Source organism: Falco biarmicus, chromosome 8, assembly GCF_023638135.1.
Source record: "Falco biarmicus isolate bFalBia1 chromosome 8, bFalBia1.pri, whole genome shotgun sequence".
In the NCBI taxonomy this organism is placed as follows: Eukaryota; Metazoa; Chordata; class Aves; order Falconiformes; family Falconidae; genus Falco; species Falco biarmicus.
The window spans coordinates 14,483,149-14,554,175 of record NC_079295.1 but is presented as its reverse complement, the minus strand read 5'-3'; the positions used below and the strand labels follow the sequence as shown (position 1 = coordinate 14,554,175).

The window sequence follows — 71,027 nt, the reverse complement described above, 5'->3', positions numbered from 1 at the left end:
ATGATGCAATGATGGAGCTGTGTCAAACCCAACACCCGAGTACAGTCTTCGGAGCAAGGACACTCAGTTTTACTCTGCAGAACCAGTCCAGCCAAACCCAGACATGAAGTTGGCCCAGACCCTTCCCCAGCTCAGAGCACGGGTGGCTGATGCAGGCTTCCATGGGGGCCAGGGTGGGCCCCTGCCTGCTCTGTGCCTGCAGAAAAACCCCCGGCCTGCTGGTGGGTGACAGGAGAGAGGAAAGGACATGCACAGGACCATGCTTCCTCCCTCCTTCCCTCACCCTTCTCCCAAGCTGTCCCCTCAGCACACTGGGACCTCAGCCCTAAATGCCGTTCTCGGGGGGGAAACCGCACTGGTTCTGGTGGCTCAGGGTGCTCTGCAGTTCAAAGCAAACTGGCAGGGCCTCATCCACCCTCTGTAAAGAGGCAGAGGCACCACTCTTCCCCTGACTTCATTCGTCTAGGGGAAGGTGGTGGCAGGGAATTGCTGTTTCAGGGGACTTGCCCCAGCAGGGCAGCATTTCCTACATTTTCTGCCATTGAGCCAGCAGCTCAGAGACCAGAAATGAGGAATGTGCCTAAAAAAACCCAAATAAACAAACAAACAATGAAGCAAGACCTGAATCTTTCGCAGGCGTGAAACCTACCTATGGGTAAACGAAACAGCTTGTTGCAGTGACTTCACAGGGTCAAGGTTTCACGAGGGGATGGCGATCAGCAGCTGGCAGCCCAAGGAAACCCAGATGTTTAGGTTGCCTATTGAACAAATTTGATTGAGAAATCAGAGAAATGTAACAAATACAGATTCTACTATTAATTTCAGATGCATTCGGATTATTTTTTGTAGGTTAAAAACGCAATCAGAATCCTTTTTTGTAGTTTTGACCTCAGCAAATGGTAGTTGTTCAACTGTCAGCATCAGTCATGAGCTCCAATGATTCACAGCGAACCATGCCAGCTGGTGCTTCTGACCGCCCATTTACTCACACAGTACTGTGTGGGACATAACACTCGATTTTTCTTCCTTAACGCCTGGAGTTACTTTTAGATTGTACCCTAGATTGCACTTTATTGCACAGGTACATTCGGACTGGGCTGTTACATTGTCACAGGCTTTGTGCCTGCACTTGCGACACCATGAGCTGTTGGAGGATCCACCGCCGCCGGCATCCAATAAAGCCTTGTGCAATCCCCGCGCCAGGGAAAGGTGTGCGCTTTGCAGGAGAGGTGCCTGCTGTCGCTGCCTGTTGTTGGCAGTCAGCAGGAGGCTCCGAGAAATGCCAGTTAGAAAGAGCTGGAGGCAGCAAAAATAAACCCAAATCTTGCATATTGGAAGAGCTTTAGTATAAAGAAGTATGTATGGTCCCGCTCTGTGCTTTAGGCACAGTATTTGACAAAAGTGGTCTTCCCAGCCCTTTTCATTGGTAAAATGATGCGCATCAGCTGGACTTCAGAAACAAAAGGTAAACAATCTGATAAAACAGGTGGCTGATTACTGAACAAAGCTCTACCACCCCTCACTACAAAACAAGTCTTCTTGAGCATTTGCCTGTCAACACAGTCTTGAGGAGGCCATTTACAAGTGCCTTTAAAAGTACACAGAAAGGTCACCACTGACGGTAGCTAGCCAGAGTTGCAGTGTGGAATGCTGCATCCAATAACTCCATTTCCCGCAGACTTTTCAAGGGATGTGAAGCTTTTTGCAAGCCTTTGGAGAATGAAGACTTTCACTTGCAGCTCCACTAAATTCACCATCCTGCCCCAGCAACATAAACAAAGTGAATATTGTGAGACTTGGAGCCTGCTCTGGCCAGGACAGTACAGCGTTTTCCACTTCTTGCATAAGAGGAGATATTTCCTAGTTTGCAGGGTGCGGCGGGATGTAAGGAATGGTTCGTTTTCTTTAATTCATTTTGGTGCTATTTGTATCTATGCTTTCTTCAGTAGTTTCAGGTCCATTAGTTATCAGGAGTATCTGCTTCAAGGCATAAGCAATGGAAGTTCTCCATCTGTCTTCCCCTGCAGGGTTTTAAAACCTCTTCTCCAGAAGTAGGTGTGAGGCCCATTCCCAGAGATGCTCCAGAGCAGAACTACTTCATCGCCAAAATACTAAAACCCACAAACTCAGGGGCAAAAAGATAAAAGGCCTTTTGAATCAAGTGAATAAGCCAAGGGGAGGGGGGGGAAATAGATTCAGTCATCTCTCCTACCTATTTAATGAATAGCATTCCTCTCCAGAAATAGCAAGCACATTGCAAACCTCCCCGAGTGCCTTTTTATGGCCAGGCTCCTGCAGCTGCCCCTCTCCTGCCCTCCCTGCTGGGGCACGGGATGTGGCTCTGGCTGTGGCCCTGCCAGAGGGCAAAGCTGCTGGTGGCACGGGCAGGGGTGCACGCAGAGCAGCCCTGCTCCCAGCGGGGTCCCTGCTCGCCAGCGGGGTCCCTGTCCCTGCTCCAGCCAAGCGCTCAAGCGGATGAGACATCGTAGTGAAAGGAGCGGGACTGGTGTGCTTCAAGATAAGATTGTCTGCCAGGGCTTTGTTGGAGGCAGCCTTGCAGATGCAGGAAGGAAAACAAGCTGTAAAGATGGTAAAAGGAGAAGGAAAAAAACGCCCCAAGGGAAGCGGCGCTGGCGCAGGAGACAAAGAACTTGTCTGCGAAGGGCACAGTAACACAGAGACAAACATGAACAGCACAAGTCAAACAGCATCATGTCCTGCCTTAGGAAGCCCCCGAGCTCCGCTTGCTTGCACTGTCCCGTACCTCCTCAGGCAGCTGGTGCTGGGACAGGGCATCAGGGACCTTGGCATGGGGTGGGACAGCCCACCCGCGTCCAGCTGCTCCGGCCCACCTCACCTCCAAACTGTCCCGAGGGAGCAGCCAGGACGCTGGCAGCAAGGCCACCTACACTGGGAGCTGCTTGGCTAGTGGTGACAAAACTTACCTGGAAGCAAGTTGTGCGGGCTGGCGCTTCCCAGGCAGGTACAAGCTGCTGACCTGATGGGTATTTCATCGTGGAGCAGGAGGAAAAGCATCTGGTGGCACAATGTGGAGGAAGACGATGAAATGCAGCTCCTGCAAGAGAGGCAGCAGGCGAAGGATGGCACAGGCAGCCCAGCAGCCACGTGAGCCCTGCTCCTGGCAAACCAAACACAACACGGATGCATCTGCACTCTCATCCCCTTAGCTTCTTTTGGTTGCTTGGTTTTTTTTCCAGGTTTGGCCTCCTATTGCAGCTGGTCAGGCCCTGAATTCAATATATCCCATAGATGTAGAGGGAGAACAAGGACCTTCACAGGGGGTCCGTGGAGGCCCACCACTTCCTTCTTGGAGGAGGTTTTGCTGCTTGGACACCTTGCTTCAAGCAAGGCAAGGATTCAGGGGGGAAATACTGGTTTCAGTTTAGCTTAAACTAGTCCTGTTCAGCCCAGCCTTGCGCATCTGCCCATCCCGCAGGAATTTTATGCAGCGCAGTTCCCTGGTACACATATGTCCATCTGTTTCTGGTCCTTTCCCCATTGCCCCAAGCCACCACAAAAGGAGGATGGAGTGCCCTGCTGGACAGCGAGGATGGTGTGAGGTTGGGAGCTCAGGGGCAGCTGGATTTTCCACATGGAGGTGGGAAACAGCAATGCACGACATGGTGTTCTGGCTCTCCATGATCTGGAGGCTAAAACCAGCACCGGCAGCCCCACGGGAGCCCTGCTATGAGCACAGGGAGGAGCTGCGGGGCTGGGACCCCTGCAGTCCTGTTTGTATTCAGCTAGCTGGTGATAAACTGGGATGAGACAGATGAGACCTGAGATGGGGTCATCCACACAACTTCCTGCTGCGCTTGGTTCGCTTGGTGCATCTCGCAAGTACAGAGCGCGCCTCACCCTCACGTGGTTGAGCCGTGGTCCCTGACACGAACCCGACCTCGATGGCAGCAGCAAGGCCTGGCCAGAAGGTCCCCTCCTGCACCAGAGCCACGCACCAGCGGCTGCACAGCCCCAGGGACACAAGGAAGGCAGGGTACTTACAGCCAAAGCCATGGGTGCTGCTTTGCACCCTCAGGCTCGAGGTCTTTTTTTCCAGGACAAGGAAGAGAGACTTGTGCTAAACACCTCGATTTGTTTAATCCACCATACAGAAACAAAATCTGGAGAGGTTCAAAGCTCCAGTGTTTACTATCAGGCTCATTTCTGGGCTAAATAAACCATCAGAATCTAAGTCTCTGCTGAAAACATCTAAACATGCTAGTTGGAGCTGATGAATAGTTAGCATTTGGCAAAGTCAAAGCATGAATCCGTAGTTATTATACGATGAGTCACCTGGAGAAACCAGAGCAGTAGCCAACAAAAAGCCCCTCTGAATAGCTCAATGAGAATGAGGATGCCTAGAAACACGCACATCAGCGACAAGACATCAGCCCTAGCAAAGGCTGGAGAGGGGCAGGCAGCACTCCCTCAGCTCTGTGGAGGATGTTGCAGACCCCCCCCATGGTCACCTCTGACTGAGGACCCCATGCCCATCTCACCAGAAGTCCATCCCTAGATACCAGGGTAGTTTGACATGCACATTCCCTCCATGACTCATAGGACTGGAACAAGCCAGACTTTTGCAGTCAACAAAAAAGATAAAAATCATATTGTTTGGGGGAGTGCCAAGCTATTATTTCACCCAATTAGTCTTGAACTGCTGAAAGTTAAAGGGATTTCCTCTGGAAAAAGAACATTCCCCAGCCAGAAAGTCACAGGAGCATAACTGCTGGCATCCAGCGTTAGGAAACAAGCGTCTGGACAAAGGCTTCTTTTTTTGATTTGTTGTTGACGACTTTTTTAAAAAGACACTACAGTACAGATCCTGGAACTTGGATTTCTATTTTTACACTTTCTACCTGTGACAGATTCACATATCCAGGACACACTGGGGATGGTTTCCACATCCTTGGTTGTTTTCTTTAACTACCACAGCCTAAAGGTACCGTATGGATGGGTATCGCTGTTTGCATGGATGCACTGTCATGCAGCAACAGGCTCCGAGAGCTGGCTGCACCAGTCCCCACAGCTGCAGCTGCATCCTGGGGAGACCACACGTGGCTGAGGCCCCATCATGCTGGTTCCAGGTACAGGAGCACAGACCTGCTGGTGTTCCTCATCCTGCTTGGCACCTCCTTTCCCACACCTGCCTGCTATCAACTGAGCAAACCCGTGGAGAGCAGCACTAAAGGGCAGGGGCAGTTTTTACCTCGTCCTGCTGTTCCCAGGCGGGTGCAGAGAGGAAGAAGCTGCCTTGCCACAGCACTGCCCATTATTGCTTCAGCATGTCACAATACACTAATTGAGTAATTGGCAATTATGTTGCCTTTATCTTTATCTCCAGTGTTATGGTGTTATGTTCACAGCTGTATAAGTAACAGCTCGTCTCCCATCTGCAGCGCCTTCCATCCCGCATGGCCTTGCTGATCCTGCAGCAGAGAGCAGCCATAAAGCCTGAGCCCAGGTTGACAGTGCTGTCCCCCACCTGCCCAGCGCCACACCAGTTTTAAAAAGATCATTTTAAAATGTGCTTCCACACTGCTACAAAAGCGAACCTTTTTTTGCCCCTGTGCAAAAGGAAATGTTCTGTGTTTTGGCACAGCTGGTTTTAATTCCTTCTTTAAGAAAGAATTTAACATGGCTGCCCTGAGACTGGCTGCAGCTTTATCAAGTGAGATCTCATCGTGGACTTCAGACAACCTTGCCTGCAGCCATTATACTGTCAAACAGATTTCCTCCTTCTTCACAACAATTGTACATCACATCCTACTCAGATCTCTCACAACGCTTCATAAATAATGCAATAATGAGGGTCCTGTACACTTATGGGATTTGGGAGGCATTATCTCCTTTTTTAAGATGTGGAATATGAAGATTAGTGATTAAAGATAGCAAACCCGGTGGGCTGTGATCCAAATGACAGGAGTTTTTCTATATCCTTTCTCCTGGATCTGGTGCCTTTCTTGGCTTTCCCACCATTGGCCCAGCTTTCCCACTTCTCTGTCACAGCACTTCAGTCCTACCCCATCCTTTTTCTCCAGGGCAGCTGACAAATTTGGCACCAGCACATCACCGTTGGTCCCTCATGGTGTTTTGCACAAGGTCTGTAGAGACAAAACTGCTGTTTCCATTAGCCAGTTAACTGGGATGAGAAATTGAACTTGAGAAAAATCTTTATTGTAGATTAATTAATACTACTGAAAACAGAGTCATTGAACAGAGAGATGCTCACTGCTATGAGAGGAATAACCTTTTGCTTAAGAAATAAGACAGAATGCAAAGAACGTGGAAAGTGGAAGCTCTGAGCTAAGGCTCACCTGTGGAGGATGGATGCTCACTGCAGAAGCTCCTGGATTTCTAGATCTTATGCTCTAATTAAGCATAAACGAGTGCAAGCATGGACGGAGCCTTTGGCAGCACTCTGTGCTAGCCCAAGGAGGCAGCCTCCAGCTCGGGGCCTCACCGGCTCCGTGGGAGCAAGGCTGCCTGATGCCAAGGGCTGCACATCACACCCCACAGCTGGAGAGGCACAGGGTCTGAGCCTGGTGATTAAGAAAGCAAGATTTCTATTCAAAATCCTAAGCTACCTTAAAAGACAGCATGCTGCTGTGCTTCTCCCTAGGGAAGACAGGAAGCTACTGCTGAGCTGTCTATCATTTATTAAAAAAATTATTTTTTCCAGATAAAGTGGAAAGCTCCACTGCAGGGGCACACAGGCACCAGGATGCGGCGCAGACGGCAGGAAGCCGACTTGCAGGATTTTCCATGTGAAGAAATGGCCTGAGAGGGATGGGCGAGCTTGAGATTTTACCTGAAAAACAGCAGGAATTCTGTCCTTCCCCAGCAGGCAGGCTTTGTAACCCCAGAGCAGCTACCTCCCACTTCTCCTCCTCAGTCTCAGCAGGCACCTCTCACTGCAGAGGCACACAAAATCCCAGGATAGCTCCGGGGAACTCCTTGTCTCCAGAGCAGAAGGGCCAGTGGCCAGATCAGCACAGGGTGCCTGCCCAACCTATTCCTTGTGGCTGGAAAAAACAGAGTCCCAACAAACCCCAAGTGGCTTCTGGTGCCCAAGAAGAGGCATGGACACAGAAAGTCATGCACAGGGTGTGTGTCTGTGGGTAGGAGGAACAATTTGTGGATGGCTGGAGTAAGCAGGATGCCCACAGGCAGCAGGAGATGTCTGGAAGGAAGCGCTCATCTATGGCCAGTAGGCACTGGGGTGAGGGACTGCTGCAGGGCAGGGCAGGGTGGCAGCCACATCCCAACAGTCCCATGCAAACAAATCCTCACGCGCAGGGAGGCATGCACCAGGCAAATTCCCAAGTAGCAAAGAAAAAAAACCCCAACACCCAAACATCTGTCTTCCAAAAGACTAGTCTTAGCCTGAAAAAAAACACTCATTTTTCTGCCAATAGCTTTCACAGTGTAGCAACTAAAAAACCAGCTGATGCCTCTGGTGAGAAGGTGCCCCAGCAGGAGCAGAAGGCGAGCAGCTCCTGTGCTTGCCAATGCCCTCCCTGCAGGGCAGGGAAGGGGCATGGTGCACGGCTCCACAGTTTCAAAGTGGAAAAACACCAGCAGAAAACACCATCAAAAAACACCCTAAAACACCAAAACAAAACCCAAAAGAAAAGTCAGCCCCCAAAAGACTCCTAAACACTTTAACCAGGCACTCTTGCCACTTTGATTCTGCGGCTGAAAGCCAAAAAGCCAGCACAGCTTTCCTTTGGGGTCAGTGTGAACAACAAAGAGAGAAGCCGGTAGGAGACCCCCAGAACCTCAGCCCAGAGCCACTCACACCCACATACTTCACAAAACCGGTCCCTTCAGAGGGAACACAAAAGGTTCTCACCGGCCAACACAGAAGAGCTCCGCTGCCACTAGACGAGGACCCGGCAGCTCCCAGAAGGCTGGTCTGGTGGCTGTGTCCCCTGTGGTGGGAACTGGAGCCTGCATGTAACCCCTTCCCCAGGAGGATCCCGGCAGGGTCTGTAATCACACTGTCAAGGGGACCGCTGGCTACTGAATAACTTGGGCTGTGAAGGAAGACTGCCCCTTCAGCTCTCGGTCAACACGGGGCTGGATTTTCAACAGCACGAGCGCAGCCCACACCATATCCCAGGATGGCAGGACCTGGGGACAGAGCATTTAAGCACCCAAGAAACCTGCATGGAATGATTTCAAACCATCAGCCATCCCTCTTTGTTGTAAGAGTAAACCCATACTGCTAAAATGCTCCAAGGCTCATATTAAAACATTTTAGATTCTTCTGTTCCACAGATCTCAGTGTTTTGCCTGAAGTGCCCTTGTCACTGGCTAGCTGTTGTTTCTGCAATCGAGCAACTGAAAGCATTTAACCTTAATCTAGCATTAGTTTTGGGGCTTCATTTGTTTGGTTTTTCTTTATCAATAGATAGAAGTTCCAGTTTTGGATTGATCAACCCCCTCACAAAGACAAGTGACCAACAGCACAGGCTCTATATAAATGCCCAGTTGCACAGCTACTTTTTACAAGGCTCAGGATCTAAACTTCTACTGTAAAAAGATCAAAGTCCCAATTAAAGGCCTGTCCTACTTTTTGGGCAAGAACAACTCTGTGCAAAGTGGTTACAGTGTTTCCCAGTTATACCTGTAGGCTTTATTATTACTAAGGTGTGAGACTGTACACAAATGCCCAGACCTCCTTTGTGGAAAACCATGCACAAGCAAACCAGCCGTATCTGCCTGAATGGACAAGCAACTTGGAAGCAGTGACGCCGGCTTACACTGAGTGCAGTCTAGCACTGCCGTTTATTTTCATTGGTCATATTTAGCACTCGAGATGAATACACTTATCAATGTTTTAGCAGCAGCCCTTTGGGATATGCAGCTTAATGTTTTGAAGACAAGGAGTCTAACAGTTCAAACCAGAACCCGGAGTACTTACTTCCTTACCTGCTTAAAAGAGGTGCTGGCAGGTTAAGTGCATGGTCTATCCAGTACTGAAAAGCTTAAAACTTGCTTCCTTTTCTCCACCCAGTATTTCTGGGTCACACTGAGCTCTCAGTGCTCTTTTTTTTTTTTTCCTTCAGAGGAGTTTCATTCAGCAAAAACAATTGAAAGAGAATAAAGTAGAAGCTGTAGTTAATTTGATACTGAAATCAACATTCCCAATGCTGGAGCAGGAAGAGAGGCAAAGACATGCTGCTTCATCATTACAGCCCCAATGGGCTGCCTTGTGAGATGGAAGCTGGCCTGCAGTGGACACTGGCTCCCAATTATAAACCACTAAAATGCACTATGTGAGAAGAGGTGAATCTCATTCCCTTGTTATCAAAATAGTAAGCAAAAGGGAGGAGAAAAGTGGCCATGCAAAAACAACTTATCTTCATTTTGATCCCATAGACTTACTGAGCAACTGATGTTCATATAAATTTTCTGATTAGGGTAAATTATATAGGACAGTTTCTGAGCAGCACATACATAATTTATCTGATACTTCTGAGGAAGCGACTACATTAACAGTTCAGAGGAAGCTGAACTCTTGTCTGTAAGGATTTCTGTTTGAAAATGCATTTACAATGAAAAACTAAAGGCACTAAATAGCCAAGTCTTCCATCACATTATGAATAGTTTTTAATACCTTTGCTGCCTGCTTAAACATTTCAGCTTAAATTAATCTTACTTGTCTAGCACAAAGCAGATGATCTGGACAGGTCTCAGTATTCCCAGGCAATCCAGAGCTCTGCATAGTAAATCATCACTGACTGCAGACAGTGCAACAGAAGGATCCATACATAGCACCTGGGACAAGAGATGGTTGCAATATGGTAGCACAGCCCCAGTATGCGGTTTCAGGGTACTCCTTGACCAGCCTCTCAATTTTAGCAGTTAAACTCACTGCAACCGTAGTAAGGCGGGGAAAAAAAAAGAAAAAAAGCAGTTCATGTTCTTGATACCTGTCAACCTGAATTAATAACCACATTACCAATGTTATTAGGGATTCAGTATATCCACTTACACTAACAGGTAAGCCAGCCACAGGCCATTAAATACCAAGAGCTGCTTAATAACCTGTATTCCACAAAAAAAGCCAGCTACACTGGCTGCAGAGTTACCAAATGTTATCCAACTATAGACACTGCTATTTTGTTTAAGTATTCTACACCTAGGGAAAATAAAAGCTTCATCACATTTATTAAACAGTGATAAGCATAGTCAAATAAAAATTGTTTTCCACCATAAAGCTTCAAGAGCTGTAATGTCTCAATCATTTCATGCTACTTCAGTGCATCCGTATCTCCTACAGAGAATAGCAGCATTGACAAATTTCTACTACTGATAAAAAACATTTGTCTCTTCAGCTTCATTATGAGATAGAAGTATTACCTTTGCCTTGAGCTTTTTTTTATTCAGAAAAAAAAAGTTGCCACAATCACCACAGAAATAATTTAGAAGCTAACTCACATTAGTTCAAAACATGCATTTGAATCTTGTCAGTCAGTGCAGCAAAACCAAAATGTTTGAAAAATCATTAAAAAAAAAAAAGGCTCTCAGGAGAACTACAGCACAAACTCAATAACACACTTCAGCTGTTCAATGCATCTTTGATATTATGCAGATATATTTGTATCAATTTTACAGAGAACTTGAGATTACAAGCTTTGAATTTTTTAGAGAATAAACTGCAACAGAACATGTACACAATTAGAATTTTTTTTTGCTGATCATTCATTGAAAACAATAAATCTCAGAAATGTTCTCAATAACGTTTAGAAAACAAGTTAAGAGACAGAGGCATAAAATCTCCATAAAAACATGTTTATTCCTTATCGGTAGAGACCGCATATGAAAAGAGGATCTATTGTGAGCTTTTCAATAAAAGCAACCGAAAAAAGCCAGCAATCCTCCTAAGTAGCGGAGACACATATCCAGTTCCAGGGCAGAAGACAGCTATCAAAATCATCTCCTTGCCCTCTCGCAACACAGGAAAGTCAGTTTTCAGCAAGAGGCTAAAGAAATTACGTCAAGAAACACTACTCTGAAGCAGCTGTCCAAGGGCCAGTGTTCCCCCGGCTCATCATCAGTCTTCAAACTCATTTGTCACTTTCTTCTTTTTCTTCTTCTTTTTCTCTGTATTCTGCAAACAAATAAACGTTGCTATGATAAAAGCATAATAGAAAAGTAAAGCAACACATGTAGCTAGGCAACAGAGCTTACACCTGAAAGCATCACAGCAGCTGCCATACTCAGCAAAGCACAACCCAAGAGATGTCCCTCCTCTACTGCTAAATGCACTCGATGTTTACAGCACGGTGGGGCCAGTGGGCAAAGGAAGCCGGCAGCTCAGCACTGCAGCCAGGCAGTAAACCAAGCCAACTTGCACTAAACCAAGGGGAGAAAATTAAACCCCACGTTACGAACAAGATTTCAAAACTGAGCAAATAGTTTAGTTTGGCCCCATCCACTCTACTGTTGCTAGAAAACATCAAATGATACTTCATCAATTCAACCGGAACAGCCTCCACTCCCTACAAATCCTAAACACCAGACAGATGCCTGTGGATCAGCACCAAGGGACACCCTGCCCAGTAGAAAAGACATACTAACAGAGAAGACCAAAGCTGGGGGTGGACAGAGGAAAGGAAGGGAAGGGAAAGATGGAGGCATTACAGTCACAAATTTCCCAGACCTTGTTGTTGTAATGCAAATCTCTTGGACGTTATGGCAATGGACATAATGAAATAGTTATCAGGGTAAAGCTGTCCTTGCATATCATGGGTTACACAGATGAGAATACATTTTCCCCCCTCACTCCAAAAGTTTTGGAGAGTGTCCATTCCCATAAAGGATCAGAGAGCCATGCAATTCTGCCTCACCTCAACTACGGGGGTGATGAGGGGTTCCTCACTCAGTGCCTCTTCTTCAGCTTGCTTTTCCTTATTTTTTTTCTTTTTCTTCTTTTTGACAGGTTCATCATCTTCTACAGTTGTCTGTTCTGTACCACAGAAGAAAAATGAAAGGCATGTTGTCAGTTAAGCATGTAAAAGGCAAAAAAACCCTTTCTACACTATGTAGGAGGATGCAATAATGGTATTAATAATGAAAAATACCGAACACCACACTGCCCCTCCTTTATATCTCTCTACAGCCGTTTTCCCTCTGCTTTGCCCTGACCTGCATGACTACTCATTGCTATAATCAAAATATACAACTACCTAGGACACAAATTACAATGTTCAGACAGCACTATTCGCATCTCCTAGTACAAACGCCACTCCTATATGCTGCTCCCAAAGTTTGAAACAAGCTTGGATGTTTTCATTGGTCTGCCAAATTACCTTCAAGTACTCTTTCTGAAAACAGACTGTCCACAGTTTGACAAATATTTTCACCAGCATCACAAGAGCTGGGGAAGGACTAAAACCCATGTTAGAAATCAGTTCAGCCAGCAGCAGCTTGTTTGCAGATGATTTCCCTATCTTGAGGTTGGACATCTGCTGAGAAGCCGATCAGTTTTTTTACCATTTAGACTGGCAAACACTAAGATCTCTTAATGCTGAGCTAATGTAAAGCATTTAATGCAAAAGCAGAAACTCCTTCCTCTCCTGGAAGACAGGAATTGAATTATTTATATTAGCTGAGAGGAATGTTAACCCAAGAAAGGTTCACCTATGCCCCCTTACATTTATTTTTCAGAACTATTCATCAATAGCTGGTCTATCTTATCACAGTGGCAAAGGCACTATGATACACCACTAATTTTCTAGAATACACACCACAGTCTTAGGAATCTCTGCGTAAAGAAACCAAGCAGAAATCATTACCAAGCTGACCACCTATGCAGTAGTCAGGCTGTTACCGGAGCATACCCAAGTCAAATTTATTTGAACAGCTGAGTCCAGTGCTGGATAACAAGTTTCTTGGTATGCAGTACTCATGAGTAAGTTCATGATATAGCAGTCCTTCAGTAGCTACAAAACCAAGAAGCTGAAACCCATGGTGTTTGTGGTGCATACAGCTGCTACTGGAGGTGTGACTCAAAAAGTAATTTTCTCACTGTACTCCCCCAAACAATCAAATCAAGTTAATTTTGAAACACACTCACCACTTACAAAAGGAACAAAACCAAAACCAGGGCAATTATAAAAAAACCTAAACACACAACCTCCTAACATCTTGATTGTACTTTGTCACAAAGTTTAGTTCCTCGAGGCAGCAGAAGGATGATGAGTCAAAAATACACTTAAATCTTTGCTTCTAACATAAGCTTCAGACAAAAAAATTGGCTTCAGGGTAAAAGATTTCTAGACAAGTCTACAGGAAAATACAGGCAGCTAACACATGCAGTTTTCTGACATTAAAAAAATGCCAGAAGCAAAACAGCAAAGGATTCCAGATAAAGAAATGGGTAAATATAATTGTACGTGGATTCTGCCGCACACATCATTCACAGTGAACTGTGTGCAAGCAGAAGGCATTCAAAAACGTGTAAAAGTAAGTATCTTCACCTCCCTGTAACACAGGGAAATAGAAAGTAGCTGAAAAATAAGCATAAACTACATTAAAGTCATACGGTACATACAAACAGAGGCATACGCACCATGTTTTGCTATGTAACAGTTTTGGTCAGCTGGATTGGTAAGCTATGCATTCTCAAGCAAAACGCTGCGTGGTAACCTTGGAAAAGTAACTCCTTGTTATGACCCTACATGCCATTAAGTCTGACACACCAGGCAGCAGAACCTGTCACAATTTACAACCGCAGATGATGATGCACTGTGCACTCATAGGCACTGTCACTTCTCACAGCTAGCAGTGGATGCCTTCCTGAAGATTTCAGTTGCTGCTTTCTAGCAAAACTCATGATGCCGGGTCATGATGTTGCTGTCGTTTAAGGCTTTGTGCCTCACAGGGTTCACTCCATTAATTTAAGATTGTATTTTTCTTTTTAAGAGAGACTTTTCCAAGTGACTAGCTGCTACTATATCCTGATGCTTAAATACAAGCCGAATGCTTCACTAGGGGCACTGGTTTGCCCTGTCAGTGGTATGCATTTTATCCAACTGCCAAGACTGTAGTCACAAAAATACCTGTCCTATTTCCCTTCCCCCAACATTCAAACAGGTTTTAACAGACAACTCTTTAAATGAATTATATCTTGTTTCAGGCTCTATCCTTCCACTTGAGTTTCTTTTTCAGTGTAAAAAGGTAAAAGTAGTTTGAAGTCATGCCTCACCCGCACCCCCCTGCCAGTCCCTATCCAAAGTACTGCCGTACACACACCACAAACGCGGAGAGAAAACATCACGCATCTAATCTCGCAGTAACATTTACATTTCAGGCTAGCACAATTCAAAATATTGTCTCTCTTTACAACAAGTATTAAAGCAAATCACTTTTCAGTGGCAGCTTCCCAGCTTATTCCCGTCCCTTACCTTCCTCCTGTAATACAAACTAGATGGAATTCTTCAGCCAGATTAATTTCCCTTTTTGCCTGCACTCCTCTCCCCATTTATCACATGCACAAACAGCATGGGGAAGGAGGGGGCAGAGCTTTCTTTTACAACACTGTGTCTAGATGTGTAATCTCTGACTAGGGAAAAGCTTAATAAAGCACTGCATTAAAAAGAATAGAGCCAAGAACAGCAGAAATAAAATATATAAATGTTAAAAGCTCGTGCATATTTAAGTGGACATGCAACATAAATCTTAACACTGGGATGTCCTCTGCACTCTTCTGTGTATTACAGAACTAACTTATCGGACCACCCCCACCCCCCCTTCTAGCACGCTGTGCAGCCATACACACAGTACTAGAAAAGAGCAAGGTCAAGGTCTGTCTAGTGGGTGTCAGGGAAATGCATGTACTTTGCTGGGTGGTATTTAATAACCAGAATTTGCAAACATAGGGGCAGTATTATTTTAAAGGCTGAAGGGAGTAGTTCTGCATACAGAAGATATGAGATAACTAAGTTATCTGAAAACACTTCTTCCATAGTCTGAAGAGCTGGCACAGTTAGTTCTAATGCCCAAGTATCCAAATTAAATGATCCAGCTGATATGAAGAACTGGGAGAAAGCAGGCGCTATGAACCACACATCTGAAGGATGCCCTAGCATTTCAACAAGAAAACCTGTGACAAGAAGCAACACATCTAAATCCTGTACTTCAGGTTTTAGGAAGTTAAAGAACCCCAAGCAAACAGTATAAATTTCAGTAGGCCACAAGCATTCCGAACACTATCTACTGCTCAAATAATTCTTGGTAGCTCAAGGAGAACTGCTAAGCTCCACCCAACCCCTAAACCAGGAAGTATCGATACTCAATAAAGCAAGTGAAGCAAACACAAGCAGGTTTGTGTATAAAAGCATGAACCATTGAATAATAAATATATCTATGAACAGAAAAATCCTACTCATACTGTAAGAGACCAGGCTAGAAATCAATGTAATACTTCACCTGTGAGTAGCTCATGTCTGTGAGCTGTCAACACTTGCTTTCATAATGCAAGGGAAGCCCAAGGCAGCAATTCCAAGACTATAGTAAGGGAAGTTAGTTCAAAAGATTATCAAAACCAGTAGCTGTTAAACATACCCACATTCTCCAAAAAAGCAGGCAAAGTTCAAGCCTCCAAAGTACTCCTGTGTCCTTGTCTCATGATAAGCACAAGTGAACAAGCTGAGGCACAGATCTCATCTTTACAGCACAAACGATTCTCCCTCCAGTGTAACTTCAAGTTTAGATTCCTACAAGCTGCTCCATCCATGTACACAGACATCATGAACCAAGTGGCATCTAGAAAGGTCGCACCTTGAGCATGAAGTGGTACAGAACAAGAATTCTGACTACACCCTGATAGTCCAGAACACAACAGCATAGAGAACACCAGAAAAGGATGGCTCTGACAGCCTTCCCTTGCTGCAGGCACAAGTAGTTGACAAAACCTGGGAGTAGCTCACACCCAGATGTGGCTTAGGGTCTCACAGAAGTGACTTAAAATTCATCTTCCTTTTCCTTTCCCGCTGCCCCCCCCCCCAAGTTACACACCGAGTACTCCACTATCACAGCAAGTATTAGGCCAGCCATTTAGAGGTGCTGCAGTGCACACTGTAAAGAAGAGAGAGAATGTTTCTTAAAATGAACCAGACTGAAGATGCAGTCCAAAATCCTTCTCCACACAGTAACTTATCAGAGAAGGGAAGAACAGCTATGGCCATAGTTCAGTTTCAGCTCTCCAGAGAATAACAACTGTTCCCATATTATGTAAATTCAGACTGAAATTTCCAGGTGTTATTTCACCTCAAATTCTGACTTTCAATGTTTATATATTGAAATATGACAGAAAACAATTCCATACATAATAAAATGGTATTCTTTAAAGAAAATTAGGCGAGCTGTGTTTTTACAGAGAAGAGCTTTTTTTGTCTTCAAGATACCGAGGCCCACTAAATACAAACGTGTTGAGCAGGAAATTCTGCAAGAAGAATATGAGTAGAGTTTTGGTTTTAAGTGTTCTTATATGCTTACAACTGTTCAAAAGCATGTATTTAAAGTAAATTGACTGCACTCTGGTGTCAGTCCATAAAGGATTATTATTTTTTTTTTAAAATACACTGTCATACGCAAGGAGAATAACCAGGTATTGTAGCTAGCTGTAGATGTTAAGCCCCACTGCACAATGCACACAGCAACAAGCCAGCAGCACAGATGCAGCAACTAACCTTTCACCTCTGCTTTGATCTTCTTTGCTTTCACAGCAACCTCTGCATCTTGTTCTTCTACCTCCTGAATTTTGCGTTTCTTTGAAACAGCAGGAAGTGTAGAGTCACCAGAAGCGTCAAATATTTTTACTTCACTGTAATGAAGAGAACAAGTCAGTTTAAGTAACAAAAAGAAGAGCTAGCCCCCCGGTGAGATCCTGCAGTTGAACATAAACTTTCCAACACAACCTCCTGAGAATATTGACAAATCAATCTTGCTCAGTTAACAAAGCATATCTACAGGTAGTGAGGCCCTTTCTCCAATGCATGAATGGCTCATCAGTAATCACGACTACAGGAGATACCACACAAAGTACAACTGTCCAATCTAAACAGAAGATATCAGTTAAGTAAGAATTTGTTTCTGGTTTATATCTGTTCAAGGCTCTACAGAGCACTTAAATTACCTATTAGATTGATATCTCTGCTGCTGAAAGCTTTTCCAGCATACCTGTATGGTCACAAGCACATAGCTCCCCACAATTTGTTAAGGCCATATAAGCATACGCTAAGGGTAATACACATACACAGGAGTAGAAGTAGCTTTACTTTTGCTGCCTCTGCATTACATTCACAGGGCACAATTCACAAGGCAGGATAATGCTATGGCTCATTCCTGTATCACCAACTTTCTGGGACTCTCAATTATCTAATCCGCACCTGAAGCTGCCTTTTCTCAAATATGACATGCTCCTTTGTTTGGTCCCAACCTCCTCTACAAGCTGCAGAGAACCAGCCACGCTGAAACCCAATGCCCTTTAGCTGGACCTCTTCAGGGGCAATTGAATCACCTAATAGTAATGAAGATTTTTTTTTTTTTTTTTTTTACTTATTCAGAACACAATTCCTACTGAAGGAGAAAAGGGTTTTAAAACAGTAAGCCTAAACTATCCCCACCCTGGCCCCAGCCACATACTCAGCATCTGAACTTCTCTAAAGTAGGAATCTGAAGTAGCCACTTTGCACAGGTTACAAAACCAACTGAGGCTAGTGACTAGACTGGAAAGCATGTGGTAATTCTAGCAGACAGTACAATCAATCAATTCGTCCTCCAAGCATCAGAAATTATTCTTATTGGTATTAACACTGTATATTGCTTTACAGAAATTGATTACACCGGCTTTTGCAAATAGTGGGCTTTGCTTCCATTAAACCCAGGCAAGAGCTCACTGGCTTCCTTGTCATTGTCAAAATACTGCTAATGAAGAAAAAATGAAAAAAAAACCCCAGCAAATAAATATGCCAAAGATAGGTAATGCAAACTCATGTCTTTTTTGGAAAGTGTACTGAAATGCTTCACTTAAACATCATCTCTAAAAACTATCTCATAATTCATTTCTGAAATACTACTTTGATGTAGCTAATTCATACATGATCCACAGTTCCATGCAAGACTAAGAGATTCTTGCCAGTCTCCTTAAAGCACTAGTTCAAACAATCTCCATAAAGCAGCACTACAAGGACAATTTGACAGGGACTGAATCGGTTTCCCTTTTAGGCAGCCAGACTAAGCCAAACAGCCAGGAACTGTCTTCAGTCTCTCCCCCAAGCCTAGACATGTTTGCAAAGCATGTCTAACAGTAGACACATGTCCTGGCAGGAATTCATGACTCCTCATTTCAAGAGGTCAAAAACCAGCATGTATGTTGTCTCCTCAACACCCTCCTCCCCTAATCTACTAACTCCTTACACACCCTGATGCTGTCTTTTCAAAAGCTGCTCCAGAAATCACAGCCATCTCACTATGCTTTGAAATGTCTAGCATATGGAAACAAAAGTTACAGCTAGGCTTGAGAAAGATGTTTGGGGACTGCAGATGGGTGCAACAGTGCTATTTTTTCCTCACAGAACTAGCACCCAGCCCTGCTTTTGCTAAGCACTTGCCCTCTCTACACCAAAGGTTCAGCAAAATAAGCATGCCAAGCTAAGCAAGAAGCCTGCAACCAAATGAAGGAAAATATCCAGATGTCACAGCTCAGACTAATAATACCCTGTTCAAATCCACAGATGTTCAGCTGTCCCAGTTGCAATCTACAGTGTCACTTCAGGCACAAGAAACTGCTCTAACAGTGTCCAGAGTACAGAACCTATATATTGCTTAAGATACATATTACTTATTACATACAAAACCTAAACAAGGAGGTGAAGCTTTGCTCAAAACAAGTGAGGATTTTTTCTTTTCTAAGAATAAGATGACTAAGTAGGTCTCTAGGACAGCTTTTTCAAGGCCAGGCTGGATGGGGCTTTGAACAGTCTGGTCTAATGGAAGGTGTCCTTGCCTATGGCAAGGGGATTGGAACTGGGTTATCTTTAAGGTCTCTTGCAATCCAAACCATTCTGTGATGCCATGATTCCCTGACAAAGAAATTCATTCAAGCTCTGATTTTGCCAACTTTAATTTATTCAGATTTGCATTAAATAAAGCTGCTACGTATTAACTCCCCAAACTGTTCAGTTTTTTGGTCTGACACTGATAGTATCTAAATATACTTGTTACCTGATTACATCAGTAAATTACTCTTAGAAAATCAGGACTTTCTCCTATTCACTGGTTTTACCACAACTGTAAAGTGTGGAAAAATGAAAATTCCCATTAGCAATGGGACTTGTAATCCGTGTTTAAAGACACAAAAAAAAAAAGTCTTCTGGATCTTAAGTCAACTCAGCCCACAACCAAAAAGCTTCTCAGAAATAAAAACATGGAGAGCTATTTATACTCAGCCAAGCACAAAGGAAAAACTATTCACCTCTTGTTTTGATACTTGTCTGTCCTGGCCAAGGCTTTTCCAGTACCACTTATTCTTCTTATCTACAAGAAAAATTTGGATGTGAAAAATAAATTGCTTATCATGAAAACAATTCACAACATTAGTTCTACAGCCCTTGAAAGGAATTAAAAAAGTAAAGACAAACATTTATTATTGGTCAGGCTCTTGTGTACCTGTATGAGTCTCACAAATGGAAGAACAGTGACAGGGAGGTAAGTGGGGTGAGAAAGTCATGTGCCTTCATAATATTGCTCTTCAAGAGCCAAACTCAATTAAGGGACATCTAGTACTGGATCAAACATACCACAGCCACATGACATACAACATCATACCTCTAAATTCCCAAGATCAGCTCAAATTTCTGCACTTTTTTCTGCAAGAGTAACTGCATGTCAGGGCAGGTATCACCTGGCATAAAGCCAACCTTAAAACCACAATACAGGCCCCAAACTGGATTTGATTTAAATTTGTACTTGTCAGGTGACCAGTTTGCATTTTGGTATTAACATGTCTCCTTGCCTTTGTTTTGATGGGAAGTATCGCTTCCCATGAAATGCTTAAGGAGGAGCAGGCAGGTTTTTCTGGATTTTTCTTTTTTGTTCTAGTGATGCCAGTACCAAAGCATTAGTATCAGATCTCCTAGCTCGGAAGGCTGAACCTAGTCATCATTTACAAGATCACACGCAGCAGGCATGCCACCTAAATGAGAAAAACAAACCCTATGCTCTCCCAGCATGCTGTGCCGATGGCAACAGATGGAACAGCAGGTACAGAGGCAGGATATACATTAGGTGATGAGAGGGCAATGCAGCAATTTGCAGAACAACATCTTGCATTAGCTACAGAGAAAGCTCCTTAAGACAAAGCATCACCAGTGTTCAGATTTTGGGCAACCACAGTGGAAAATGTGAGGTGGGCAGAAAAGCCAAATGCGCTTTCTTCTAAAGGTGAAGAGAAAGAAGCTGTGAAATAATAAGCACATTTTTGCAATTAATACAGAGATTTAGTAAAACGTAAAGACACAATCTTACTTATTTTGTTCAGAATCAAGATATTTCAGTATAATGTAAGTGAAGACAGGCATGTAAAGAAGAAAAACTGACATATAAACAAATGGACGCAGCCAGCTTAAAAACCCTACTGCTTCAGCCAAGCTTGAGAGAAAGTAGAGTAATAGTGACACTAGATCACACAACTGAGTGAAGGGAAAAGACTCAGAAAGCAGTGCATCAGAAAATCATATCATAAACAAGAATGTCAGCTTCATGCAACCCTCTGACAGACTTACCCCTCTCTCTTCCAAAAGCCTCAGTCTCGTCTCTACTTTTAGTCTGTTCTCAGCTCCCATTTCAGCACTAGTATCCTCTCCAAGGGCATCATAACGAATAGTCAAGGCAGTCTTAGCTGCCAGCATTCGAGAAATCTGGAAAAGCCGAAAAAGAGTATTAAATGCCAAGACTTCACGTAAGGCAACGACAGGAAACCACACTCACAAACAAAAGAACAAAGTAACCATTTACTAGCAGTGTTTAGTCCAAAAGAGTTAGTACATCATTCTTTCAACATTGAAATACTGTTAATGTTACACCTTATTTTCTTGATAAATAGAGGGGAAGCATCTGAGACAGCAAGTTCGTTATACATATCCCACACTAGCCCAACCTTTAGATCAGATTAGTTTGAGGTGTCATTTCTGTCTGGATAGCTTTCTAGTTTGGTTTTTTTTTTTTTTCAAACACCTGCACGGTAAAAGCCTAAGTTCCTTAAAAGCCAGCCACGAAAGTTACTAGCTTAAGCACAACACAACTGATTTTCAAGCAAAAATAAAGCTTGTAACAGCTTAGTTTACTATCACGTAGAAGAAAGTAGTAACATACCCCTTGAGAAATTCACCATTACATCATAACTCAGCAGCTACTCATCTGTTATTACTCAGATGCATCAAAGGGACAATCCTGTTTGCTTTTTTGAACAGGAATGAATGACATCCAAAGATTTGTGGGACAGTGTTATTTTCCACGTAACCATGAAGCAATACAGTAAAGCAAGCCATGGAAAGAGGTGCACTGTGAAGCTCAAGCCACGTCATCAGCAGACATTCACGCTCTGGAAAAAGCCAAGCTGGTAAACAATTCTGCAACTCACCTTTCCTTTGTTTTTAGTATTGGTTTGTCCCACTAGGGAAGCATGATAGATAAGGCCAAATTTAGGTGTGTCCCGTTTAGTCTTCAGTGCTCTGAAGAGTGCCTTCTCAGCACCCAGTAACTGAACTGTTGAAGCTGGATGTTTTGCCAGATTCAAGAGGGAACCTAGAAAGAGGCAACACAGCAACAGTAATTTGTCAGAGGATCAGCTAGAGAATCAGGAGGCTAGATTCCCACACTATTCAAAAGGAGGAATCTCAGAGACATCTGATTCCTATTTCTATGACAGCTGCTTCACATTCATTTCCTGAAGGACAGGTGACCCGTTTCAGTCTTTCATGCTTCAACTAACTGTCTCGGTTTGATTTCAGCAACAGGAAAGGCGGCTGACTCAATAAAACATATTGCACTGGAGTAATGCCTACTCCCAACAAAGTCTGGCAGCAAGAACGCGTCATCACAGAACTGCAGCTTAGATAACTGAAATAAGGCTGCTACCTTGAGTCAGTCTGACTATAAAAGTCTAATGCCAGTTTGCCACCATTTTACCTCAGAAGTGACTGGACTATCAGCAGGAGGCTCAGTAAGCATCTCAGAAGAGGTAGTGACTTAAGTTGCCCTCATATTCCAAAAAGAATTCAGGCCAACTAAGAACTCTGTCATCACAGGCTACTTCCAAGCTCATGCTGGTATTCTCAGATTCTTCAAGAGCCACCTTCCCCCACTTTACCATGAGATGTTCATCAGGGCCTTGCATAATCCTTTTAACTGACCAGTCAGAGAAAATCTCTGATGAGGTCACCTAAGCTTTATTTATGCTGATCAGCGTAACCCACCTGCATGAGCAATGAGCCTTGCTCCAACCAGTTCGCCCACCATGACAGTAAGATTAGGAGCAATAGCCATCATTCTGTTCTTCAGGTAGTCATACAGCTGTGTTCGATACTCAGAGATTTCAATTACCTGGCAGACAGAGTTTGGTTACAGGAATCAGTATCAGCTGACCAATAAAGATTTAAGAGCTAAACATATTGAAAAGAGGAAGTGCTGAGAATTCCAATGAAGGAGATTAACAAAATGCAAACAGCCAAGAGCCAGAGTTACAGAAAGCTTTCTATAAGGCATATTCCCAGAACAGACCTCCATCCACAAAGTATATTGGATCTGTACTGCTTATTCCCTTATGCAACTTATTTTCTCAGCAACGTTCCCGATAAAGCAGCTGACAACATGCCAAAGACAGCGAGGCAGAACAAAAGTACTTAGTAAAGACATTTTCTTTAGGACAAAACCCTGGAACATTCAGTTTTCACATAAATCTTTGCCACCATTCTCTTGAAGTGGGATAAATGCTCTTTACTTGTTCCATACAAATACACACAATTAGAACAGACATAAAAAAGCAGCAGGGTCTAGACCAGGAACAGGAACTCCTAACCCTGCCACTCCCTGGTAGTCACAAAGGGATCCAACTGGCACCACTAAAGTCTGAGGGAGTTCACATACAATCCAGATGAAAGCAGGATAGGTCTCCCAATTCCTTTTGAGGCCTCAGCACTCCACTTTTAACCCAGGGTTTATCACCTAGCTTTGAAAGTGACAGACTAAAAAGATGCTATACAGTACCATTATCTCAAAGACTTAAAAAAGCACGACGATGCCAAAAGTCACACAAAAGTAAGACTGCCGCTTTTGGAAGACCGTGCAGATATCAACAGGCTGAGATGGCTCAGATGAGGTAGTGACTATGCACCCTCATGTCTGTATATCAGGAAAGCACCAATATAGGAATCATCACTGCCATCGCGTGTTAGCAATACCTTAGGAAAAGCCTCTCCTTGGCAGAAGGGGCTCCGATATGGCTAAAATGGAGTTCCTGTTACTATTCATCCACGTGTACATACCTGATCACAGAGATGGATTATATTGTTTATGTCTTCCTCTGATACTTCTGTCCCCATGGAAATCTCAGCAGCAGCCTTCACATCCTGTTCAATCTCCTCTGGTAGGATGTCAGAAACATCAGAGGCGGCAAAATTGCTTCTGTCTCCTATGGGGGACAGATGAAAGCATGTTTCATGCTGGGGGCAAGATGAACTAGTAAAAAAAGCACAGAAACAGATAAAGATAAAAGGCCAAAATAACAACAGTGAGTCAAGACTGCTGTCATGCTATTCCAAACTCCCAAAATACATGTCAGTGTTCTGACTTACGCTTATACTAGCTGAGAATGGTTGGAAATATCAAATTTGAAACTAGGAAAAAAGCGCCCTTATTCTGTAACTGCAGAAACTTCATCTTTCAGTAGCTACTTGCTGCAAAATTCTCAGTCACAGGATTACAAAGAATTCCAGGAAGCAAGCAGTCATTTACCACTAACCAAACCTATGTAATTCTTCCTATAATTGGGAAAAGAGTTCCCTTAAAATCACAAGTCTCTCTCTGGACTGCAAATGTCATTATTTAAAAAAAAAAAAAAAAAAATCTTCAATACAAAGCACATGCTTGAAGAGCTGAGGCAAGTGTCCGAAATGTTACAGTGGTCATTCTTTTCTGCTCTTACGAACAACTACAGTAGTAGTTCTCTCCGAGATCACTCACAAACATGCAGCAATTCTCTTCGTATCAGTTTTTGGCAGCTAATTTCCAAAGTGGTCTGCTGATTAATTGTAATTCTAAGAAGATATGCTGGTGGTCCAGGAAGAACTCGCTGACGATATGGCATTAGCTTTCTTTTAAGCTTAAAAATGATAAATTGCATCAAGATACAGACGCGACCATACACTACTTTTCTACTGGCCGTATTTACACTGCTGCTGAAGGCAGGATTGTATACAGGGTCATGACTAGCTGGATGAGCGAGTTGCTGGTCTACAAATCAGTGCCATTAATGCACTGCATACTAACATGCAACATTCTCCAGGCTCATGTCTCCTTATTACTCACCAACTTTCCGCACACATTTACAATACGTTAGGTTATCTGTGATGATTTTGCCCAGTTCAGGGAAGTGCCAACCATACCATTCCCTACAGCGCATGATGTAGTTATTCAGTTCTTTGTCCAAGTCATCAAGAAGTGCTAAGAGAAAGAAGAATGGACTTTTTTTTAAAAAAAAGAATCTAAAAATGGAAAACTCTCAAATCAACAGATTTAAATAGCATAAAGTGTTTTATCCCATAAAAGCTAGAATAAAATATAAGCTGCGGTACATTAGAAGTCTTTACTTTTCAGGGAACTGCATAATCCCAGGCACAATATTATGGAATTCTAGTATTACTGTGAGTGTGGCCCGAAAGTTTCATCACTGGGACAGTCTTGGTACAGACTAACAGCTGCAAAGCACGTTCCCCTGAAAGGCGAGCAGCAGCCGGTCAGCCTTCCTCTCAGTCAGCCAAAATGCTATACACAAGACTGATGTTAAACTTAGCCATCTAATAAACTTTAAGGAAAAATGTTTTAATGGTGAGAAACTGATCTGGTATTTAATTACTTCATTTAAAAGATTGTACTAAGCCCTTTAGTTGCCTTTATAATATAAATATACCCAACAGAAATACAACAGTCTTACCGTTTACCAGATATGACCAGTAACTGGATTTAAAACAGAAGAGTGTAGCACCCACAGCATATATTGCTACAGAGCCCTGAGGGTAAAATATTTCCCACTAACACAATACCAACATTCCCATCTGTTGTCTCAGTGGTAGTGACGAAGGAACAGAAATCAAATCATTAATTTCAGCTTAACTATGTTTCATCATTGACAACAATCTGGGAATTAATATTTCAAACAGGATTCCTCACCACTGCTTCACAGCAAGCATGCTGATTATGATGCAGATGTCTTCAAGGAAAAAATAAGGAATGAACTTCCCTAGGTGCATTTACAATTTCAGTCTGTTTTCCATTAAGAACGCAAGGAGATGGAATGCAGCATTACACACTGCAGTGAGTTTTACATGCCCAATTACAGAATGTATTTCTACAATGCCCACTATGTAAGATACCACCAAAATGATGGGCTAGAAAATCCACAGAAAATCCTGCGGGGCCCATTCTCCCAACACTACTCAGAAGGCATGTTGGGAAGTGAAGTCCTCAGAGGACTGAGCTAACACTGCCTGTACCTTCAGCTGCTCTCTATGCTAAGAAAGAGTGGATGACAATTTACTGTATCATCCAAAAAATGTTCCTGCTTGTGGAAAACCCTATTAAGAAAACACATCCTGAACACCAATGCCCAGTCTACTGAAAGATGCTAGGAGGAAACCAACAGCAATACTTCTCTGTAACCAATGTAGTCAGCTATCCTAAGCTGAATGTATTAATAATTTAAGCTCTAAATATACTTACAAATTGCCTGGATAATCATAGTATCTACTTTGTCTGGGCTGAATTTCAACTTGTACCGGGAAAGGCTGAGGAGACAGAAATACAGTTTCATCAGCATCCTGACATCCTGCTGAAAGTACGTCCCACCTCTTCCTCTCTTGTATTAATGCAGCTGTCCATACATTCATTCATACCAGCTCAGTTTTATGCCACTGACTGCTCTCAGCTGTGGCCAGAAACTACACTGACACAAGTTTCACAACAGCTCCAATGTGTACATGTGCACACCCTGTGACCAGGGTGAAAGTTAAGGCTATCTGTACCACGTGCAGCAGACTGAGCATGAAGGCTGTGGTAGGAAACTGGCTGTTGGTTTCTTTCCGCATGGTTCCCCACAAAAAATATTTGTCAACAGCATTTCCAGTTCTGCAGCAGCTGGAGGTCATCCACAAAACTCTACCTACCCAGCAGCAAGCATCAGCAACGCTAATGTGAAACAACAGAATAAACTTCCTGGAGCAGATTCTTACTGTCTGAGAAAGCCCATTACCATCTGGTTTTAATGTATGTTTAACATTTCTTAGTGTGCTACAGTACAAGACACTTGATATCAATGAGGACTTGCATCTTCAAAGTTCTTTTTCAATATTAATGCCCATTTTCTAAGCAAACATGCATTTATTTTTAAGGAATTGGCTACAGCAAAGCAGTTCTCTTAACTTGCCAATGGCTCGTGGACAGGACAAGCTGACATCAGGATACTGATTAAAAGTTACTCATGAATGAATGTTTGACCCCATGCTGATCCAACAACTTTGCATTTAACTACTGTTCCACTAAACCTAGGAGGCAGTGATAGCAAGGTGGGAAGACAACTCTGCCTTTAACATTTACATTATGTATTATATGGGTATTTATTCTGGCATAACTCAGCAAATCATGGTCTTCACCTTGTCTCTCAGTGGCAATGGAGGTTTAAATGACCCATCTGGCTGTTACAGACATTGCAAATCAAATTCTGAAGTACATAACATGCAAAGGAAAGCTATCAAATACAACTTCAGGTTAAGATGAAGCCTCTCCGTAAAAGGATGTGTGCAAATTGGACAGCTCTTTATAAAACAAGATTTCAGATACAAATATGGCTTAGTTTACGGAGTATAAGACCACGTAACATAGTCAGAGACACTCCAAGCAGCACAGCACAGCCAAGAACACAGGAGTGGAGCAGACACAGGATGAAATAGACCTGTTGTAGGAACTTACCTGTGCGCCAGACCAAGACACATAGCTGCCATCTCTCGAGAAGGGAGGCCTGTAATAAGCCCTTCAATCTGGGAGCGAATTCCTCTCATCAGCTCTGTAACCATTGGGCTGTGTATACAACTCAAATTCAGCTTATCCTGCAGAATGGAAGTCTGAAGTCAGGCGTGACAATAACATTCCTCTAAAGCCCTTCTTCCACCAGCCTTATCACATTATACCTGGTTTTCCCACTACAATCCCATGATCACACAACAGTTTCAGTCATCTTTGGTGCTCGAGGTAGTGACACCCCCAGTTCCCCACAGAGTAACAATTCCAGTTTGAAGAAGAGATTTATAATTAACGTTCTATCTGTTATACAGACACTGGAACTGAATATTCAAGATTTTGCGGTTTACTAGAAACAGTTTAGCCACAGAGAGAATTTCAGAGGTAAAGCGCTGGGGACTTTGGGTTTTTTCCGAGAACAAAACTGAATAATTAGTTCAGAGTCTTTGGTATTATTCGCTTTAACACTAAATCCTCAGTCTGCAGCCTACACCAGTTTCCTAAGACAGCAAGAGGAGGTTGTCAGAATAAAATTCACTGGAACAGGGAGTAATTGGACATAAGATGGGAACCTCATATTTGACACCTACAAGACATTGGAAAAAGTAGTCCACCTCTACCGTACTACTTCCTTCCCCCAGTACGTGAGGACTGAAGGACGTGCACAATTGCTGGTAGACCGAGGAAGGCAGAACGATGCATATTCCTGACAGGATAGTAAGTCACACCCTGCTACTGCTGCATCCGTTATTGAGAAATAAACATTTCTGCCTGGCTAGTTCTTTGGTTCTTCCCCCCCCCACACTTCTTCTGGATGGGATCACTAGGGAAATGAATTTTTTAATCTGCTGGGTTTCTAACCATTTAAATATTCAAAAGAAATCAAGCAAACCTTAACACCTCAGCGCACTTTTACCATATCATTCAATTGTGTACTCAAGACGACATCTTCCCCGTATATATGCAATACACATTTGACTGTAAGGATTAGTTATCTTTCAAACTGCAAACACAGCACTGGCAGCATAATCCATTGCTAATAATTGCAAGATCTCTGAAACCCAATTATAAGATTTCAGTTGCATGAAACAAAAGGAAGAATGGAAAAATCAGTTATCACCTTTATGACACCTCCAAGTTTGGCATCTGCTACAGCCAACTGTTCATGGGCATCTTTTGCCACTATCTTCTTAAGAATTTTCTTTAAGTTCTTGCTGAGTTTGCCTTCTACAAGAGCTGTGGATGCTATATAAAACAAAAAGACCAAAGATGTAGTTTCTTTCTGCTCCTAAAACATGTAAAAATGCTACTCCTAACTCAGTATTTTTTATTTTAACTGCCCACAGTACTTCTAGTCTAAGCTGCAATACTACTTCGCCATGCAGTAGCTAAAATTGAAATAGAAGAAAATTATATACTTGCTCCTTTGGAGGCCTAAATCAGAAACCCTTCTCCCAGTCGCCTCTCCTTTCTCCATGTGGTTTCAGTTCTATTTCTGTTCATTTTGTTTAAGGATCTCTACAAACAGTATGCCATATGCTTTAGATATATGTTTAACATTCCTGAAGGCATGGCTATATGAGAACATTTTGTGTATCATTTAATTAACAAGCCATTTTCCAGGTCCTTTAGTCTGCAACTATGATATCCTAAAAATTGAGTAACGGCCTATCTGCATCCTGTAATGATGATAATGTACTACCTAAAGCTCAACAAAGGATGATGCGAAACACACTGACTGGGCAGTCAGACACAAACTTTTAATATAGCATGTAGACTGAAAAATTTTAAAAGGACGTTCTTCATTCTCAAGTATTAATAGATCTGAAAAAGCTTTACAATTCCACACAATATATTTTAAGCAGGTATTTATACAACTGTCTTTGTGGGTCAGCTCTGTGCTCCACTTAACTTCTGTGATTGATGCACCATCTTCATCACAGTAAATAAGAGCAGAGGCCAGTGATTTTTGATTTCCAGAACCTTAATGAAATGCAAGGGTAAAATCTAAATGCTGTGCTGAGTTTCCTCTCAACCTTTCTACAATGGAGATAAGTTTCCACCTTTCAAGCCAGCGAATAGCTCCCAACCCACTTACAACAGCCATGTATGTAGTCTTCCTTTCAAAATAAATGTGACAGTCTGAATAATCTCCCATTCAGATAAGTAAACCTGAAGCAAAGTAGTACAAGACTTTTTGGTTGGGTGGGGGTTTTTTTGGGGTGTGTGTCTGTGTTTTGTTCTGCGAGGGGTTTGTTTGTTTGTTTTTTAAATCAGCCTAACTACACATGATCTGAATCCAAACCTATGCAAAAGCAACATAATTCAAAAAAATATGCCAGGGAGAGTAATATACAGAAGCTTCAATCTCAGTTGTTTCACTTGCATCTCATGCATGATGGGAGTGTCTCCATTCTCCTTTCCTTAGCTTCCTTTATAAGCTAACCCTACTATATCAGAATATGAAGAACTGCTCTTTAGCTGTAAATGTGACCTGGAACATCCACCTACTGAGGTCATAAAGCAAATTCAGCTGTAATAGTCACACAATTTCTGAATTGTTAGATAGAACTTTTTATGATTTCTGTTCAAACTAGTCCACAGCACCAAGGATTTAAATGCTGAATTAGTAAAAATATTGAATATAAGGCTTTTAATTCTCTTTAAACACCTGAATTTCTTCTAAGTGGAACACAGACATTTTTTAGGCTTAAACACAGGCAAAACATGTCCACAAGACAAGGGCAGTGGTAATAATATAGGTACTCTGACATCCGTCTGTCTCTGTCATAGTGACTAAACAGTGATCAAATCAGTTATATTCAGCTTCAACAAAAATCCGTCATTGACAACAAGCTACATATATCAGTCAAAACCTTCTACATGGTGCTCATTAGTGAGCTGCTTGGGAAATAAGCACGGTGGAAAAAAATTGGACTCATTACATCTCTACTGCACTACAGACTGGATGGATGACTTCATAATACAACAAAAACAGTTGACTTTGAAAAATGTGTAATTTAAAAAATAAGCAAGGAAACAGAGAAGGGACAGAGGTAAGCAATGACTGAACTAGTGCATGACAGGGATATTTTTTATTTTTAAGAATGGTGTTAACCCACTTACCAGCAAGTGCTTCTGTTGTGTCCTGAAATTTTTCAAAGTGTTTCAGCTTTACTCTATAGAAAAAAAAATAGAAGTGTGTAAACGAACATGCATAAACCAGATGCTAGAACCGTTTTACATTTTTTCTGTCTCTATTATAGTTCCCCTCTTCTCTCCAAGACTGCAGTTTTGTTTGAGCCCTATATGACTTCTCAGCTGGGTCCCACAAACTTTATTCAGAAGGAGAAAAAAAAAAAGAAAAAAGAAAAAACTGTGAATTAGTATTTCTCGGACCAATATAATCAGAAAACCTAAGCCCACTTTTTGTTTTGTAGTTCATATCTAACAGACAGACATCACTCATTTAAATTTCAACACTGCACTCTGATTAACTAGGTGTCACTGCTGACTGACTGGTGGTAGCATCTTCCCACTCATCTTCAAATGGGAACCTCCTGCCTCTCTGGAATGTATTGCCAGCACAGCTCAAATTTAACAAGCTTTTCAACCAAATGCATCTTCAAAGACTTTAAAACTGAACTGATTCATTGCCCATGAATCCTCAAGTCCTCCCCTGTAATTAGACATCAGAATACAAGTTCTAAGCTGAGCTTAAAACAAACAACAGAAAATTCTTCCATGCCCTAACTGCTGACCAGAGTCAAAAATCATTTGGACAGTGTTTAATCACACTGTGCTGGATCCTTAGGCCCAGCTTTCCTCTCCCCCTCACATAGCCTGTGGTGTTGATATCTACGGTTACAGTTAAGAAGCTATCTCAATCCAGTAAATTCCTTGTCAGGGACATGCATTTGACTAATCCAGTTCTGATTAACTACTGCTCTTTGTGAGTCAAGTATCTGCAAAGGAAGCAAGGTCACAGATAAAGCTGAATACTTAAGTTAAGCATTAGCAGAGCCCAACAGAAGCTCCAGGATTATACTGATGCCTTTTTAGAAAGGCAGGAGAGAGAGGAATTACTTTGATCAGAGTAAAGATCCATTAAGAGCCACATCCTGTCTCACAAGTGGCCAAGATGTTTCCAAGACAAGATTAACAACACTACAAACAGGCAGATGTGGGATATTCCAGCCTCTCCTCTTAATACTGTTACAGAGCAGGATAAATCCAAATCACAAGGCATAGCTTGTTCAGAGGTATCCGTTACAACCAAAGCTGGTTAGAAATCTTCCAATAAGAACGCCCTAGACAGGCTTGGAAGGAATCCACTGCTGTCCCCAGCTTTAGGGCAATTTGCTAGAAAGGCCAGCTTGGTCAGCAGACACTGCAATCCCTGTGCAGCTATGCAGTGGTGCTAACATTCACCGATTGCATGGGCAACAACACGAACTCTCAACTCACAGTGATTCATATGCTATTAGTTTCAGCTGGATTAAACTTTTTTTATTTTTTAATTTCTTGTGAGCACAAAACCCTGTCATTTCATCCAGTTCCAGCATTAGAAGCTTGGATGTTCTTGTCAAAGCATCCAGATTTCCTTAAAATATTGTTCAATTTTTTGCTTCGGTGACACATGGTAATGACTTCTTTCCTTGCAGTGTAATTAAGCTGCAGAAGTTATTTCTTCCACTGATACTCAATTTTAAGTTTCTCTGAGTAGCTGACTTCACGTTATTGTTCACAGCTTTCAGGTTTTACAGTACTGAAAAGTAAAAATCAATACTACTTTCTGAACTTCAGATGTACATAACTACAGGCAGTCATGTCCTTCCAAAAGGCAGGCTGCCATCCCCACATAAAGCTGCTTACATTTTGTTTGCTTTTTCAGGAGTTTCAAATTCTTTCCATAAACTGTCAACTTCTTGGAGCTTTTTCTCATTCAGAACCTGTAGAAGAAAAAAAAATATTAAACCACACACACACACAACTGTGTTTAAAGTGCTTTTGAACAACCTTCAACCCTGCATTCAGTAGAGAAGACCTGAAGCAGATTTACAGTGTATCCAACCGCTGGAAGTTAATACTGATCAAGGCAACAAACTCAGCTTCGACGATCTCAGTTTCAGCATTTTCTCTTAGCAGCTTTATCCTACTAATATACACACAATATCACAGTGTTTTTATAGAAGTTGCTCAATAATGGCTGGGCTCTTCTGAAACTGCACATTAAAGCAAAACCCTCTCCTTGTTTATCAAAGCTGGGCTTGCTCCACCTCCTCTGCAAGACTCATTCACAACGCCACTGACCCAAAACCAAACCTGCCACTGCTCTGGGAAAATACAAACACATCCGGGACATTTAAAAGGAAGGCGTGATCCCACAAGTTACTTTCATTAATCTGAGCTAGCCCAAGAGACAAAGAGAACAGCTCTACAAAGACGACTTTTCACCGCAGTTTGGTAAACTGAGCCAAGAATTACCAAAGAGGCAGCAATGGCTTAATCCCATCTCTGTACAAAGGGGCTCCCCCTCAGTTTTTAACCAGACAAGATTAACAATTACACCCCTAAAGCCTACAAACATTTCACAAAATGCAGCATGTACTGCAGATTCCTAGAAAAGTGCCCAGGAGAACAGTACAGTCAACATCTTTATATTTTCTGCACCTCACTCAAAAATTGTGGGGACAAAACCACAAAATGTGAATGCAATGCAATTGCCATTTGACTTGGTGCAGTGGTGCAGAAATCATTCTTGGGATCATGAGATTTTGCTCCCTTGCAAATTTTTAAACCCCAGCCAAAAGAGGTTGTCTTTTTTTAAACTCGATTAGTAGCTGAGAAAATAAACATAGCAACTCATTTCCCACAGGACTCTGAGGCACAGAAAAACCTTCTGTTCACAGAAAAACCTCTCTTCTGAAGAGAGGGTAACTCTTCCTTCCCTCAGCCTGCTGATTCTTTCCTACCATTCATCCTTCCTACCGAGGCCTACAGTATTTTCAGCCTCTATAAAGACATGGGTGCATAGAGAAAAATAAAGACATAGAAGCTGTTACATCAATGTTTTTAATATATAGAAATTACATGCTATAGATATTTTGTGTCCTGAAATACTCACCGAAAAAAGTCTTTCAAGATTTCAAACATGGTTATGTCCCATTTGCCCTTACTATTTAGAGTGTTAGTTCCTCTGACGGAAGTAACACCTACAAGCACTAACCAAGAGCTACACAGCTTGCAGAGGAGAACAGTTCTTGATCACCAAGGCATAAGGGCAGAGCAGTTATGCTGGCAATGGTCATCTGTTAGCAGTACTGAAAAGGGAAGTGGGTGACCCAGAGGGCAGCTCTGCAGAGGAGGACCTGGGCGTGCTGGTGCACAGCAAGGTGCCCGTGAGCCAGCAGTGTGCCCTTGGGGCCAAGGCCGATGGCACCCTGGGGGGCATGAGGAGGAGCGAGGCCAGGAGCAAGGCCAGCAGGGCGAGGGAGCTGATCTCCCCCTCTGCTCTGCCCTGGTGAGGCTCATCTGGAGCGCTGTGCCCCGGTTCGGGAGAGACAGGGAACTGCTGCAGAGGGGCCGGCGGAGGCTACAGAGATGGCGGGGGGAGCGGGGCATCTCCCTGGTGAGGAAAGGCTGAGGGAGCCGGGCCTGTTCAGCCTGGAGAAGAGAAGGCTGAGAGGGATCTTACCAATGTACACAAATATCTTAAGGGCGTGTGTCAGGGGGATGGGGCCGGGCTCTTTTCAGCAGTGCCCAGTGACAGGACAAGGGGCAACAGGCACAAACTGCAACATAAGAACCTCCTTACGAATATGGGGAAGCACTTCTTTACCCTGAGAGTGACAGAGCACTGGGACAGGCTGCCCAGAGAGGCTGTGGGGTCTCCTTCTCCGGGAAACATTCAAAACCCACCTGGATGTGATTCTGTGCAATGTGCTCTAAGTGAACCCCCCTGCTTTAGCAGGGGGTTGTTGGACCAGATGATTTCCAGAGGTCCCTTCCAGTCCTGACCATTCTGTGATTCTGTGACCATGACCGTCTCCCAAAATTCAGCAGCACAAATTCTGTTCAACATTCAAGTAACTAAAAACAAAAAACACCCCCCAAACACACACACACCCCTAACACCCTCCCCAAACAAAACGAGCAGTGACAACCTTTAAAGACTGCTTTACAAACAAACAAAAAACACCCAAACCAACCTAAACTGAAGAGAATATTTTGATACAGAATGAGCATACAAGTGTAACAATGACTCAAGTTTGCAGCTGAACAGCTACCCTGTCTAGGAAAGGAAAGCTATGTGATTGAGAGCCTTGCCCTGCAGATGTGCAGTGGCTGGAGCTCGCCAGATCTGGCCTTGGCAGCTGCAAAGAGCGTCGGCATGGAAAATCAAAGCTTGTCTCAAAACATATATTTTAATAAAATACTTGTGCTCAGATCCGATAGACCGCTTTCACCTCTCTCCCAATCCAATCCAGCCCAGACACCACCTGCAGGCCACTGCATTTCCCAGGAAGCAAGTGCTTAACAGCCTGCCTTTAACGCTGCCTTGGCGCCTGGTGCCCTCTAGCCGCTTTGCACACACACGGCAGCCAGACCCCACGCCCCAGCCGGCGACACCTACAGCAGGGGGCTGCAGCACCTCTGCAGAACTTCCATTTCTCTTTATGCCACTCCCACCTTTGCTTTATGTCTACCCTGCTTTCAGAAATTAAAATATGGGTTATTTTAAGCCTCTCCTGGCTCCTGTGAAAGATTAAAAAGCCACAGTGCACCACACAAGAGGTTCGAGCCTACTCAAAAGGTTTTTTGTTTTTTGTTTTTTGTTTTTTTTTTTTGTAACTTGGAAGGTGCAGGATATTAGCCAGTGTAAACATCCAGTGAGCAAAACCTTCAGGGAGACCACTGCACGTGTTAGTTTCCCAGGTCTAAGTGTTGGGGAGGGGGCACAGGACAGAAGTATTTCTGTCTTCTCCCTGAGGCTTACACCTTAAAATTCTCCTTGCCTGAACTGCACAGCTGCACTGCAATGAGGAGAAAAGGTTTCAGGGCAGATCAAGTAAACGTAATACTCTGCAGAGCACCAAGGGCGTAGTTCTACAGCTGACTAAGAAAACTAGCACCTTGCTCTCTTTGCACCTGCACTTGTGTTCACACAAGCTAAACTCAGAAAAAAGCAGACTAAATTGGCAGGGTAGGATACAAGTGTTAGGATCAAATTCCATAAGCAAACTGGTGGAACTGTATGAGCACCAACACTCGAGCAAGAGAACTGAGCAGAGAGGAGCACAAAACCGCAGCAGCTTTGGCTTGGACTTGTTCGAACCACCGTGGAACCGCTGAGGCACCTCAGCGGGAGGCCGGCAGGGCCCGGCGCAGCGGCCTGCTCCCCCCAGCGGGGCGGCACACCGCCCGCCAGCGCTGCCCTGCCCGTGTGCGGCCGGCGGGCAGGCCCCGCTTCTGGGAACGCTCGGGCCGCGGCAGCGGGGGAACCCGCCGCCAGCCCCATCGGCGGGGGCCTGCTGGAACACCGGGCGCGGCGGAGAGCCGGGGGGGGTAAAGGCGGGCAACGTGCCCACCCATGGGCGGCTCCAGAGCCTCCGAAGGGGGCAGGGGCACGGCCCCTCACAAAGACCCCTGCAGGTGGGAGGCAGTGAGAGCCACGGGTGGCGCTTGGCGGGAACGCTGGGGCAGCCCCCCCATTCCTCCCCCCACCTTCCTCCCATTAATCACCCTCCGACTCCCGCCGCACCCCCTTGCCCGCGCCCCCCTCACCACACGGCCTCCCAACTCCTGCTCCCCCCGCCGCTGCCCGGTCCCCGGCCCCCCGCACGGGTAACCCCCCGAGAAGCCCCCGGCTCTCCCCTCCGCCTCACGCCGGGACGGTAGCCGCCCCCCGCGCCGAGACCCCCTCGGGCGGGGACGGGCCGCGGCCAGGCGGGAGGCACGGCGCCCGGCCGGCACGGCGCACCTCACCTTGAAGATGGCGTACCCAGCGGCGGTCTCGAACAGCACCAGCATACCGGCGGCGGGCCCGGCCCGCGGCGGGGGCCACGTGCGCGACCGGACGGGACCCCCAGTCAAGCACAGGCGCGCGCCGGAAAGGGAAGTGACGACAGCGGAAGCGACCGCAGCTGTGGCGGGAAGGGGAAGCGGTGGGGCCGCCCTCTGCGCGCGCTCCCGCGAGCCACGTGGCGGGCGGCGGGGCCCGCGCCTGCGCGAGGGCCGTTACCTCCCGCCCTCCCCCCCCAGCCCCTCAGGGCCCGCCCGCTGCGGGTAGCGCTGCCCCCGCCCCAGGGGCCGCACCGCCCCGCTCCGCTGCTGCGCGGTCGTTAAGGTTCGAGTCTCCTCTGCGCGTTCAGATGCGGCCGGGGCGGCCCCTGCGGCGCCCCCCCGCGTTACGGGCCGCTGGGCACGGCCCCGCCGCAGCCGCCCACCCGCTCCTCTAGGCGCAACGGGCCCCTGCCCAGTGCCTGCGGGGCGCTGCAGGTGCCGTGGCTGGCGGCGGGGACGGCCGCGGCGGCTGGCCCGTGCCGCGGAGGGCTGGCGCCCGTGCTGGGCGTTCTTGTTTCCCGGATCAGCCCCGGCGCAGGCCCGAGCCGGCAGCGCCGGGGTCGGCGGGCTCTCGGGCCTCCGCACCGGGTTGGCTCTCTGGGCAGGTTGCTGAGGCCTTGTCCGCGGGCCGCCATACAGATACAGTGCTCCTGCGTGAAGAATTTGTGGCGACTGTGCAGTTGCGTGCATGTTAAAGGTTTGCTTCTCCAACAGGGAAATACCAAATCACGTGCATATAAAACATAAGTCTTAAAGGCTACTTCTTTCCCCACGCCGCCGCAGTGTCCCCAGGACGCGGGCATTCCTGTGGGGGGGCAGGCAGAGGCCGCAGGCGCCCGAAGCCGTCCCGTTTGTGCCGCCTACTGGTTGCTGTCTCGACAAGGAGCGTCTTTGTACGCGCTGCTGCGCCTGACCTACTTGTGCACCTGGATCTGGGCCCTACTGAATAATTGAAAAGCTGCACGCCAGTGGAGCGCAGGCGAAAAGCGCCAGCCCTTGCCCTTAGAAGTTCCCACTTATTTCACATTGAGGGTTACCTGTAACGAAAATAGAGGCAGAGTTCTTCCTGCCTGCAGGAAGAGAGGCTCCAAGCAACACTTGGGCTTGATTTATATCAGGCGTTCGTGCTGCGTTTTACGCAACCATCTCTATGAGTCAGCATGGCTTCATTTCCTCTCCTGCTTCTCATGTAAGGCATACGCTAGAAAGCCAACAGCCAGAGAAATCTGGGGATTCACATAATTCTAAGAATATTTTTTTTAAGGAAAGCTTTTTGTGCTTTAGATAACCAATTTTTTTAAGTCCTACAACTGGTAATACTGCTGAAGAAATTGTGTTCAACTAGAAAGAATTTCCAGGTTCCCCCTTGTTCTAAAGTACTGGTGCTGCTGCCTCAGGGGGAATACTACTATTGTGAAGAGCAAACATCATTCAGTTGTCTGACTTAAACACTGTATTCATTATGTTTGCTAGCACTAACTGCTCTCAAGCAAACATGTTGGTATTATAAGGTATAGATTATTCTTACCTTAATGTCTAAGATTAAGAAATTAACTAGATTAAGAAATCTAGTTTTGATGGACTGAAAAGGCTTTGTATGAGACCACATAGGCTAGTAGTTTTCAGAAAACCATTAACAGTTCTTGGCTCTTAGACCATACATGCTGCTTTGGTGAAGCTAGTTAGCCAGAACTTGAAAGATCAGAGGTGAATTTTATTGACTTCAGGTGATTGCAGGGAAATCAGAGAAGTTATAAAACACCTGAGAATTAAGTGAGGTTATAAGGGTAAGTAGCTTTCATGGTGGCTGCTACAGTAAGGGTGGCTTTGTGGGAAGAAGCTTGCATAGGTATATTTAGTCTTTAAAACAGCATTATTTCTGTTGTGCCTTAATTTGAAGTATGCTATTTGTTGAGTTTGGGTTGTCAAAGAAGAAAAGTGTGAGTTTTACTGATATATCTCCATAGTGGGCTGGTACCTCTATTGGCTGAACAAAGAATAGTTTTACAGATGCTGTACAAATGTAGCTTGTATCTTGAACAGGTAATGTGTCCACAGCCAACTGAATAAGAAGAGAGTAAAGTGAGGTGGTGTTACTGTTACTTGTTGTGTATGCAGATGTGCATGTTTCAACATTATGTCCTCATCGCTGTGCATAGGGGTAGGTAACTGCATTCTGACACGTGTGAGTACTGTTTTTTTATTACAAGGCTGCATAGAAAAATTGGTAACATGAGAAATTGCGCTCAGGTTTCGTGCCAGAGCCTGAGACCTTAGCCTTATTGCTATAAGGCTACTCTCCCTGCTCTTAAAATTGATTTCATTTATGAATAGCAGTGGTGTTTAGGATGGAGGAAGTATTTGTCATTTTTTGTTCTGTTAGTATCATGTGCTGCTGTGAAGCCCTTGAATGACTTATTTTGGTGCTTTGTGTAGTGTTATTAAGCTCATAACAAGTTCCTACTGTGAGCTTGGCATAGTATGAACATATTTGGCCTTTCTGCCTACTAGACATTGCCTAAGAAAGATCACATTAATTCTGTAGCTCTGTATTAGCATCTGGTTTAGTTCTTCTTAGGCTTTCCCCCTCCCTTTCCCTTGTTAATTCTGAATTGTTTTAACAGTTGTGATGAAAACTAATTCCTGTGAGTCTGGATACTGCATAGTTTCACTGTCTAGTGAAAGTGCATCCCTGGTGTAGTTATGTTTGTAACACTGTTCAATGAAATGCAGCAATGCAGGCATGCAGTGCAGCTGCTTCTGTGTTACAACAAAGGAATGTGGCACACGGAGCCTTAAGAGGCTGTTGATGGTTGTGCTTTGCCTGGAGAGATCGCCCAAAAGGTAGCTGGTGAAGTTAAAAACTGGTCCAGTAGCATCCAGGAAAGAATCTGTTTCAGTGGGGCTGTCTTCTGTTGATCCATTTATTTCACAATGACGTTGTTACTATATGGCTCTCCTGTGGTGTTTTTTTTTTTTTTCTACTTATTGGTGATTTAGAGCCAAGTGTGCACTTATTACAGCAGTGATACCGTGCAGGAAATGCCTTAGTTGTTGTAGAGTGATATTAGTACTGCAATGCTGCAGTCTGAACAGCTGGTTAAGTCTAAATGTAATGTTTTTAAGGTGTAGGTGTTGCTTCTTGTGCAAATCTCTAAATAGCTGTGCTGTGCCAATGTAAAGTAGGACATCTTCCGTGCTAGTACAGTGCATCATGAGAAGTTTGTGCAAATGCAACTGCCTCAGTGTACATCATTTGCTTAATGCTTGTGGACCCCATTACTTGTGTGGTTGCAGTGACTAAAAAAATGCAACGGTGCGTAAATAGAAAAGTGAGTCTTGTTCTTACATGTATCTTTTAGTAGAAACCTTAGTAAATTATTACGGGTAGGTATAACGGGCGTGACTTTTGCTGTAAAACCTGCTTTTGTTGGAAGGGTTCCGTGACCCGGCCCGGCCCTCCTAGGCAGGGCAGGCGGCCGCGCAGACCCTGCTTTCGGGGGCTGGGCAAAACCCCCCTACCTGCCCCTCTCTGGGGCTGCCGTTAGGTGCTCTCCCGCAGCCGGGCCTCTGTAGGCCGCCGCCGGCGGGCCTGGCCCCGGGGCGCGCTGCGGCCTGGCCGCCTCTGGCGGGCCCGGGGCGGCGCGGCGAGCCGCGGGCGGTGGCACCCCCTCGGGGGTGCGGGGGCTCCGGGGCCGAAGGCGGTGCCGGGGCGGGCTGGGAGGAGCCGGCGGGCCGCGCCGGGCGGGAAGTGAGCTCAGGCGCACAGGAAATCCCGCCCGCGCCGCGGCCTGTGTTTGCGCTGCGGGCAGAGAAAGGAGCGGAGCGCCTGCAGCGGCCCAGCCGAGCCTGCCGCACGCAACGGGGCCGAGCCATGTCTGACCAGGTACGGGCGCCACCGGCCTCGGGGGGAGCTGCCGCCGGGCGCGGGGGAGGGGGCGGCGGCAGGCCCCGCAGCCCCGCGGGCGCAGGAGGAGCTGCCTGCGCTCTCCCCGCCCCCCCTGGCTGCCGTGGGGCAGCCCCGGCCCGGCCCAGCGCGCTGCGAGGGGCGGCGGGGGGCCGGCGGGGCCGCGGGCGCTGGGAGTGACGCTGCCTTCAGTGAGGGGGCGGTGTGAGGGGGTGCCAGCCTCCGGCTGCCGCCAAACTCTGTCGCCCGCCCCTTCACTCTCCCCGCCCTTATTTAATCCCCCTGCCCTTTGGCGCGGGGTACGCGGGGCCCGGGGCTCGGCGCCCGGCCGGAGCAGGGGCGACCCCGCGGGGGCCCAGGCCGGGATCGCTGCCGGGGCAGCCCTGGCCCTGGAAACACGGGAGTGCAGCGAGGGGTGAGCCGTGCTGCACAACTGCTGTTTGCTTTCATTTTCCATTTCCCAGGTGCGTGGTAGGATGCTCTTTCCCCGCAGCAGGCTTTGTGCGGGTTGGGCTAGACCTGCCGGGTCCTCTGTTTGCCTTAGGAATGCAAAGGGGGGGTGGGGGGAGACGGGGACGACACGAATGTAAGAAAGACACCAGTCTGTCTTAGCTGAGCATTGCTTGCCTGTATTAAACACTTCGCCCTTCACCAAGATTCTGTCCTGCCTTCGCTCCTTGAACATCGTTAATGTCCCTATCTAATTCTGGCTTCTCAACGGGGGACTCGGATCCTTACTTCTACCCTAAGTTCCTGGCTGGCTTGCTGTGGTGTGTATACAGTCCTTTGCTTACAACTACTGCTTTAGGCTATGTAACCTGCTGGTGGAAAGTTAAAACAGCATTCCGATTTTAATTTGCGTTCTGTTTTGCTTTATTTTTCATACTGCCTTCATATGGCACTGTTTTCTAACTTTGTCATGATGATTTGACTTTGGAAAAAATCGGTGTCGGTATCTACAAATGTTTCTTGCAGGGCTGTGAAGTCGAGAGTAGTACTAGTGCCAGCCGTGAAATTAAAAGTACCCAGAGACAAGGCTAAGCTTAGTATCTACGGTGTCTGCTTTGAGGAATAGCCTTGATAGATTATGCCCCGTGAATAGAAACCATCGCTACATGCGCTGGTGGTCTGCCTCCCCGCCCCCGACTTTCAAGCACGATGCAACTGCTGGTGAGGATGGTGCCGCTGTTTGTGTCTGCAGAGTGGCTGCTGGGAGCACAGCTCTCGCTGGTACCCATTAGGACATGTTTCCAGTGTAGTAAAATACGTGAAAGTGACTGCGGTTTAAAAAAAATAAATAAATCTGAACTAGATTTTGTAGATTGATCTTCACGTGACCTGCTCTGTAGCTGTCTGCATCTGTGAACCAAGGCATGTTTTAACACATAGCAGCTTTCATTAATTCCTTCTCCAGGCAAGAACACATACATGTTTGTTCTCTGGGACTGCTTGAAGTATGTAAAATTCATTGTGTGTGATAAGCTTTTTTGGATACATAACTTAAAGGTTTTTGAATAACAACCTTGATTATTTTTTTTAATGGATAAGCTAAACATTGTTATATGTTGTGTCATTCACTTTGGGGGGGGACTGTGCAACAAGAGCTAAGCAGATGCTTAAGTAACAGTACAGGATACAGTAGTGATTTGCTGTAAACCTCATTGCTCTGTTTATCAATCCTACAGGAATAATTAGATTACCCAAACTTGTAGATTTCTTACAGTGTCTTTCTTTTTGACTCTATAATTAAGATGACATAATTTTTCACCAATTATGATAATTTTGGCTTGTCTTTTTAGTATAAAGACACATACTTGATTTAGTTACTTTATTTCCAATAGAAAATTAACTTTTATGATAAGTAAAATTAGTTGCAAGAAGGTCATATGTCAAAAAACACATGGCCTCTTGGTGGGTTCTAGGCAGAAACAAAAAAAATTGGTTTTCCACTCTAGGGTCTCACGCTTATTTTGCTTTTGTGGAATCTACATGCTGACATTTTTATCTGTTCATGTACTACTAATAAAGAATGCTATAGTTTGTATGCGTTTTTCCATTCCTATAACAAACGTAAGAGTTTATTTGCTGTGTTAGGAAGTGTGTTGTAGTCCTATTCGTCTAGTAAATTTGTGGGTTTTGTTGTTGGTTTTTTTAAACATTATCTGACATGTGCTGAGTGTAGGACTTTTTTTTAAAACTTGGACATTGAAGTTTGAGCACTTCAGAAAATTGGAGGAGGAAACTTGCAATATATTGCTGAACAATATTTGTTTTGTGTTTTCATTAGCTGTAATAGCAATACCAGTGTGTTTCCAGGAAACTTTGGGTGCTTTTTACGGTCATGAATTTAATGTTGATATATAAATGTGAAGACAGTACTAGGAACCTTGTTCTGTTCTATTTAGAAAAACCGAGGAATGAAGCCTTTAAAACTTTAGGCATCTAATGAAAAGTTAAACTTGGAGTGTTGTGGTATTCCTGTTCTGTTTGTACAGTTTTTTGTTGTTTTGTTTTTTTTTTTTTTAATGTACTGTTTCATGAGATACCCTAAACGCCAGTTCTTTTCATGGTTCAAGTAAAAGTCTGGAGGCTTGCTTGGAGATTGCTGATCCAGGATTTTGTTAGTGAATGCTTGTAGTTTAGTAACTTTGCAGTCTCCTTGCTTTCTTTGTTCTTGAGTGTTTTTGTGTTGGCTTTACCATTTGGCATTGAATGGCAGTATAGTTCACTGAGAAAATGCAGGGAGCTGTTTCAGACTTGCTGGGTCTTGTTATGTTCTGATTTGAAATATTTTGTGCTTTTTTTAAGCTTCAGTTATTGGCATTGTCAACATTGATTTGATCTGATTTCTCTTCTCCTGAAATTGCAGCTCTGTTCACTCTTGTTTTGTGGGTGAGAAGCTGCTGGGGCTTTAAACAAGCATCTTTATGGTATGACGTTTCAAGACTCCAATTCCCTCTGCTTTTTCTACTGTTTGCTGCTTCTCCTATTTGTTTTTAGTACTAGAGCCCTCTTTCCCTGAGGGTAGGAATCAAACATCTTATGAATCATTGCTTTCCACTCTAGTGGCCAGAGGCACTGTCACAGTAGCAATGATGATTTGTCATACCTTGTACAAGATGATTTGGAAAGTGAGGTAGGTAGATCTGTTACAATGCATAGAATTATAAACTACTACAAATGCTTCTGTGCTGTGCAATTTCGTTCTTATGCAAAGTAAATTAAGACAGTGACTGACCTGAAATGCCATGTAAAAGGGACAGTATGTTCTTAATTCTTCCAGTGATAGCAAAACAGGAGATAGTTTTGAAGTTACATGCTTCAGACCTGTAGAGATCTGGTTCTCTTTGATTCCTGAAGGTTAGTAATCCTGCACATGGAAAATAAAAATGCTGCTTGTGCAAGTTAACAGAACAAATCACAGGTTCTTGGTTTTCTTTCTCTTTTTTAGTCGGGAGTGGAAACACGTATATTATTATTCCTGCAAATAGTCCCAGGAAGTTAGAGTTCAGATATGTTAGAAAGGGAAAACTGGTGGGGAGCACAGTTGCTGTGACTGTGTTACCAGTGAAGACTCCTTTCACACTTCAAAAGTGACTTGCTTGGAGACCTGAGGCTGAGTGTCTGGTTTCTTGAAAGCTTGGGGTCAGTTTTGGGGTTTGAGCTTGAAGGGGTGATGAATCAGTCCCAGCAGTCCAGGTTGTGCCCAGGTGGGCATAAAAAAAAAAAAAAAGTATTCAAACCAGCTGTATTCTCTGGCTCATACTTTTTTGCTGTCACAGAAACTGAATAGATCTGGCTTGAGGCAGTGAGTCAAACTGATGCAAAGAACACTTCCTCTCTCTTTTTTTCCCTCCAGACTGAGACTGGTACAGATAGGGCAGGTGTTCGCAAACTTTCCCCTCTGTCCTTCCTTGAACTTTTTAACATTCAAAGAAGTTGTGCATGTTTAACCTCTGTAAGGAAAAAGTAAATGCCTGAAAAGCTTGTCTGCTATTTTTATCTGGAGGTAGAGACCTATCTGGATGGACTTAATATGGAAGGTTAGTATGTGTTTTTGGCATTTGATCCTAAAGTTCGAGTCCAACCATAAAAAGGATATTTCTGTATACTCAGCAAAAAGTCCCTTTGGGGCTGGGAAAACTTATGTGGTAGGCACCTGTATATATTTACTTATTTTGTCTACTATGTTAAGCAATAAAATACAAAAGGAAGATTTGAAATGTGATTAGCAGGGTATCCTTGTTTCTGACTACTTGGGAAGATTTCTTCATCGAGCACCATCTGGACCTGAAGGCAGCATCTGTGTAAAATCCCTTTGTGCTGCAGTGGAACATAACTAAAGGCCTGGTCCAGAATATGTATTGACAGACAAGAGATGGGGTTAATAAGACAAGTGAGAGATCATGTATTATCTATTGGCAGCTAACATGAAAACTTTGATGTCCTTAATTCATGTATTTATCTAACATAACACTTAAACCCTTTTGATAAGCTTTAGTGCTCGAGTTGTTGAATCAAATTTGCCTTGTACAGTTCTTGTTCTGGAAAGACATTAAAACACTATGGTTCTTAGAATGGCAACTTTTAAGAATTGTGGTCTTAAACATGTGAGAAGGAAGCTGTTACTTGATGATGTTTTGTTGTTACAGAAAAGAAGGTGGCTGACCATCCTTTTGAAAGTCGTGACTACTGTTGATGCAGTACACTGAAAAATGTTTGCATGGTTCACCCTACATTGATAGTGTCATAGGTGCTTTCTGTTTACTCTCCTCATTATGGTTTTTTTTCCTGTAAAATATTTGAGCCTCTTAGTTTGCTTCCTGTATTATTCTTTTTCAGTCTGTTTGTTGACCTTGAGGTAGTGGTATAAAATCATGCTTCTCATTTTTGCTTCTGTCATCTATTTCCAAATGATCCTTCTCTCATCTCTTACGTTCTTCATAGTGTTTCTCTTCTGTCATTAATTCAACTTTTCACAGACAGCCTTTCATAATACTATATTGCAGCTGTTTTCACACATAGAAAGGAAGAAATAAGGTGCCTTGGATATTCTGATTTCTTGTAATAGAGGATGACAGCTGTCATACTGTCCAGTCAAAATAAAAACGTGCTGAACTGATCAGATTTTTTTAAATGTTTTTTGTGCAGGAAGCAAAACCTTCAGCTGAGGACTTAGGAGATAAGAAAGAAGGGGAATACATTAAACTTAAAGTCATTGGGCAGGTGAGTTTTTACATAATTATTTGTGGACGTTTCGTGGAGGTGTGAGGTTTTTGTATTGTAGAAATGAACAAATGCAAGTTGCTACTTCCAGTTCTCCAATGTGGATCCTCCCCTGCTATAAACTACTTGGCAATTGCCAGTAATGTGTGTTAGTGTACTCTCTGGTGTGGTTTTTTAAAAGCTTGAGTAATTTATCCCTATGACTCAGGGTTTGGTCAGTGTGATCCCCGTCCTAAAACTAGGGGACCTGATGCATTGAGGGGTTAGTTTATCCAAGGATATGAATGAAATACAGGACAAAATCAAAAAAATCAGGTCTTTAGAGTGCATGTAGTACACCAAATATGAAGTCATTTTTCTTGAACAGGGATAGGAAGAGGATTCTCTTGGCTGACGTGTTGATAGATGTGAATGGTGGATTGTAAGTCCAAATTCAAGTTGTTGGGATGTGAATGTTGAGATCTTTCTTGAACAGAAGTCCTCTGTGCAAAGAACCCCTAGCTCATGTGATTTAACTCAGTATTGTTTATTGGCACCGTTGCTGTGCTATGACTGGAGATGGTTGACTTAAAAGTAGGACTAACACAAACTAGCTTACCTCTTGCTGCTTTAATCGGCAATGATGAGAACACATGCAAAAGCTGAATATGACCCACGTGCTTTTTGCACAGAACCTCTTGCAGTCTCTTTTATCTGTAGCCATTTTGACAGTTGTAGTTACTTGGAAGCACTATAGAATAATAAGACCTAAGATTCCTCCTTAGGTTAGTGTTGTGTTGCCAAGTGTATCTGTATCCTAACTTCTACATAATTACTGTAACTGAACAAGGTTTTATATATATTTTGAAGTGCAAGCTTTAACTTGTCTCTTGGAATCTTAGAGCAGAAGTCCCCTGCATATGTATGTTTGTATTTTGTAAGTACATCAGCTGGGTAAAGATGGAAGCACAGGCTGAACCATGTATGGTTTTAGTACTTTTAAATCCAAAATCTCCATAGTGAACCTAAAGCTATACTATGCCATCTGTTTTAAAACTGAGCTTCCTGTGGAAGTGCATGATGAATTTAGTGACTGATAAATCATCCTGGAGGTTCATGTTATGATGCATCAAGATATATGCATGGTGATAGTTAAACTGCATTCCGTGTTAGTTTTATGTAAATTTTTCTTAATGAAAGTCTTTAAATTGGCATAGATAAAGCAAGCAGTTACTGCAAAGAAAGTAACTTTTTTCTTTTCTGGTCTTAGGACAGCAGTGAAATTCACTTCAAGGTGAAAATGACAACACACCTCAAGAAACTCAAAGAATCATACTGTCAAAGACAGGTTTGTGAAACAATGATGTTCTCCTTAAAAAGGAAATAGAAAAGCCAAACACTTCAGCTTTACTTTTCTCAGTGTTCTTTCAAATAAAGACATTTGTTGAGACATTGAAGCTTCTGTCTAGTTACCAGCAGGACGGGTGTCTGACAGTACAAATATAATGGATCTCCTAATTTCTTCTGACAAGTAAAGGTACTTCTGTTTAAGATGGTTGTGAATTTTGTAGTAAGTTAAAATTACTGTTTGAAAATATGTAGTGGCTGCTCAGAAAACATAGACATTACATTTTAAAATGCCCAGGCATGCTTTTATAGTTGCTGTGAAATCTTCTGTCTCCAAGTGAAATTCCTTTAAAGCTGTAGAATACTGCAGCTTAGGATAAGAGCAGCTTTAGGCATTGTTACAGCCATTAATGTGGTGATTGATTAACACTAGCTATTATGCTCTAAGTTAAAGAAATATACAACATTAATTGTGTAGGTAAATAGTAACTACTGTTACAGAACAAAAATGAATTTTCACGTCCATGTTCTGTGGCAGATACTGTGGGTTCACTGCTACTATTTCCAGAAGCCCTGGCCTAGTTTACCCCCAGCTTTGGGGACAGATGCCTTGCGTGGCCTTTTCTTGAGTAACTGTGTTGGAGTTCGCTTCAGGAGATACAAGAAATAATAGGTTGGGGTTTTTCTTAATACCTTGAGACAAGTTGAACTTGTCAGTTGAAATGTTCTTCTGTAGAAAGTGTTCTTTTTTATGATCCTTCTGGAGTAGGGGGAAAGGAAAGATCAAACACCAGATGTGTTTGTATCCAAATGATTAAAATTGTGATTCTATGAAAAACATGAACTTTTAAAATAAGATTTTTGGAAATAGTTCATGCAGCCATCTTATTGACTGATGAAAATGCATTTGTGTGGAATATTTTTTTTTTTTAAGAAAGAAAATTGTTTGAATGAACACAGCTGTATTTGTGTCCTGGGCTGAATTCTGGAGTCTGTGATTTCCTTCATCGGCAGTCAATATGTTTTTTGGTGTCAGGCAGCCTTTCTTTGGTAAAGAGACCATGAACGCTTCTTCCAAGGTGGCCGGAGTGATTGTTGGAACAGTGTGAAGAGCTGCTCTTTCCTATGAATTTTTCTGCCTAGCTATTTGCAGGCAATATTTGAGATCTCATAGATGCACAAACCAGGTCATATTTCACTTGTGTGTCTTTTGCTCATAACTTGAAAGGGAAGAAAATGATGAGGTGTCTGAATAATACAGAAGTATTATTCTTCTGTAACACAGGCACGCTGTACAACAGATGTACTGCAACTTTGTTCACCATTGGTATGCTCCTTTCTCTCTGTTTGAATGCTGTTCCTTGTTTTCCCCCTCAGCTCTGCTCTTTCTTTCCCCCATTTTTTGCATCACGTATGCATCGCGTTCCTCCTGTTGTCTTAGGATCTTTAATAAGGCTGATATGCAATTCAGAAAAAGACAGCACCTTCATGTGTAATGTTGTCTTGGAAGGGAGGATGTAGTCAGTACTTTATAAATAAACATAAAGACAAGAAAAAAAAGCTACGGAAACTTCCAAGTTGTTGAGCTAGAACTCCAGTGAGACTTTGGAATAAACATGCATTTCAGCACCGTTGTGCTCCTTGAATCACTTCATAGCTTACCTGGTTGCCGCAAAATAGCTGAGCTCCTTGGTTTTGACTTTCAGGTGTGTTTTTATTAAAATTGTTTTTCTTGTAAATCTGTACAAGTTTCAGTAAGTGTTTTTTTTCCCTTTTACATCTGTTCCTTTTTCTCAGGGTGTTCCAATGAATTCACTCAGGTTCCTCTTCGAGGGTCAGAGAATTACTGATAATCATACCCCCAAGGAGGTAAGTTTCTTTCTAGAAAGTGTTAAGTAGTTCACTGGAGAAATTAAATATCAAATTGGTTAGTTTCTCTGTTCTGCTAAACTGTTAACCAGAATAAAGGTGCTGCTTTAAATATAGCCAACTTTCTGACTATATTTGTCTAACTAGTATCTTTAATAAGGCTGATTGGACCTTCATGTGTAATGTTGTCTCAGAAGGGAGGGTGTAGTCACTGTTTACCCTGGGGGGAGGGAAACCCTAAGTGAACTTCCCAGTTGTTGAGCTAGAACTTCGGTGTGACTTTGAAATAAATATGTATTTAGTTCACGTTTATTAGATCAAAGTGTAAATAAACAGAAAATGGGTTACTTCTGCTGTCCAGTGACTTCCACCAATTGTTACAGCAAAGCAGGAGGAAACACTGTTATAATAATGACCTTCTGAAAAGTCTAATGAACTTGTGTACTGTGGAACTGAAAAAAGTTACCGTCTTTGAGAGAACAGTTGTAAGCAGGCTTTGAGTTGCAAGCTGTAGGTTGTGGCTGTATTGTGAGCTAGTAGTGTGCTATATATAATTCACGTGGCTGTACAGCTGATGTGTTCACTGTGATGTTGGTTATGTGCATCTGTTGCCCAAGAAGGGATTTAGAGAAAGGTAAAGCTAGCAACTTCCAGGCTGATGTGTACTGCTCCACAAGCAGATTTAGACCTCACTAACAAGGCTTTTGCTTTGACTGGGATGTATAAAACTGAAGGAAGAGGACTAAAAATCATGAGTGTTGGCTGGTGAGATTGAAACAACTGAAATTGTTTCACTCTTTGTTGAATTGTGGTGGGACAGAGGAAGAAACCGTTGTATAACTTGTCTAGGACCTGCTCCGAATTCTGTACACCAGATTTATAACAATTAAATGCTGTTTTTCTCTGTTCTCACAGCTGGGGATGGAGGAGGAAGATGTGATTGAAGTTTATCAGGAACAGACGGGGGGTCACTCAACAGTTTAGATCCTTCTGTTTGTTTTCTTCCCCCTTAATCCTTTTTTATTTTTAAATAATAGTTCTTTTGTAATGTGGTGTTCAACACTGAATTGAAACTGGCACCCCATCTCTGGGAGTTTTATTTTCAAGCGTCTGGTATTTTGAATTCTCGTGCTCATTATACACTATTGTTTGTTTTCATTGTGCTGAACTTTTGTGAACCAGCTTCAGCCTTGCTTCCCTCTTCCCTTCTGCCCTCCCCCTTTAGAAATACATGTACACACATGCATTTGTATGTTCACTGGGTTCGTGCATTTCGGGCACGAAGGCTGTAAAATCTGCCAGGTGGGCGAGTGTTCTTAATGACTTCCATATCTGCCCTGAAGTTTTGATGTGTGACTGTTTCACTCCTGGACTATAACTTTCAGTGCGAGATGAAGTTTTTCAGAGAACTAAACTGTGGAGAAATTGTGTATCCATAACTCAGAGCTATTTTGCTTAAATTGTGCTGATGGCCCAATGAAGAAGATTACCAAGTTGGAAATGGAAAAGCTAGAACTGTTGTCATCTGTACCTTGCTCCAGAGATGGCTTTGCTGAAGACATAAAATTGAAAACCCTATGATTCTTAAATCTTGCCAGAAGAGCCCAGAAGCATTTTAACTTCATATAGCAATTAGTACACGCAGGTATTCATGCAAGAATGTTCACAGCAGACAACTGGTGTTACTTTGACACTCTTGTTTGTACATTTTGGCCTGGGACGTGGGTTTTGAATGGACATTGTCTGTACCAGCTTCATTTAAAATAAACAAGAAAAACAATTTTATAAACAACTTGCATTTTCTTTTCAAGTGTTTGGAAATGAGCAAAACCAAAACCAGGTTATAATTAGGGTATGCTTTTCAAGTAACTATGTTCAAGCCAGAAAAAAATTGTGCTCTGTAAATATACCTCATTTTTTAAAAAAAAAACAACAAACTTTTTTCTACTTGCCCCAGTAAAATACTTTATCTGTGTGGTTTGCAGCTGACTATTTGAGACTAATAGCTGTTCCTTTTCTTGTTGGAGAATATCCACATACAGTTACATACAGCTTCACTTCATGCACAGAAGTTAAACTGCAAATGCAGGTTGGAAGGAAATACGAAGATGGTTTTTAATGTCTGTTTCATATGATCATGGTACCATTAAATAATCTCTCTATGGATGATATGGAAGTGTCATGATAGTTCATCCGGCATCATTGAGGGTCCACTTCATGTTCTACCTAATTGCAGGTTCTAAATGGTCACTTTGAGAACATGTTGCAGGATATGAAAGCTGAGATGGAAGGTTATAGGCAGAGTAGTGTGGTGAGATTTCTGCACTGTCCCTGCTTCAGCTTTTCTGCAGACAATGGGACTCATTTATGGTTTAGTAAATTAAGTTCACTATGAATGCCAGCTTCATTAAAGACGTTTTAGTACTGGCATACTTGGAAGAAATTAGTTTTTGGATGATTACTTTTTTTTATGGCACTTGCGGTAAAGCTAGAAATGCATTTTCTTTCATGCTGTTTTTTTGTGTCCTGTTTCTGATTTAGTAATACTTTTGTACACGTAGTTGCACTAAGCAATTTTTTAAAGATTAAAATTTTTGTTTACAAAATGTCAGAATATGGGGTTTTCTTGAAGTGTTCTATGTAATTTAATTCTTAGGGGGAAGAGGGATTGCAACTGTGATGTAGAACCACGTGGCTTCTTTGCACTTACTCCGATTGCATTTTTAGAATGCTAAATATATCTGCTTCAGAATACCAGAAATAAAACAGCCTTGTGATTATTATCAGATCATCTTCTAATTTCAATTTATATAATGCGCTTGTTAGTAGACAAATTCCATTATTTCTTTTCTGTAAATTAGGAACTGAGGTGCAGGGGATTGTAGTTTACTCTGCTCACTCTGGAAGCTGAAAGTGGAGCTGAGAAGTGAATCCAGATCCCTGGGTTACTCAGTTGCTTCACCAACTTTCTTTGCTTCTTGCTGTTCCCAATCTTTTTTTATGCTCATTTATATTGGCTTACTAGTTAAAGCACTGCATTTAGTTCTCTTGAGATTGAGGAGGGTTTCCTGCAGAATGCAGCTTCAGTAAGGTGAAGCTCAAGGGGAAGATTTCTTTCTGTTGTGTAACCTTGTCCTAAAATACATCTCTTTATAGAAGAGTGGATGTGGTACCACTGAAACTGATTTGACCTTTTTCTCAGATTTGTAAAGCCTCAAACTGCTAGTGCCTCAACAGAACTGCTGGTCTAAAGCAACGTCTGTACTGTTATAACTTGATGGAATGGTAATGACAGGAAAACTGTACTCTGCCTCAAAGATTAGTATTCAGAGCTTCATGTAAAATGAGTGCTACACAGATGCACTAGTACCCTTTTTAAGGAAGTTCATTCTTGGAAGTTGTACACGGAAATAAAACCTGAATTTCTGAAGTCAAGCAGTAGACAAGAGTTGAATTCCCTTAATTTCTCTGGAAGAACTAATACTTCTCAAAGAATTTCTTTTGGAAAAGATGGTCTGGAGTGGAATTTCTAAGCCGCTCATAGCTTTGAAGTACATGACTGAAATTCAGGTTGGCCTTCATATGTTGGAGAAAACCAGGAAATAATCTTTTTTTTCCTCCTGCAATTTTTCTTTTTTTATGTCATTACCTGTATATTAGAACAACTGAGTTCAGCTGTTGATGGTTGGTTTTATGCGGTTAAAAAAAGTGGTGGTGGGAGAATGAAACAATCTTCACTGACTCAGTTATGCAGTAGGAGGTGGAAGCTAATACTTTATTTCTAATTATGAAATTAATATATTTAATATTCACTATAGTGGCATATAAAAGCTGTATTGATAAGTGCTTTACAAAACTATCAGTCTCAACAGCTTTTCTTAAAGCTGATGTGTTTAAAGGATTTATGCATTCTTTTAAATGTAAATATGTTTACGTGATCATCTATTTGACAAAAAGAGATTTGTTTTGAAGTTAAATGTGTAAGTGTTGGTAGGATTTGGACTTCCATTAGGATGCCAGATAATGCTAAAACTTGGTCTGCCATGAAATTTTACTAACCATGTATTGTTTTTAGAGGCACTACAACTGTGTATTAGTTTTTAGCTTTTCCTACTTTAAATAGAAATTATTTTAAAGACTACAGTACTAAAATATCTGAGCTGACCTGCACATCTGTATGTGCTTTTGAATTACTGCTGTTCAGGTAAATTTTCTTAAATGAGAATATCGGCTTCTGAGGCACCATACAGAGAGCTATAGGAATTATGCAAGCTGGAAGTAGTGTAAACTGGTTTTGTTTTGCTTTTAGAACCAGTACTTAATGCATACTTAATTTAATGAAGTTCAGCTTAAATTTAGAGACCGCAAAATTTGATTACTTTTCTCCACAGGAGACTCTACAGGAAACTGTAATATGACTGGGATCCACAAGTGTTACATTTCTGTTAGATAATATTGGAGAAGCAGAAAATGAGATTAACCAGGGAAGAAATGTTCCTATCTTGCTATAGTTTCTCTGATGTCATCTTATTGTTGAATCTGAAATTAGCCTTTTCTTAAACAGTAGCACGTTTATTGCAATTTATTGGTTTGGGGGATTCCTCCAAAAGTCCACACTGAGGTCTTCATACCTTTCTGTAAACTGATAGTTTCACTGTTTTCTCTCTTAACACAAAATGGACCATCTGGCGCCTCGGATCTGTCTGGATTCATTTCTACTGGCTGATGAAACATAAATGGCTTTACTTGCTGTCAATAGGATGTACACACAGACTACTGTTGCAGTCTGGGAAATTAGATTTGTAAGTGAAAGTAGCACCTGTCCTGAAAAGGCAACTGAAAGAGTTCACTGCAATGACCCATTCATTCCTGGCACCAAGTATTTTCTTTCTTTCATATGGTTTTCAGGCCTAGCTTTTCAAGCAGCTGAAAGTAAGAAAACTCCATGGATGAGGAACATCTGGAGCGTGTTCTAGTCTGGTAGCTTCTATTAGTAGTGCTCGTTGGAACTGCAGAGGATGTTGCAGATCTGCTATTTGTCTGTGAACAGTGTTAATAAAGCAGATTGCAGACAAAGGACAGAATTCCTCCTTGGGTTAGAAAGCTGAAACTTTAACTTGAAAGCTACACGCTCTGTGAGCGCGTTGCTGGTTCACTGACAGTTTCTTTGACTTTGCCACAGTGCATACAGTGCCTTCGGTGACACTGAGCCTGGACAGGAGACTGGATTTCCCCCCAGGAGTTGACTTTGAGCAAGGTTTGGAATGGGTTGGGGAAGAAAATATGGCTTATGCTAATACCTTGTTGTGGGCCAGTATGTTTTGTCACAGCAGTATGAATAGAGCAAGAAGGAGATAGTTATTACTGCTTAGCCATAGTTACTGTGTATCTTCTTACTCCTGATAGTGCTTCGTGGCTCAAAAATTGATGTGGGCTTCCCCCTTAAGAAGGCCTATCATGCTATTTGCAGTGTTGTAGGATGTGGTGTACATCCTACTAGTTCCTGTCTCCTGAGGTGCTGTAGGGATCGTTCAGGAAGCACGTGTGCTGGAGTCTGCGCCGATGGATTGTGTAAAGGTAATCATGGTTTCAGTTGGGTGGGGAAATCTAGTTGGGTTTTTTTTCTGTAGTGTAGATAGGTGTTACAAATTCTAAAATAGCTAAAGACTATGGATATGATGTATGTGAATTGCTGATAGAATTTGGGGAAACATAGGGAAACTGGTTAAATAGCAAAAGAACTGCATTGTGTATGGGAATTTGAATTGAAGGCAGCTTAACTACTGAGGTACTGATGCTGCTCTTCAATGTTAACTACACTGACAGAACTCCTGACTAAAGTATTTTTGTATAGACTAGCACTAGGTGTAAAGATGTATTATTATTATTATTACTGAGAAAAAAAACCTTTCACTTCTTAATAGCTACATACCTGATTAAAAACTCTGCTTGTGTTTTTGGCTTCCTCTAGAACTAATCTAGCATCTTCCTCTTTTCTTCATTTGCTCCTCAGCCTCATACCATGTCTTCTCCCAGTTTCTTCTTCCATATTCTAGGTGTTCTTCTGCCATCTCCACCAGCTGCTGGTGTTCCTCTTCTAACCCCATTGCACCTTCTTTCTGTCTGCATTTTTCTGCCTCTTGGAAACAGATCACCAACAACTATTAGTTGCTCACATACTTCCTATTTAGGAAATAATTTTTTTATCCATTAGCAATAGAAAGAAAATACTGTTATACTGACATTACAAGCATTTAATATTGGGTTCAAACACATGGATTTATCTTAAATTGTAGTTGGGTAATTATTTTTTTTTAATATGCTTGGCATTCAAGTTTTCAAGCCTTCTAATAAATAGTTGCAGAGGAATGTCTGGGGTTTTTTTTCCAGCTGTGGTTACTGGGGTTCAGGCTTTCAGAAAACGTGTATAATGGAAACATCAAGAAATGAACAGATGTAGCATGAATGTTGTTATTGCTAGCATCTTGTGCAGTTGCATCGTAGCTTGGCTGTGGAAATGCCCTTCAGGCTGCAGGGACTGGAAGAGAGGACTTTGGTCACCACATCTGTTTAACGGATGAGGAGCAGCTGAGGGTACTGCAAGTCTGGGAGGGTGTCACACATAGGCTAAGTCTGTGTCCTTACCAGAAATCATCCATTCAGATGAATTGTCTGCAGCTAAAGTAAGCATTAGCCTTTCTATAGACCACCTGCTCCTTCTTGTTCTGGCTGTCTCTTCTGGAGCTGCCAAAGCTTTCCACGATAATCCTCCTGCTGCTGCCAAGTACATTCTTGGCCTGCTTTCTCTAATTGTGGCTTCTTTGCTGCCTCCTCCTCCTGGTGCCTTCATCTTCTTATAGTTTCTGTTTCTGTAATAAATGATTATTAATTGCTATAGCAATGCTGGGTTTGCTGAACATTCTTGCCAGAAGAGCAGGTTCTAGCCCAAATTGCTAAGCAGATTGCCAAAGCGGAGAGAAATTAGAATAGAGAACAGGTGCTGGTTAGTAGTATTTGACCTATGCCTGGTTAGTTCTGCAAATTAGTATTAAAAAAATGTACTGTCTACTTTCCTTCACACTGTAAGGCCGTGAAAACCTGAACTGTAACTTTTACATGTGTGCTTTTGAGGAGGATGTGTGAGGACTATGGGATATAGGTACACAGCTTACGTGAAACAAGAAAGTGGAGACAAGGGATGGAGGAGAGCACCGGGATGGCTAGGAAAGTTCAGAGAACAAGAGCTGGAAGAAAAAATTGGAATGCATCTTTGTGGATCAAGAACAAAATCCCAGAACAAAACCCCAACCTATGCAACAAGCAAGGAGGCAATGGTTTGGCAAAGTCTTTGGCTGAGATTTAGGTGTGAATGGAATGGTGGTCAAAATAGGCTATTTTTGCAGGAGGACTTGCACTGAGAGTAAGGAGCATGAAAGAAAGACAAGGCATTCATGAAGCGATGGAATAGTCTCCTTATTTTGGGGAAATGGAAGTTAAGGTAAAACAAACTAAAGGTCTTCTGTTCCACTGAGTGCTGTTTAAGATAATTTCTGAAGTAACTCAGGGTTTTCAGTCCAGCAGTTTGACTTGAATGCCTACTTGCTTTTCCTGAAAAAGAGTTGAGTAGGACATTGCGCTAATCTCGAAAAATGCTTTATAAGTCAGATATTTCCTTTCTTTTCACCCATTTGATCAAAACATGCTACTCCCATAAACCAGGTTCTTACAGATGCCTGTGACCAGGCGGATACCCTCCGAGGTGTTCAGTCGTTTCTAGGTAGGCTGCAGCTCTTCAAAATCACCCAAGGAGGTCGCTGTTCTCCCCAGTAAATACTATTTTTGATGAAAAAGTGCAGCAGAAGCAAAGCAATGAGATTGTGTCAGAATGTGTTGTTTAGTGTAAGCAGAATATTTCAAAAGGTGAATAGAAATGTGATAATTATATTACACCAGAGCTTCTTTCCGATACTGAAGGGGTTTCCAGAGCTTTGCCTTAAGTATTTGGTGGTTGGGTTTTTTTCCTCTAAAGCTATGTCAGCAGAGTTAAACAGCAAAAGTGCTCTGACTGCATTTTTTTTTTTAGCATAAAATTCTTGTATCATTAAGGAATAACCTACATTGCTATGATATGTCTTTTATAATCATGTAGCTGTAACCGTGCTGAGGTTTTTGAACAAGGAAAATGCTCAGTAGTGGTTTTCGTGCTATATGGAAAGTGTGAAATATAATCTTCATGAACTCACTGTAAGCTAGGTACAATTGGTTGAAAAACTGGATTTGTTTAATGACTGATTCACTGTCAATACTGATTTTTCATTAATGACTTGGAAAATTGTAATTTTAGGACATACTCAGAATTCAGAGTAACGATAAGTGGATGAAAGTATTAAAAAAAGGAAGTTAAATTAGTAGACTTAAACATAACACTAAACTTAGGAAAACCTAATATGCTGCTAAAAGATGGAACTTTATGTATACACATGCTTCATATGAAAAGGTCTGTGATGTTATCCTCTATTTTGGAATTTCCCCAGGGGTACTGGATCAGTTTGCTGGCTCCTTCACACTCCTCTGTGTTATTAGTCTTCTATTGTATTAGAATATTGTTATGTATATGTTTCTTCATGCTGAAATACTGATGGGTTTGGATTCATATGCTTGGCTGACAACAAGTAAAGACTACAGTAGTTCTGTGTCATGAATCCATTCAAATGTTCCATTCTCAAATGAGAACATTATCCTCACTAACCACATCTTCTCCGTGCTCCTCTGTTGTTCCTTTTCCAGATCTGCCTTCACTTTTTCCACTTGTTCTTCGCTGCTCTTTTTCCATTTGTGTTATTGTTCCTTCCTCTTGTTCTCCACTTGTAGCTGTCACCTTTCTGCCTTTTCTACTCTTACCTTTTCCTGTGTAGATTTTCTCTTCCTGCCATTTTCCAAGAGGAATCTGAACAAGAATATAATTAATAATGTACTTCAAATTGACATTCTGTGAGTGATGGTTTATCTGTTATGAACTGGGATATAAATTCTTGAGATATGCTTTATGTACTTATTAAAGAGATTTAACTTATGTGGGACTTCTGTCACTGTGGCCAGTAGTGCCTGTTTTCTCTATATGGTAAATGTTTTGGGTTTTGGTTTTGTTTTTATTCCAGTAGGTGCTTGCCTTTGTGATATCTGGTGACTCTTACATTAATTTCCTAGTATTTAGTGTCCCAGTATGTTTCTACTTAAGCTGTGTTCTCTGAACCTCTGCTAGCTTCATATTTTCTGCTGTATTTTTTTCTAAATGTTTTGAAGTTGTAACATATGAGGGGGCAGGCACAGGGGTTTCAGCTAATTCCAGAGAAGAGGCCACTCTGAAGAAACAAGTAAAGACTCAAAAAACCTAAAAGTCTGGTAGCTGCTCAGTCAGCTAAAGGATCCCTATGGTGAAGTGGGAAGGTTACAAACAGTTTGTATTTCTCTGGTACTAAACTAGAACTGAGGAAAACTTTTCCAGGAGCTGCAGGGATTGAAGACACAGCTCTGGAGCATACCCGACCAGCCTTTTTACCTTGGTCTGTACTGTCCCTTTGAAAGAAGACAGCGGGGAGCGCTTCGAGGATTTCTTTGAGACTGGTCACCGACTGGGAAGGGCGGACTTTGCTGGCCGCGGGACGGGCGGGCTGGGGGCTGCACGCGCTGCGCCCCTCAGTGCCCTGTGTCCCGTGCCACTTCGCTGGCGCCGGTGTGCTGCTGCCTCTTGCTGTTGGCGGGAAAACATCTCCCGTCAGGCTGAGGCGGGTACGCTGCGTGAGGGAAAGCCTCCGTACTGAAGGGTGAAACAGGGCGTGAACAGGAGCCCGCCTGGGCAAGGGGGCTCCACCTCTGCTAGGGCTTCCTCAGAGGAAGCTCCAGTTAACGGTAGGAAGGACAGCTCTGCACTTGCCTGGCCGGAGGAGGAGGTTGGCTGGGTTAGGTGAGAAACCAGCATGTCTTACCTGTCCCTGGGGAGGATCTGAGGGAGCGGCCTGGTTGTGTGTTGGAGTGGGGAACCGGCTTGGCATCACCTTCAGCCTGGCTGTCCTGGGGTACACGCTGCCCTGGCCTGATGGGAGGTGGGAGCTGCTTCTTTCCTTTCTCTTGTCAAACTAACCTGTTAGAAAGCTTCAAAAGCCTCTAGGAGTGATAGCTTCATCCCATACCTGCCTGTGTGGATGATGCTTAGGCAAATAAAAACCGAAAGAAAGCCTGTTGCTTCGATAAATGCTTGTGGGGGTGGCCTGAGCTCAGTTACACCTGTGCTTGGGGTGAAAAATGAGCTGGGGCTGCTGTGGAGCTCTGCCTGGCATGGGGCCGGCAAAAGGGCCAGGCTCTGTGAGGGGAGGTGCTGCCCTGTGAGGCTGTGGGACCAGCAAAATGAGAGCCAGGGGGCAGGTTCCCCAGTGCCATGCCCTTGGGGGGAGCCCCTTGTGCTGCCCCTCCGAAGGGCTGGGAAGGTGCCTGTGAGGAGAGGGGGCCCAGCTCTCCCTCAGTGCTGGGGCACAGCCACCCTGAGGAGGCAGCTATCTTGTGGTGGTGGAGGCTGGCAGCAGAGCTGCCCTGCTGCAGTAGCAGGCAGAGACATGCTGAGTAAATCTTTGTTCTTGCTTTTGTATCCCTCTTGCATGGGAGTTGCTTCAGTGCACGTCCCTGCCTGCACCCTCAAGCACCATTTCTTGCCTCTGCACCCCCACTGGTCCTGCGTGCTGATGGCTGGGTGACTGTTGTGAGGCAAGTGGCCCAAGCTGGGGGGAGGCCACAGCCATCTTCGTGAGGCTGGTTGTCAGGGAAGTGAGTGTGCTGGCCACAGCCTGTTGGCCTCCAGTCACCTTGCTCTGCCTTGAGCCGTCTCTGCACAGGGCCCTTTTCTTCCCTGTCGCTCTCTTTTGGTTTTCCTGGAAAAACAGAAAGCTTTCCAAACCTTAATATGGCCAAATCACTGTTGCAGTAGTACATTGTTGATCTAAGTCAGGGGTCCTCAAACTACGGCCGGCGGGCCAGATACGGCCCCCCCCTCCACCGGGGGTTGGGGGGAGAAACCAAGCAGCTGCAGATGACTGCCTGCCACTTCATCCGCCCGCCTTGTTTAAAAAGTTTGAGGACCCTTGATCTAAGTGATATGCTGACACTGGGGATGCTGTGGTGGTTGTTCATTCAGGGTACAAATGTTTCAGTCCAGAGGTAAATCTGTTCTTTTTACCATTGTTTTTATATTTGGATTTATGTAATATTTTTGTGGTGAGACAAAGTGTCAGAAAAACTCATGAATAGAATGAAAGTATTTTTTTCATCTAAATCCCATTCTAGGTAAGAGAATTTACGATACGAGTTGGTGACTCTTCATATTAAAACTTTTATTCTTGGTGTTTCGGCTTCTATTCTGTTTCATGCACTTGAGTTAATCAAATACACCAATAATATTATTTTGAATCTTCATTGTTATGGTCAAAAAGGTGCAACAAATGCATGATCAGGATTGTAGTGAGCTTCAGACAGACAACCTGGGGGAAAACATTAAGACTTCGATGCAGACAACTACTAACCTATAATAAATTATCTCATTCTAACCAATGGTACTGCTGTTCTAATGCTTTCCTAAATGCTAAGGCTCACAGCTGTCTGTCTAGATTAAATGCTCACACTTAGTTTCTTCTGTGGACAAATGGTAGAAGGCCATGACATCCAGCAGAGGGAAGCTGCAATATGAGACAGGTGAGTAGTGAGCTTTGTACTGCCTCTGGCCTGCTGGTTAACTTTGCACAAGTTTAAGTCTGCTGCCTACAGGGTAAGGCCCAACAAAATCCAACTTTCTGTTTTGAAGTACAAACCTAATGCAAACAGGCGTGCCTAAATAACCTCAAACCATGTTTATTGTAAGTGCATGCTTTAGTAGACATGCTTGGGGATTTTTTGCTTTACAGGCATGGTCTAGAGAGAAAAAAATCTAGCTACGGTGTCTGCTTGTTAATACAATTTGTAATCCTTGACTTTTGATATAAAACAAAAAAGAAAAAACCCTCATACTTTAAGTGTGGTTAAAATAATTCTGACTCTTAGTGATGCTTGATATGTCTTGTTTGAGGCTTAATAATAATGAAATTAGTTTTAATAACAGTTGATTATTACCACTCACAAAACCTACAAAATAATCCCTAAATACAAGAATTTTCCCTGGTCTTTGATCTTGCAAGCAACTACCAAGCAAAACCACAAAAAATTAAGTTGTCTGGACCCTCTCTTTCATTCTGTACCATGCTAATCCTTTATATGCCCTTGCTATATCTCCCACTGAAAAAAACTAGAAAGGTGCATACAATCACATTCAGCAAGATCCTGAAAGATCTGCTTTTTGTTCATTAACGTTACCTGTAACAAATACTGCCTTGTGGTGTTGCCAGTCTTTATTACTGTTCATTTTCTGCATTTTGGATACTGGATCCACCTTTATCAACTTCTGTCTGATGCTCTTTGTGACTTTAGTTGCTGCAGCTCCCACATCCTAGAAAAAAACAAGTGTTGGAAGTGTATGTGCTTATGATATACAGTGATAAGGGGTATCAATTAACTTCCTGGCAAACAGCAAATGCTGAAATTGTTGTACCAATTTGTTAGTTACCTCATGAGAGTTGCTGAGAAGAGAATATTAATATCTCTTGAGGATTCGCACACTAGGACTTCACCACAGCTGCTGCAGTCCACTGTTGTACGAGCACCCCAAATGAAATGTATTCCTGTGCTACTGGGTCTAAAAATTCTGCATGAAAACCTATCTGAGACATGAAGACAACTTCAAGTTGCTCTGTGAACTCACTGATGGTGAATAGATGAAGAAAGGATAAAGTAAACTTTTCCCCTGTAAATTACAGTTTAGGATTCAGCTAAAAGTTAAACCAATGTCTATTGATTGCATAAAGAATTGCTGTTTGCTCTGCGTGGGTTGTTGGGTTTTGGTTTTGTCAGTTACCAGCTGTTGATATAATGGCTCCTGCAGTTCCTTCTAATACCAGATTGGCTGTTTACTGTGCACTGGGACCCTCTGGTTCGCTTTACCCTGAGACTAGTAGTTGGACCAGTGAGGGAAAATAGATGGGATCTCAGAATGTACTTTGAGCCAGAACTTGTCCTCTGCTACTCCAGCTGTATTTTTTCAGTGCTGCTGGCCCTATGGAGAGTTTATAAGTAAGAATGATGTTCTGCCATTAATCAGTAGCATCTGTACTTATATGTACATATATGTCTCTTAGCAGTTGGCTATATACAATTTAATCTGCAAATGAATGATTGTTTTGCCACCTTAACTTTATCTTGATGGTACGAAGCAGACAGAAACTGTACCACAAGCCAGACAGCGCTTACTGCATTGCACTCAGTGTCTGAACTGTGATTGAAACCAGTCTCTAACAAATACATAGTCAAAGACATTCCAGGAGAAGGGGCAGGAAGTTTTGCTGCCATAGGACTTAGAATATAGAAACTGCTTTTTTTTCCTGCTCTCTGTTCATTGGGAGCTCTCTCCTTCCCTTGCATACTGCTTTTCAGAGTTACTTGTTTTGTTTCCTTCTGCATTTTCTGATGGCTGGGAGACTTTGGAACTCTTGATGCAGATTCAGGCTCTGTATCCTGTCTTTAAATAACTGGGAGATGGGAGAGAGCAACAATAAAATTAACCATCAAAATTTAGACTAGATTCCAGGTTTTTTTCTTAAAAAAAAAAAGCTTAGGGAGCTGTAGAAAAATCTTGACCTGCCTTAACCTCTCACCATATTTTGCACATCTGTAAGCCCTCAAACTTCATAATAATTTGTCAGTAGTATATAGTGAACAACTCGTATAATTGTAATGGCCCTAGCAGGTATCTGCTACTCTCCTTGGAGATCACTAGCCTCCTCATTACTGAAGAAAGCGAGTCCCATTCTCTTATGCTGCAATGAAGATCCAAAGACTCATTTGCAAGTGCCTTGCATATTTAATAATGATGAATATTTTAATAATTACAGTTTCATTTCTGTAACACTTACAATCAAAAGATCTTGAAGTATTTTAGAAATTCATGGTCTGATTTTTATTTTTATTTTGGGAGTGATGTGAATCTGTAGCTTCCAGTGACTTTAGCAGCAGCAAGTGCTCAGTTTCTCTGAAGATCAAGCCACAAATAATGACATTTCACATTTTAATTAAAAAGTTATGTATGAATGTTCTGTGAAGTCCTCTTTGGAAGGTATTTCCTGAATATGGCTCTAAGAGGTGCATTTGTAAATGAATAGCATAATTAAAAGAAAAATGAAAGGCTTTGTTTTGCTTCTTGTCTTAGGGTAGATTGGTTTAGAGCAGGCAGTTGATTGAGTTGTGACCTGAATGTAGGGATTTTATATTTGAGTTAACACTACCATCGCGTGTAGATGTGGTGCTTAGGAACATGATTTAGTGGTGAACTTCATAGTTTTAGGTTTATGGTTTGACTCCATGATCTTAAGAGTGTTTTCCAATCTAAATGATTCTATGGTTCTATGGCACATTGCTCTTTTAGCCACAATATGAGAGTAGTGAAAAGGAAAAAAAGACAGATGTTTATTCTGTGCATGGAATATACTATTACATTTGGCTTAACACAAGTTCTGTATAAAACATCCTATTTTACTTACTAGGCTGAGAGAGAAGGCAAAAAAAATCTTAATTGCAGTTGGATATTTTAATTTTATTTCAATTTTTGGTTCAAAAAATGATTCTTCCTTGAAGTAATTTGGTATAAATTCCACTTAAAACCCTCTTCTTGGGCATGTACTGTAAATAAATGCTGATAAACTTGTCTAGGCTTATAGAGAGAATTGTAGAGGAAAATATGTATTAAGTACACGTCATCTTCCCATGTTTCCAGGGTCCCTTGTACTTACTAGCATCACATCACTATGCAAGAGAGTCATAAACCTGGCTTAACTGGCCTTTTTAATATAATTAACAATAATATATAAATATTTTAATAAATATATTTATATCTATGTATTTTATATATTTATATACAGTAAATATAAATATTTAACAGATATTAAATATAAATAATTTATAGTTGTCTTCTATCATCTAAGTAGCACAAAGCGTGTGAAACCTAACTATCTGAGTAAGTTTTCTGCAGTGTCACCGTGCAGCTTGTTTCTGCTATACATTTTCTGTATAACTTGTTCATTTTCCTCTAGAGTCTGTTTAGACTGGAGTGTATGGTTTTGTGTTTAATGTGAATGAGCTGATTTATACCTGGGCAGTAAAATTGATGTAGACTTATATTTTTTCTCAGTCCTAGTTTTAAGAAATCCTATCAAAGCACCCTAAAAGCGCTTTGATGCTGTAGCAGTCAAATATTTTAATCTGAGGACTCTGACAGGGGATTGGTCTCTGACTGTATAAATAGGAGACAATTACTATACTTTCTTGCTATGAATTTGGGCCTTAGACACATCTATTGTTGGGGTATGATTGCTGAGAAATTCCACTCTGATGCTTCACTGTGCTAGACAATGTGCTAGACAATAAAGTAATTAAGGTGCCTGTCTAAAATAGGAACAAAAGATGTAGAAACCTAGTCTGAGTCTTCTTTCAGAAATGAAAGTTAAAATTTAAAAACCTGCTGTTTCTGTGTAACTTACATCTCTTTAGTTAAGTTTGTTGTATGGTAGAGCAAGTTTCCCTCTGTGTAATACTGCGTTCAAGTTTTCCGTCCATTTGCTTGTCTGGATCTGTAAAAGTGAAGATCAACTCTTGGTCAGGTTAGACTGGGCTCAGATTTGTGCAGAAGAGTTTTCCTTGCTGAACATCTGTGCTGCAGCTGTGGTTCAGTGCTCTTGGTCTCAGTAAATAAGTAGCCAAGCTATAGGATGAGAGAATAGCTTTAGTTCTGATTTTGACATTGGGGAAAAAAAATTAGTGGTTATGTTTAACTCCCTCACCCCAAGAGAAATTTGAAACTTGATGTTGCAGTCACTTCTGGCTTGAGTTACGGATTTCTGATAGTCCTGTCAAATGTATTCTTTCTCAATATATAGGACGGTATAAAAATAATTATTTAATATGTCTTAATAAGGATTAAATATGAAGAACTCATGTTTACATCCTCAAATTAGTTGGGAATTGAGGGACAGAGCAAAACCCCAAAATAACTCGCCAAACGGAGATTTAAGGTTTAAGACTTTCTAAAGGCAAAAGTGACAATAGTACAGCTTGAGAGGGGGGATGCATTTCCTCTGCTTTTTGGATGCATGCAGGTAGTATTTTAGAACTGAAGGTTTAAGGTACAGTTATACTTCCAAATCTTTGAACCAGTATTGAGTCTTCAAATGTTAGGATAGGTAAAAGGTCTCCTGAAACATTATATCAGGCAGTAGTAGTAAAGTGATTTTAAAAATTAAAATAAAAGTTTGCAGATGATCTATGAGCCAGGCTGAAGCTGCTAGATCAACACTGTCGTGCTGTCAATTACCAAACCTCAACTGCTGGGTAAATTAATAGTAAAGGCAGGCAAGGGGATCTGTAAACAGAGATGTGTCTTCCTGACAAAGCCCCAGGAAACTTCTTGCTAGCATCAGCTGAAAGTACAAGATTAAACTGTAAAAGTAAGCAATTCTTTAGCAGTAGATTGTCTTTTCAATGTGTGTTTAAGGACAGTACTTGGGAAACACTTGCTGAAAGAATGAACCTCAGGCCAGGAGAGGAAAGAGCAGGATTTTCCCTGAAAAAAGTAAGCCATCCTGCTGTGGGTATTCAGTGCTTTTCTCTGCAGACCGGGCCTGTGGTATAGCATGTTAAGGCACCAGTAGAGAGAGCCATTGTTCCAAGGATATGTGTGAAACCATATAGATGGCACAATTTGCTGTCAGGGCACAACACTGAAACATGTTACTGTGAAAGCTCACATAAACTTTTAAGCAGATGAAAGATCTCTTGTAGAGAAGGATCTTCCCCCCCTGCCCCGACTCAAATATCTGGACAAAGTTGTACAAGGATCACCTAACAGTTGAAGGCTTAAATCCATGCTTTGCTTTTTTTTTATGCTTCCTGCAATGTATAGCCTTTAATGACTTACCTAGGACATGTGCAGAACTTGTCTCAAAGAGCTTTTAGAGTGGGGGAAATCTCATGTGCCATGGGATGTTGGTCAGGAAAGGGCTGAGCGAGATGTGAATTCTAACTAAACATGTGCTTATGAGTCTTGGAACTTATGTCAAGTGTGGTGGTGATCAAATTCAAGGTAACAGCATGAACCGTCTTCCTGAAGTTGTCAGTTGCTGTTGAGACTTACAACACTGTCAGCACTGTTGAAAATGGTGCATCCTTAGTGTGGGGGAGTTGCTATCATCCTGAGCTTCCTTCTGAGAGTGTGTACCAGTCTTCTTTTGACTATAAGACTGATATTGCAAGCCCAAGAAGGAACACAGCATTCCTAGCTTTCTGTTACCCATGACCATTTGCAAAGTTGAAATAGGTCTGTTTACTTTTGTTGGGGCACATGTAGTTGCTTGGCAGCTTCTTGGCCCATGAGCAAAACTCTGTAAGACTTCAGTGCTTGCACAAATCTCAATAGAAGACTTGACTAAAGCTGCAGCTTCTCACCTTGCTGCATGCTGGAAGCTTTCTGAATTCTTGATGTCATATATGGTCCTTAATTGGGGAGGATCTCTTACCTTGCCAGACCTTTCCAGTGTAGGGGTAATGAAATCTGAAACCAGGCAAGTTTTGCATGGTTCTGAATTTCATCACAAATCGCATCTCTCACTTCTTGTTTCTTGCCTGGGGGAGAACAACTCCAGTATCTTTCTGTCTCCGGAAAAGGAGGCAACACCTGCATAGTTTCCCCATGCTGGCTGATTATATTGACTTAATCATAATTGAGGAAGGAGTCAGATATCAGCTTGTATGTGATACTGGCACGTAGAGCCCTGTACAATGTAAGGCCAGCCCTGATGAGACAGCAAAAAGGAAACGGTGATGGCAGCATGAAAAACAGGGTTTTGCTGACATAATTTGCAATCGTCACTAAAAGTTCAAGTGCAGATGGAAGAGCAAGGAAACTACCTTTTGCCAGAGTTCCTTCTTTAAATAGGAAATACTGACTTTAGGAGATCTACTCCAAGTATCCAGAATCAACATTATATGCTAAGAAAAGCCAAAACTATATCATGCCAGCTATGTAATAAAAATATCAAAATGGAGAGAAGTCTTTAAATATGAATCTTTTTTCCAGTGACAACCACAATATATAAAAGGAAACTTCCTGAGGCTCTGTTCATTATTATTTTTTTTTTTTTTTTGCATTTCTGTTTGATCCTTCAAAGCTCTTAAGCCTTGTGTGAATTTTCACTGCTACTTCTGCAGGCTTATTTCTTATTATTTTATATTGTAGTAAGTTTAAATTACAGAGCTGACCAGCTACAGAAAGAATCAAACACAGTCAAAGCATGTGTGTTTGCTGCAGTTAAATTATTACATAATTTACATTACTGGAATCCTGCAATATTTTTGGTATGTTGGGATGCATCTTATCTTTCTCACCTCTTCCAGTCCTTTAAATGCTTTTCACCTTTGTATGACCTTAATGATTTGAGATTTCAAACCTTCAGCAACTTCAGCTCCTTACCACTGTATCTGCGCTGCAGGAAGTAGTATTTCGCCTTGAAAGATCTAGGGACTTTTTGGAAGGTTGTTGTAAGGAGAAGAAAAGGAAAAGAAACTAAAATAAAAATGAGTTCTGTGGAAACGGCTCTAGAGGGAGTTTTCAGAGCTGGGATGTACAGTCGTTATGGGCTTACTAACAAGAAATTCCTTATGTGTGGAGTTCAGAAAAGAGAAATCAACTATGAGATGAAACCCATGCTGTGTGAAAAGGTGTGCTTTAGGAACTTCCCCGGTGTGAGCAATGGGTAGCTGGGAGAGTTAAGAGGTTTAGCTAACAAATGCTGGAGAATAACAGATAAGAGAATGAAACTCCCTCACTAATGCACTACACTGTTTTCTTTAGTGTTAAAAACAGCAGGAGAGAACTGGCATTACTCAGTGTTAGCAGTTCTAGTCTGATACACACGTGAAGGTTTTGTACATGTAAAGTACAAAAGTGAACATGTGGCACTCTTCCATGAGTTTCTTTTGTTGAACTTTGCTCTGATCTGTTCCCTCCCTTGTCTCTTGAACTTCCATATGCCTGAAGTTAGGCCTGAGTTACCAAATGCTGCATCACTGCCAGTGTGGCTTTCTGTGCATGATCTAGGGGGATAGTATGTAGAGACTGACTCTGCAGTGACCAAGCATCAGCAACTGGCCACCAAGGATGTTATGTTTTACTCCATATCTTCACTTAAATAAATTGTGTAACAAGCTAATTGGTAACTCAGTGTGATGTGAAGGTCACTGTTGTGTAAATTTAAGCATGTGAAGTGCATTTCCTTGTGATCTGTGTGATGCTGAGCTTCTACTAAATCAGTTGTTTGGATCAGTAAGCATGGTGCTAAAAGCTGCTTAAGAGAAAGTGCTTGGATCTGGCAACAAAAACTGAAAAACATGTAACTGATCCTTTGTGGAAGGATACCTGGCAAGAATAAAGGCAAGTGAACTTGGTTAAGATTCTGGTTAGAAGTACCAAATCTAAGTGGGGTGTAGGAGAGTAGCTAAAGAGTTAATAGTTTCTCTTGTAAGGTAGATCTTAGCAAGAAGTGGCTTTCTGGATTCATTGTTAACATAGCATGAGAGACTCTTGATACTTAAGACTTAAAGGTCTATTTGAGCAATGCAGAATTAATTTCTGTGTGACACTTAAACTTGGCAACAAAGCTGTTGTAAGACTCTAGTCCAGGAAAACATGCAAAGTATGATAATATGGTGACTAGCTTTATAGACTATTTTAAAAGAGCTGGAGGGCAAAATTTGATTTGGGCTGGTTGGTCCTTTGTTCAGAAAAGTCAAGGTATATCTAGTTGTTTTAAAAATCTGAATTTCAGCTTTTGAGCTGCATCTGTAAAAAAATTAATGTAGTGTTTTTCCTCAGAAAATCACTGAACTGAAAAAGTAATGGAAAAAAAAAAAAGGAGGGGTAAACTTGCTCTGACTCAAGTCGTGGGGAACTAAACTGGGCATTAAAATAGATTTGTACCATCAGTCTCCTTAGACATGAACATTGCTAGGCTTAATGAGAAAGTACTGAAGCAGAATGACAGTTTCTTATTAACTCAAGACTTGTCTAGCTATTTCCACACTGCTTTCACTTGCTCATTAATGACCTTCTGCACTATAAAAAGAACAACCCAAACACTCTAAGCCCCTGGGAAGACCTTTTTATATGGTCTATCGGATGTTAAATGGTCTGCTAGCAGCAAAGAAACAATCCTGTGAAATGCTGATCAGCATTTTTGTCTTGTTCTTGTGCCTAGACAAAAAAGTATAATTGATTAAATTGTCTACTGCAAGATAACAAATGCAGGTGACACACTAAGCCACTGATGTCTGCACTTCATTCCAACCAAATCCGAGTTGACTTCAAAGTAGTGGAGCCACAGCTGTAAGTAGCTGAGAAAGAAGATAAAGCTGTCAAACTTTCCATGAACACCACTGTGAGTGAGTGAAATGCCTAGAAGGAAAATGTTTGTCATTGACCCATCATTTGAAAAAAACAAAGTGTAGCAGGAAGAAGTTAAAATAGTATGGATGTAAGTGATCATTTCCTTCATGTGTTGGCTGGGTGTACCTCAAGGGAGCAAATGGGTTCTTGTGTCAGAATCTGAGCAGCTTCTTGCAGATAGAGCTAACAAGCAAATGCTGGCCAGGTCTGTTTTGTTAGCCTAGGGCTCACCTCTGCAGTCACTTCCTTGCAGCTCCACAGAATTGCAAATAATTCCTAGTAGTGCCTGGCTATGAGTAGCCAGGTTACCTGAAACAGGACTTCTCACTGTGACTGGGGAACTGATAAATTACGTTGTGAACGTTCTTCTGTAGTGGTGTTTCACTGAGTTCAATGGACTCTACTCAAGCCTCGTCTGTCGGTATGGGAGATCACTGGTGCTTGGTGGGAGCAGCTCAGAATAACTTGAGGATTAGAGCTATATGAACTTGGTGCAGTGCAGCCTTTAAACATACGCTGTTTTCTGCTCTGAGGGTCCATTATGCTTTTAAAGCTCGGGAAACTAGAACTGAAAGCTGTGTTAATGATTTTCAAACTTCTTAGCGGCCCTCAACTTTGTCCCAAACAAACCTGAATCCAGAACAGTTTTGAAAATGAGATTAAATTTTAATTTTGATTATTATTTTTTTAATTTATCTGAGTTGGGAATTAATAGATATGAGGGGACTTACTTCACTAGGCATCAGTGCAATTCTGTTGAATCAAGGAGTATCTAGGTACTTATATAAAATCAAAATAAATGCTTGCACAATCCCCTTTGGACTGAGATTAGTGATTTGGCTTGATATGAAATCCCTATCCTCTAACCTGGAAAGCTTGCAGCTGTAAAAGAAATGGTATTTAATAATAGACCAAGACTTGATTTCAATGGAAGCATTGTCTGAGTAGGCACATCAGAGCTTGGTTCCAGAGCACCAATAAAAAAAAATAAAATAGCCTTTTTATTTATTGGGCACTCAGACTTGAAGACTCCCAGGTGCCTATTAGTCTAAGGGCTTGTCTGTACAGGAAAGTTAGTGTGCAATATGTTGGAATATGAATTTACAGTGCACCAACTCCTCTGTGCTCCCCGTGTTTGGATATTTTTAGCGCACAGTAATGGTGCCTTTCTCTGTGGCAGTTCATTCAGCCTTGAAAGCAAAGTAAATCACATTCTGCTTAATGCCTGTGTGATGAGTGAATAGCGAATGGGCAGTGCCCTCTAAACTTGTACCCAAACTTCCTTCTTTCAAATAGTGTGAAGGGTGATGTTTAGTAGGATTCTACCTTTGTTCATGAAGGTGACAAGTATGATTCTGCTTATTTTTTTAGAAGGGAGGAAAATAGTAAGTTTTCAAAAGTCCCTGTATTTCAGTTCTTAATACAGCTTTCGGTGTGTAGGGGTTTAGATCAGGGAATTTCTGTATAACTCTGCTTTGAGAGTTATTTTCATTAATATTTTACAGCTGACACTTCCTAAAATATTATGTACTTCAACCTGGCCAAAATGCCTGTATGGCTTTTTACTGAACTGGATTCAGGTTTGCTGACCTTCCTTTTTTTTACTTTGTTAGTTTTAAGCTCAAATCCATTCAAACAAATACTTTTTGGCATATATGGAAGAGGTGATATAGCATCAGAGTGAGA

General features: G+C 42.5%; 2 protein-coding genes and 3 non-coding genes across 7 annotated transcripts; 1 reads left to right on the top strand and 4 right to left on the bottom strand.

The window, feature by feature from the left end:
- Positions 1–10,810: 10,810 nt before the first annotated feature.
- NOP58 (NOP58 ribonucleoprotein) lies at positions 10,811–36,469 on the bottom strand. Its single transcript, XM_056348297.1, has 15 exons — positions 36,316–36,469; positions 32,203–32,279; positions 30,454–30,506; positions 28,448–28,572; positions 27,280–27,416; positions 26,035–26,099; positions 24,625–24,759; positions 23,583–23,728; positions 22,515–22,641; positions 21,680–21,843; positions 20,823–20,957; positions 19,514–19,575; positions 16,728–16,861; positions 11,883–12,001; positions 10,811–11,143 (listed from the first exon to the last, which is right to left on the bottom strand). The coding sequence occupies exons 1-15, from the start codon at positions 36,358–36,360 to the stop codon at positions 11,087–11,089; spliced, it is 1,581 nt and encodes a 526-aa protein (XP_056204272.1). The 5' UTR covers positions 36,361–36,469; the 3' UTR covers positions 10,811–11,086.
- Positions 22,266–22,351, bottom strand: LOC130154511 (small nucleolar RNA SNORD11). Its single transcript, XR_008823774.1, has one exon. It is a non-coding gene; the product is annotated as a small nucleolar RNA SNORD11 (small nucleolar RNA).
- LOC130154512 (small nucleolar RNA SNORD11B) lies at positions 23,401–23,484 on the bottom strand. The gene has a single exon (XR_008823775.1). It is a non-coding gene; the product is annotated as a small nucleolar RNA SNORD11B (small nucleolar RNA).
- On the bottom strand, positions 25,367–25,455 carry LOC130154509 (small nucleolar RNA SNORD70). Its single transcript, XR_008823772.1, has one exon. It is a non-coding gene; the product is annotated as a small nucleolar RNA SNORD70 (small nucleolar RNA).
- Positions 36,470–37,066: 597 nt separating the features above from the next.
- Positions 37,067–50,513, top strand: SUMO1 (small ubiquitin like modifier 1). 3 transcript variants are annotated; one of them, XM_056348300.1, is made up of 5 exons: positions 37,067–37,090; positions 45,452–45,526; positions 46,776–46,853; positions 48,650–48,721; positions 49,637–50,513. In XM_056348300.1, exons 1-5 carry the CDS (start codon positions 37,082–37,084, stop codon positions 49,703–49,705), a joined length of 303 nt encoding a protein of 100 aa, XP_056204275.1. In that variant the 5' UTR covers positions 37,067–37,081; the 3' UTR covers positions 49,706–50,513. The 3 variants fall into 3 exon arrangements, with proteins under 3 accessions (XP_056204275.1, XP_056204273.1, XP_056204276.1); XM_056348298.1 differs by lacking the exon at positions 37,067–37,090 and adding an exon at positions 37,529–37,582; XM_056348301.1 differs by lacking the exon at positions 37,067–37,090 and adding an exon at positions 40,125–40,279.
- The last annotated feature ends 20,514 nt before the right edge of the window (positions 50,514–71,027 follow it).

Coding starts and splice junctions, on each gene's coding strand:
- NOP58 (XM_056348297.1), bottom strand. CDS start 36,360: ATGCTGGTGCTGTTCGAGACCGCCGCTGGGTACGCCATCTTCAAG. Junction 23,729..24,624: donor TAAATGTGTGCGGAAAGTTG/GTGAGTAATAAG, acceptor TGTCCCCCATAG/GAGACAGAAGCAATTTTGCC. Junction 16,862..19,513: donor GACAAGTATCAAAACAAGAG/GTGAATAGTTTT, acceptor TCTTCATTACAG/TGAAGTAAAAATATTTGACG.
- SUMO1 (XM_056348298.1), top strand. CDS start 37,544: ATGAGTCAGCATGGCTTCATTTCCTCTCCTGCTTCTCAT. Junction 45,527..46,775: donor AACTTAAAGTCATTGGGCAG/GTGAGTTTTTAC, acceptor TTCTGGTCTTAG/GACAGCAGTGAAATTCACTT. Junction 46,854..48,649: donor AATCATACTGTCAAAGACAG/GTTTGTGAAACA, acceptor CCTTTTTCTCAG/GGTGTTCCAATGAATTCACT.